This window comes from Sorghum bicolor, chromosome 10, assembly GCF_000003195.3.
Source record: "Sorghum bicolor cultivar BTx623 chromosome 10, Sorghum_bicolor_NCBIv3, whole genome shotgun sequence".
NCBI lineage: Eukaryota > Viridiplantae > Streptophyta > Magnoliopsida > Poales > Poaceae > Sorghum > Sorghum bicolor.
The window spans coordinates 48,991,095-49,053,037 of NC_012879.2; the positions used below are offsets into that span (position 1 = coordinate 48,991,095).

The window sequence follows — 61,943 nt, forward strand, 5'->3', positions numbered from 1 at the left end:
ATTGCATAATATAAATATTAATCATCCATTCAAAAATCTAGTAATGGTTTATCTAAGTCTACAACATACGTGTAATATAGGTCAAATCAATGTGTCAAAAACTAATATGTGAAAGAGTATACCTGGCTCTTCAAGATATATGGATCAAATCAAACTTTTGATGGTCGAAATATTGAATCCAAATTCGTGCTCGGTTTTTGGAGAGGAAGAGCCGAGAGGGGAGAAGAAAATATGAACTACGTCCACGGGTAGCGAAGGGCGTCGGCTCGTTTGTAGTAGAGAGCTCGACGCCGTGATCTACGGCGTCGAGCTCCCTGCCACGTCAGAGCCACGTCAGAAGCCCCGCTGGCACAGCTACGGACCTCGACGCCGTGATCCATGGCGTCGAGACGTGATACCCCTGGGTCCAAAACCGAGATTAAGTTTTCCAGGGGTCAAAAAAAGCATTTTTTTCAAAAAAGGGCTAAATTGTAAAAAATTGGGTAGCAAGAACCATATCATTGGCTATAATTAGTCGCCCTTTTTTATCGCGTGGTTCGCGGCCGGTGGGATTCGAACCTAAGACCTTGCCCTTGCGCGTAGCCTCCTCTACCACTCCACCAATCACTCACTTGTGTCTATATTAGAGTTTAGTTCCCCACATATTATCACAAACCGAGCATATATTGATTATTTGAGGCCCTAAACGTATTCCAATGGAAAAGATGACAACTACAAAGTTTCATAACTTTTTAAGATCTACAACTTTTATATTGGAAGTTTTTTCATCCGAGGTCATTTACAAAATTTGAATTTCAAATTTAAGAAATTCAAACGTAGTTTTCGACGACAAGATGATGTCAAATGAAAAATTATCAACTACAAAGTTTTATAACTTTTCGAGATCTACAACTTTTATTTTGACAGTTTTTTCAAACAAGATCATTTGAAAAACTAAAAAAATTCAATTTCAAATTATTTCTACAGGCGGCTTTCTTAAGAAATCGCCTGTAGAAATATGATTTTTACAGGCAGTTTCTTAGGACAACCGCCTGTAGAAATGCATGATTTCTACAGGCGGTTTAGTTAGGAAAACCGCCTGTGAAAATGCATCTTCACAGACGGTTTGTAGTTCTGACACCGCCCTTTTTACACCACAGGCGCGTGATAACTACAACCACATGTAGTATAAAAAAGAGGCGTCGACGTTGTACTCTTTTCTACTAGTGTTTGTAGAAAGGACCAAAGGTTTTTGCTTTGAATTTAGAATCCAAAAAACTTGTAATTGTATTAATGGATTATTCGTAGAAATAGTTGCTCAGCTACCCATAAGCGAAGCTTACTTGGTCATATTATAAGGGCATGCCATGCACAAACCATGCCAAAATTTGGTCACCAAATTGGTTGCGATAGTTTTAGCTAACTTTGGCCATCAAAATAAAAGATGGTCAAATGGCAGGGCTACTAAACTAAAATTTTGCCACTCAAGCAAATAAAGGCCATTAGTTAAAATTTGTCTTAGTATTGATTGGCACTCATATGGGTAATAAGCAACTAAACACAAGTCAGACAGTTTTGTAAAAAAAAAAAAAGTCAGGCAGGCAGTGCATGTGCATGGGATGGAAATGGAGGATCCACCGGGATATGTACATGCATCGCGGGTTGCAGTAGACGCTAGCTGAGCAGTTGCCAGTTGACTAGTGAGCACACACACATCACTCTCTAGCTGTTAGTAAGGCCTGTTTGGTTCGCATTTTTTTTTTGACAAGAAACTTCAATAATTGATTAACCTCAAGAAGCTGTTAGAATCATTACAGACTTAATGTTTACAGATTGGAGTGCCATAAGTAATGGGCACTCTTGAACATGTTCTGGATTAGAACAAACACCTGAGAAACTATGGAAATTGGAATGAAAACAGTAAGTGCCTGTCGAGCCAGCGAATCTGCCATTTGATTTTGAGATCTGCTGATCTTACGGATGGAAGAGCTTGTGCCTGCCAAGAGGGGACTGATCATTTGCGTATATGGTTTAATTCTCCAATCAGGGGGGTTAGAGAGATCTGCTCCATTTAAGAAATGGACCAGCTGTTGGTTCTGATAAAAAGATTGCATCCTGTAGCTCCAATTTTCCAGCAGGACAGTTGCTAAAGCAAGAGCTGCTGATTCCGCCATCAGAACTGAAGTGGAATCTTGCATTGCCGCCTTGATGAAAATGCTTAATGGAGGGGACATTTGAGTATTGATAATGAAAACACCTATCCCAACATCTCTGGGAAGAGAGACAGCTAGGTCTGGCTGTGTTGAGGCATCCGTGTAACATCGCGTCCCATGAATCAAAGTTGGAAAAGGAACTAAGAACCTTTCCAGCAAGTTTCTGGAACAGCTGTTGTCCTGATGTGAGGCTTCATTGTTTCGTGGCTGAACTGGTGATGATGTGTGTGCTTCTGTCCCACTTGGAGCATCCTGCTGCTGTTGACGGAGTCGACTAGGACCTGCAGAAAGTAGAATTGTACCTGGCTAATTCTGATCTTGCTCATTGAGAGCAGCAAGATGAGTGTTCATGTGGGCATTTGCGGCTTGATGAATCTGGGAAGAAGTCCATGTTCTCCTTTGGAACCTATTATCATTGCGAGCCTTCCAAATATACCAGAGAAGGAATAGAGATTTATATAAAGTTTCATCAGTTGGGTTAGGGGTAATTAGTAGAGGTAGGGACAATTGGACTCCGTCTTCTTCTGCAGGAATGTTATTAGTTATGAGGGGAGGGTTGGCTGTGGACCAGATCTCAGTAGGTAAAGTGCACTTAAAAAACAAATGTTGGTCAGTTTTAATAGCCCCACAATAAGAGCAATGCTTGTCTATATGGACAGAATACCTCCCAGCTCTCTCACCAGTAGCAACTGCTCGTCTAAGGAGCCTCCAAGCGAAGGTTTTGAGAAGAGGAGGAACAGACTTACTTTTCTAGCATTTGTGTAGAATAATTCTTGCATCATCAGTTATACTTCTGGATCCATGACTAGCAAGATAAGAGTAAACAGATTTAGAAGTGCATATTTCATTTTTTGCAGGAGTCCATCTGAGAATATCATTACAATTACAATTGACAACAGAAGTGGCTTCAATAGAATGAACAGCTTGAGCACTGAAGGTGGTGGAGAGAAGTTGGTGGTTCCAAGTCTGAGTGCCAGGAACCCAAAGATCAGAGACTTTGGCAGGCAAAGGGGAATTAACCACTGGCATGAGGAGGTGATCATAGACTTGATTCGACACAGAAGACCAAGGGTCAGACCAAATGGAGGAATTGCCAGAATGTATTTGGTAGATAGAATTGGAGTTCAGGTGATGTTTAATTTGCATAATAGAAGACCAATAGATGGATCTGGGGCCCTTGGCAGGAGCATTCCAGAAGGAATCAGAAGGGTGGTATTTAGCTTTAAGAATATCAGATAGGAGGGATTCTTATTAGTGGCTATGTTCCAAGCAGAATGAATGATGAGACTTTTGTTGATCAATTCCATATCTCTAATGCCAAGACCACCTTGCTCAGTAGGCTGACTAGAGCATGGTTCGTATGTGAGGGGGTGTTCAGCACTGCTCTGCTCCACGTTTTTCAGCTCCGCTCTATGTTTTTAGCCAAACAGTTTCAGCTCCACGCACTCAGTTCTCGAGAAAAAATGGTGGAGTTGTGAGAGCACCTAAAGAGGTACTCCACGAACTCCAGTTTTTTGTAGAGCTGCTCCATAGTGGAGTTTGTGGAGCAGAGTTCGTGGAGCAGTGCCAAACACCCCCTTAGGCTCACATGAGACAGGCTGAGTATATTCAAGCAATCGTGTTTGGTTGACTGCATCTACTTAGCTTGGCTGAGAAGAGATGTTGTTTGGTTGCCTACATGAAGATGTTACATGAGATAAAAATATTATAAAATCATGATTATGATTTTTATTTCTTTACAGGTTTAAAGTTCTTATTTTATCTAATTATATCTTAAATATCTTTAAAATATATTAATATCACTTACTATTTACTAATTATATATTAATACATCATTAGTTCCAAATGGTTGCACCCGGCCAGCCTGGCCCAGCAGAAACGCCTGATTCCAGTGTTTTCCCTAAGCCTGGTTGTGGGATGCTTGTTGCATAAGGAGAGCCTGGCTCCAAGCCACGAGCAGGCAACCAAACAAGACCACCCTACATCCGGCCACTCTGGTTCAGCCAGATGCAGGGAACCAAACAACCCCTAAAAAGATCTCTAGCCATTTAAGCCTATGTTTAGTTTATCTCAAAAACCAAAAACTTTTCAAGATTCCTCGTTATATCGAATCTTGCGGCACATGCATGAGCAGTAAATATAGATAAAAATAAAAACTAATTGTACAGTTTGCTTGTAAATCATGAGATGAATCTTTTAAGCCTAGTTACTCCATGATTGGACAATGTTTGTCAAACAAAATGAAAGTGCTACAGTATTAAAATCCAAAAACTTTTTGGATCTAAACAAAGTCTTGTTTTGCATAGCTAAACTTCACTAGTAAAGTTGTTTTTTTAGAAAAAAGTTTCATGAACAACTTTCTAGATAAAGTTAAGCTGTTTTGAAAAACGTATTTGGTAAAATAGCTTCACCAACTACTTCTTGCATAGATGAGAGAGAAATGAGAGAGAGATGCAATAAGCTATTTCTTTTCAGCTTCATCCAAACTCATATCTTTGTGAGAGAAGAAGAAAAACAGCTTCACACATAAAGCTGTTTAGAAATAAGTGTTTGTCAAAAAAATATAGCTCACAACAGCTCATAAAGTTGTTATAAGTTGTACCAAACAGGTCCGGGAGGGGCATATGAGATACATATATATGATTGGGATGTTTTCTCTCGTGTTCAGGCGTTCCTATTCTTGACCAGGCAAACAACCTGACCGTGAATGCTATCGATGCAACCTAGTAGATCTCAACCACCAAAGCAGCAGTTGCTGCTTAATTCATGTAGCCAACGCAGATCCAACCCGAAGTCCAAAGAGTACAGCTACAAAACGCAATGCCACAAAATAACCAAGCTACAATACATGGGGTGAGATCCAAATGACGCAAATAAGCATCTAAATGATGCAAATAAGCACAAACCTGTAGGCGGACCAGTTGGCATCAACTTAAAAAGTAGTTGGCATTAGCATATCTGACTCCATTCCCATCGCCGAACACAGTATCTCACGGTGCTGCCACCAGTCGCTGTCTCACCGACCTCTTAGCTCGCTGAATGCAGATGCAGATCTCACGGTGCGCCTCAGCCAGGCTAGCAGCACTCACGGCCACGGGGTTGTGCCCCTGGCGGACACGTCCCTAGCCGCAACGTTGGTGGCGGAGACAGAGTCGAGGTTAGGGTTAGGGTTGCGGGTGAAGTCCATGGCCTGGTCGAGGGGCTTGAAGCCAACATGGAAGGAGAGGTAGCTGAAGACCACAGCAGGGCGATGGGGAGAAGAGAGGCTCGCAATGGGGAGAAGAGAGGCTCACAACGAGAAGAAGAAGAGGAAGAACTTTTTTTGAAGCGGTGCGCCCTTAGCCAGGCTAGCAATACTCACGGCCAGGGGTTGTGCCCCCAGTCAGGCGGTTGAGCATGGTGAGCACGTCCCTCGCCGCGACATTGGCAGCGGAGACGTGGTCGGGGTTAGGGTTAGGGTCGCGGGTGAAGTCCATGGCCTCCTAGGCCCGAGGGGCTTGAAGCCGACGTTGAAGGAGAGGTAGCCGAAGGCAATGACAAGGCAATAAGGAGAAGAGAGGCTCGCAACAGGGAGAAGAGAGAGGAAGCGCTTTTTCAAAGAAATTCAATCGGGGTCAGGGTTGGATCCTTTGTTGTCGAGCGCGTGCTAGGCGCGTTTGAAGCCTGCGTGTGTGAGGGGCTGAGTTTGAAGCCTTGCATCAAACTTTCATCTGCAGCTATCAGATCTGATCTAGGTGTTTTATTAGCCATTGATTTTAATAGAGACAAATTTTTATGTGTATTTTATTATGTGCACAATGGTTAAAGACTCTCAATAGGAAATATTTTATTGTGTGGACCAAGTAGTTTAACTGTTCTACTATATACTAATTTCCAGCAAAATTTCCACCTTCCTTAGCTCCTTGCAGGTACCTAGAAGGCTAGAACCCAGTTTCCTAATTTATGTCTAGCGATCATTTACTTACTTGCTGACTGACACCATAGCAACTAAAATAGCCTGACAAGAGCAAAATAGACTTTCAAACTTATAGTTGTTGAGAAGAGAATCAAAAACATTTTTCAGTTTGATGTGTTCCTTCGGTTAAATTTGTTGAAGAAGTCATGGACTTCAAAATGATCTCCAGGTCCTTTTAGCATTGGCATCTTTTGCTTGAGCTACCTTACTTATAGGTAGGTTCTTAAGTTGTCCTACGTGAGGACGAGGTTCATGTGCTACACCTCTTAGCAGTTGTCATCAAGCGTTGGTCGACACAACAGAGATTAACATGCCGGCAAGCACGTGAACCTCGCGAGAAAAACCTTGTGTCTCCATTGTGATTGTTCATTGAATTTCTCTCGATGATTGGATTTTATATAATTGTGATTGATTCATCTCCTTTACACAACGTTATAAAGATTATTCTCACTCTTTTACATTTCTACAAACTAGTATAGCTTACTATCTTATATAGAAATTTTAGGTAGCTCTCTAATGTAAGTAGTGACTTAGTTATTGATTGAACATAGAGATTATAGCAACTAGACTTGCTTAGATAGGTGGCTTGCATCTCTTGTAGAGCTAGAGCAAAATTATTTATGCTATTTGTTATACTAACCCTTTATTCTAGTGAGTTTTTAGAAATTTTTAAATAGGTTATTCACCCCCTTGTACCTATATTAGAACCTTTCAAATATTGATGGCCAAAATGAGTGTTAGTGAACATTAATAATAGACAACCAAACAACTAGTCCTTAGCTTGGTGGGAGTAGGGTAAAACTGGCTAGGCTAGGATTATAGCTAGAGTAGAAATAGACCACGAAACCAAATACACTTCAGGCCTTGTTTAGATGTAGTCGGATTCACATCAATCCACATGTATTGGAGTGGGTTGTAGTGGAACTTGAACTAAATTTCACTCCAATCCACGCCAACACATGTGGATTGAGGTGAATCCGACAGCATCTTGGATGTTGTCATATTCACTTCAATCCATGTGTGTTGGTGTGGATTGGAGTGGAATTTAGTTCAAGTTCCACTCCAATCCACCTCAACACATGTGGATTGATATAAATCCGACAACATCCCAATAAGACCTCATGTGATCGACTTCGGTTTCGATTCTCATGTCACACCGAACCAAGGTAAATCGAGTATTTGCTTGTATGGTATATAGCGTCGTAGCTAGAGCCAGGCAGCTAGTTCAGGCTTAAGTGACAACAGGGTCCTGATTCCCGATCTCTAATGGAAATTTCATCCAATAGGGGACGAGAACAGGTAGTTTTTTTTTCCTAGAAGAAGTTAAACAGAGATAAAAGAGATCGCCATCGATTAAAGCGGGGATGAGAACTAGCCCCATCCCCGATCCTCGTCGGGAACCTGTTAGGAGTGGTGCAACGCAAATATCCCATATGCTTCTCAACACACGTTTACTTGCTCAATTTCGGAAGCCAACTATATGAAGTATAAAAGAAAAAAAAAAGAAAAAAACACTTGAAACTCTAGAGTTCAGACTCCACTTGCTAACCGCCGCACACTTTGGTTGCTCTCGCAGTCTCTCTCTTCTGCTCATCTACCCTAATAATGCACCGAGTTTTTCTTTTCTACCTCCACACCAAAAAAACGTCCCCCGCTGAGGAGCCCTCTCTTTATCCACCCAGGAAAGTATACCCAGAAATACAACATCTTCAAAATAGACTGTCTAGATTTAATCTGAGCATTCTCTCTCCTTACTCACTCAAATCCAAGGGCCAAGATTGCTTGTATCAACCTGCTCAGCCTCTCCCACCCGCCTCCAAAAAACTCAAAGACACCTGCCACCGCCGCTAATCACGTGCTCGACCGCTCCATCCATCGCGCCTGACGCTGCTAATCTCGACGCTCGCCGTTGCCGCGGCAGCGAGCAAGCTTGGTGACGGTGGCCACCGTGCTCCCGCACAGCAGTCTCCTCCTCGTCACTGCCGCGGCGGCCAGCGTGCGATCTGCCGTCGTGCTGTCTTCGTCGTGATCTTGGAGGACGAAGGGCTCCTGCTGCTCACGGTACGCAAAAATCTGCTAATCACACCATCGCCGAGCGAGACCATTGCAGGTCAGGGATCCACAAGTTCGGTGGCCGGTGGAGTCTCAGGCATCCACACGTTCGGCGGCCGGTGCGGCAGTGCAGATCAGGTGCATGCAGACCTCCACCTTTTTACCATTGTCGCACATTGTCGGTGCTGCTTGCTGCCCCTGGTCATCTATTGCAGTGCTTAGGCGTCTCTTCTTCAGAGTCATTGCGTTTTGATTCTACAAATTTCAAACCAAAACGTTGGAGCCATGTCTTGTCAATTGGTGTTAAAAGGGGCAATTCAATTTGTTTTCTCTCTTCCTTTGCAAGGACTTACATACTAAATAAATGAAAAAAATGAAAGACTAAACGACTGAATTGGGTGTACAACTGAAATAAAAATATGCATAGGATCTAAGCCTTAAATTATAGGTTGTAGCTTGTGAGCTAGAAGAGGATGGTACAGCCCAGTTGGGGAGAAACACATCATATCATTTAACTGTTAGTTAGTTCATCTTCTCATAAAACTAACAATAAGATGTGAATATGTGACATAATTTTTCTCTTTTTTTTGTGTAGATCCTTATAGTAGGTAATAAAAAGGGTAACATTATAGCCTTTCCTTTTCCTAAAATATTGGTACTGCATGCCAGTGGTCTGATGCAAGAGAAGATGCTTCCATGTGATTGTTTCAAAGGGCTCATGGCATTTCTAGTGTCACAAGTGTTCATATAAAAGATTTGATTTCTGATCATACTGAAATTCGCACTTAATTTCCAGAACAATATTATTATTCATATTATCAAATTCATGCGTAGTCTGATATATGCTCCTCATCCTTACATGTTTTAGACTGGGGGATGGTTGCATTTGCTTTTTTTCAAGTATGAAAGACATGTGCAAAATATCGTTTTTTTTAATGAGGCAAGTAAAAGAAATGGGCACCTTTCAATCAATCTACACTAATCTTGCATCTGAGAGCCAATTGAGTAGTTCCTATACGGCTATGCATTAGGTTTTACCTCCACAGATTTTATCATTAGGGACCCTGGAGAATGAAACGAAGGTAATAGAACACATGTAGCATATGAATTGGCCTTTCAGAATCAACAGTTCAGCTAATCAGTAGTTTCAAACTTTTATATCTTCATTACAGATGGCTCAAGTGTCCTGTGGAGGCTGGCAGAGACTTTTTTATATTTTCTTATTATCTTGGGAAAATCCACGAATATCAGAACTGTTTTGCATTTCTAAAGGTTTGACTTCTAAATTTCTTTACTTATGTTTCGTGGATTTGTTTTCCCAGCTAATGTTCTAGTGAAAGTCGCAGCTGCCCTCGGCTGCTCAATGCTGGACGAGTGGCCAGTCAACTCCGACCCCTCCTGTTCCCATTGTGCCAACCTAGCACCAGGTAAATTCAATCCCCTCAAATTTGCTGGATTTGTCAAATTGCTTTATTTGTTTTAAGAAAAATCTGTGAATTAAGATAACTTTTATCATTCAGTTGAATTAGGTAGGCTAAACGTGATTACCATTGGATTATATATTATCCCTCCATATAGTTAAATGACATGATATTGTATCTCTCCACAAAATCTAGAATCCATTTATTGAAGTTTAGTCTTAGAATATCCTGAACATGGAGCTTGAAGTTTTGACAAAAAATGCTCTGCGAGGATTTCTTCATTTTAGTCTTCTTTGAGCTCCTATAGCACCTAGTGTTCCCTCACCACTCTATCTTTTGATTCATCATACTGTTACTCCATTAGTGATGTAGGTGGCAACATTTTTCTGAAAATTAGATGAAAGTTGAGCTGTGTGTGGTTTATATTTCCCATGGAATGGGATTTAGGTTTTGTTTGTCACATCTTTTCACATTGTCATATTGAGTTACCTATGCTTCACACTTTTTAATCCGTCATGTCTATCGTATGATTTACGCGACCATGGAAATAGTTATCAAGTTAATTACATGATTGGAGGAATTTTGTGTCAACACTCAACAGTTACAAGAGTCATCCTTTACACCTTTACCATGTTCTGTTTCATTGATCATATGTTACTAGATCTATTTGTAAGCTGTTTTTTTATTTTGCTGCTGGTCATTGAATCTTTATAGTTCATGTTTATCCGGTCTAATTGTATTTTGAAGGTTTATGCTCTCCAAAATATCTAAATGTTAGTTCGATAATCTTTGTCCTTATAATATCTGATCTAAAAATGGAATCATTGTTTTGTTAGACTTCTAAAAATAGCAAAATTTCCATCTTCTACAATGATCAGTGGTTGGGTCTTGGTTTACTTATTGAGTTTTATAAAGCTTGGTAGTCTTCAGACTGCTTTACCAATGATCCAGGGGAAAAAGTAGTTACCATGCATTCATGGTTGTCAAGTAGGAAAACAAAAGCTAACTAATTATGCTAGTGAACTATAGCAAAACAAACTATAAAGGTTTTTTTATTAAAATTAACACAAGGAAAAGCCACTAGCACTAGCAGGCATTAGAAACATATGTGCGCCCAGCGTTCTTGCTGTATGGAAGATTTTTACTGTTTTCCTTATTTGTGTTTCTTCAATTTGTAGTACCCTAATGCTACTCATGACATATTTGAACTTACCCTCTATTTTTGTTTTTTATGCTCTGTTTTTGGACATGCAGGACCTAGTGACTGCCACTTTTTGGCTGCATACACATTGAATGCCGAACTTGCCTTACTTGGATGGAGTCGTTCGATCCATTAGGTACCCTTTGAGCCAATATTTAGCCAAGACATTTGAGATTCCATTTCCTGAATGTGGAAAGTATGCAAGTTATTTATTTCTCAGTATAATGTTGTTTTCAATCATTTAATATGCTGTTTTCAGAGTTATGTTTTTGCAGAATCTATACAGGTGTCTTCAACCTTAATGTCTTACACGTGCTGTACGGATTAGGACAAATTCCACCTATAGGTGTTCATTGCATCTAAAGTTTACTTTGTGGAATTCATTCTTAAAAATTGTAACTGAACAGATCAAGGATACATCCTATAAAATAGAGTCATATTTTATTATATAATAATTGGACGAATGAATACATTTACAATACTACCTGTTTATCTTATAGATTCATCATTAGTAAAGAGTAATCCCTATCCAATTTGCAGCAGTTTACCTTTCTGTGGTTTTAATCATGTGATTTTGTTTGCTTAGATCCTTACACATCTATTTGCTTCGGTATCCTACATTGATAGTCCTTCACATGTAATGTGAAAACATTTTCCATATTTAAATAGCTATGCTTGATTTAGTATAGAAAGGTACTTTTTAATTCCAGCTTTTTTCCAACGAGCATATATGACATGTGTTCCCTCTTGTAGGTCAGTCATACAAGTTTGGTGAGAAAAATAGGCGGCTTAGTGGCTGAGAGGATGGAGGAGATTGGTCGTGGAAGAATGAGGCAGGTAAGTGTAGTGGAGGACGCACGGCAGCCCTCCCTCAACCAGAAATCAGCCACACGAGCAGGCGACATGATATAGTGGACAAGCAGAGAACGCTTGGATGTTTGTGACATCACAACTTCCTTGTGAGAATTATTCATGTGTCCGGCTCCCTCATCCAGAGAGGTGTCCTCATTGTGACCAAGCTGTGGAATTCATAAACCATCTTGTGCTTTCTTGCCTCTTTGCTAGAGATGTTCGGTTCAGGTTATTCCAAAGAGTACCTATAGATTCTTTGTGACAATGATAATGAACCAAATGGTACTCTCTGTGTCGTAAATATTGCAAGAACATTGTCTCCCTGGACCGATTCACAATTCTAGTAAGACTGTTGTCAAATAATATTTTCTTAAAAATAAATATTTGATATCATGTCATATAATAAAGATATTAGGATTGCCATGCATCCTTGGAGGTAGCAGAAAAAAAGATCCTTAACGAAATTATGTCCATGTAGGGAAAAGAAGATTGTGCAAAAAAAAACCCAAAAACACAAATAGGTCGGAAATATTGTGAGCAGGCAAAAAAAGATCAGCTAGAAATATTGGGACCAGACAATATGTACGGAAGAAAAAAAAAATCAGCCCACACACATAGGCGCGAGTACGCAACAGGCAAGGATTTTTTTTTTTTTGACAAGCATCGCTGCCCTGCTAGGCGGGGGCCTGCGAGCGCCTGTGGTCTCCCGTGGGCATGGGGATGTACTCGGGTACTGAATAATATTTAGTACCTATATATATATATATATATATATATACACTACTAATAATAATATTGTTGTGGTTGAATGACTGAATTGGGTGTACAATTAAAATAAAAAAAGATCTCACATATACATTGCACCGCCTCTCAAAGCATGTTTCTTTTTTTTAGTGATGTTTTGTTGTCATTCCTCAGACCTCACTCTATTCTCAAAACGACTAACATATATATGAATTTTTACATTATTACTTACCAATCCTCCACGGAAAATGGGAACGCTAAGAGAGAGACGCATTACGCTCAACGATGTAACAAACATATATACTCTAGGTACGTACATATATATTGCAATGAGATATATACAATGCCATAAATAAGAAACATGTATGTCCACAGCTTGCAACGAAGAACAACTCAAGAGAGAGGAAAGGAATAGTAAACAACGTGAGTACCGTGCTAGAAAAAGGGCGCAAGAAACGGACGAGGAACACAAGGAGATGAATACGAGGCAACATGAATATTGTGCTCGCTGAAAGGCTGAAACAAGTGTACTTTCATATGCACCGGATCAATCAGGTGCATGATCTTCACTATTCTTGCGAGGTATAAGAATATGATATTTATTTTTGTTCATGGGTCCTTGCACTATTTACTTCAACCGCGCTGAAATATCAACAGACTATGACTGTTGGAGGAACGTATTCAACTTATAGGACACCTACCTCAGCCATATATAACTATACTAAATATTATTTTGAATCATTTCAATCCCGCTATGAAATTGGCAAATCCTATATGGAACGACAAAATCTTTGTCTGGCGTCGTGAATTCAAAAAAAAAATCATCCAAGAAGCTTATTTTGATTTTTTTATCTTTCTTATCAAATAGTCATTTGATTTTATCTATAACAAGCACACACTTACTTCTATAGGAAATTAGGAGGCTTTCTTGTATATAATTTCATAAAGTCATGGAACGACATTGTAAGCTTATATAATTTCTATGTATATCTTGTAGCCTATATAGAAAATTAATAAGTTAATTTATTGTATATCATTCACAGAGGTCACATTCACTGAGAACGGAATTTACAGTGAATATTTTAAAGAGCAGCATAAATAAATATACAGATAATATTCTGGAGAACTCCAAATTCCACTTCAATAGATAAATTAGTTGAAATATAAGAGATATGATTTTATTGTCCTTGTTATACATTAGCATTCTCTAAAATTGAATGTGACTTAAACTATCGAAAAAATGGTTTTTGGTTCTTTTTTAAGTACACCCTAGAATAAAACCGTGGCGTGCCACGGGTACTATACTAGTGGAACTAAATAGACCGCGAGTTCATATGTCTCTCCGTATTTGCATCCAATTAGTAAGTCTTTCAATATTTAATCTTAGGCATAATTATTTCAACCTGAGGGATTCTTTCCCTTTTCTCTTCTTTCTTAGGGGGTGTTTAGTTCTCCATAGAATCCAAAATGCAAAATGACAACTACTTTGGAGTTTACGAAATACAAAATGCCAAAATTTACAAAGTCATGTTTAATTCCATCTAAAATGCAGAATTTATTGTTCTCGTGAAGCCTCTTAAGACTCATTTTGGGTTTTTTTGGCCTCTTGATGCAAAAATCCAAAAATAGAGAATAACTACCTTTTTGCCAAAAATTTTACATGGTATTTAGTTCCATTTTGCAAAATGATGGATCAAAACCTAATTTTTTTTGGAAAAAAATGGGAACTAAGCATCCCCTTTTAGAGCATCTCCAAGGGTTATGCATTTAGACTTTGCATTTACTAATTTGCAAAAAAAACTTAAAATGTGCTATCCAATGGTTTTGCATTTATACTTTGCAATTAGCATAACTTGGCATTTAGAGATCTAGACTTGGCATATATGCCAAGCCCCATAGGCTTTGCAAATCGTGATCGTCCCCACGCCCGCCCGACTCGGGCTGCGTCTCGTCCACCGCGCGACTCCTCCACGCGTGAGCGCCGCCAAGTTTTGCCGTGAAGCTTTGCCGCACATGATCAGGATGGGGCGAGGTTCAGGACGGGCGAGGTTTAGGACGGGGCGAGGTTCATGACGGGTGAGGACCAAACGACGCGACGCGAGGACCTAGACGGGGCGAAGACGGCTGAGCGAGGAATGCCGAGATACGAAGGGGTGCGACGCGCGAAGAATTACCGGCGACGAAGAAAATCGCACGCCAAGAGAAAAATCTTCCGAAAATAAAGTGTCGGCCCAAAATTTCCTCAATGCCAAGTGAAACTGCAAAACCATTGGAGATCACGCCTTTTGATCCTTGCCATTTTTATTTGAAATTTTACAAACTCCATCAAATGCAAAACTAAAAATACATAATCCTTTGAGATGCTTTTAGGCTTTGTTTAGTTTTCCCAAAAACCCAAAACTTTTCAAGATTTTCTGTCACAACGAATCTTGCGGCATATACATGGAGTATTAAATATAGACGAAAACAAAAACTAATTGAACAGTTTGCCTATAAATCACGAGATGAATCTTTTGAGCCTAATTAGTTTATGATCGGACACTGTTTGTCAAATAAAATAAAAATACTATAGTACCAAAATCCAAAAAATTTTAAGAACTAAACAAGGCCTTATAGCATCTCCAAGAGAAAACTAATAATACCCCAAAACTGAAATTTGCGTGCTTATGAGAAAAAACCACGGTCCAACAGCTCCCCAAACCTTCCCCAAAATTTGCTCACTCTGAAATATTCACCCCACACCCCTCAGAAGCAACGGTGCGGCCCCAATGCTCTCCCACGCTTCCCTTCCCGCGCTCGTGCCCCGTTCTGGTAGTTTCCGCCCTCTCTTCTCGTCTGTATTCTGCTGCAGTTTTGACGCCCTCCATCCTAGCATTGGCATACAGAGCTGCTGTGTGTCCTGTCCTGCAATTTGGCCGCAAGCACCTCCAGATGCGGCCGCCACGACCTACTGTTGCCGCCCCGGGGCATGGTGCGCGTGGCAGCAACCCCCAGGCCGGTGGCGGTCGATTTCTGCCGGGATTTGGTTGCAACGTTGATCCGACCGATGGCACCTACGACTGGAGTGAACAGCAACGTCGAGGTCCAGCCCATGATGGCTATTGCGGCACATCCCGTTAGGGCAGCTGCGGTCTTCCTCGGCCTGCGACATATGCCGGCGATGCTTCAGATCCCCAGGCTCCAATGGTGTATTCCTTCCCTGACGACACCTCTGAGGCTATGGAAGATGTGGACGGTGTTGACATATTTTGCAGTGGTAAGAATCTAATCCATTCTGATTGAAATAATAGATGGCACGAGATGCTTGTTCAACTACATGCATTTTCTATGTGGTTTCTGAAATCATCTCAAATGTGGTTTACTTGATGCTAACATAATCTGCACACGTGGCTTCAGAAAGATCCTCTAATTACTCTAGGTGTCACCCACTGCAAACACACATTCAGTTTAGAAATTTTATCTTTGCCAGTCTTAGCGCCCGTGCTTCTATTCATTTTGGAGGAAAGTAGTTCACTGTTTCCTCATGGTCTGTCCCTGTCCCTATTCGTCTCCCTCTCTAACTGCTTGCTTGATGCCTACCCTATGTACGTGTGTGTGGTATTCTGTGAACCATTTGGCCTAAGTTGGCTTAAGTGTAGATTTAAAAGTAATATCTCTAATTCTCTATAAAAGGCTGGTGTTTTAAAATTTTTACTAGGATCTATAGCACTAAAGTTTCAGTTTCGTGTAATTGCTAGAGTGATAGCACAATTTGGCATACAATTTGCTCTCTTTCTTTGCTAGGATCTATGGCTGCAAATGGATATTATAGCAATTTGATGAGAGAAGGGACCAATCCATTTGAGTTAGAAGATTTCAGCGGCCCATATGCTGAGCAACAATCACAGATAGTGGAAGTCGCTACTTGTAATGAGCAACAATCACAGGAAGTGCTAGTGACTCCATCAGCCTCCTCTGCAAGACCAAATCACAAGAGATCAAAGAATTTCAATGAGAAGGAAGATGAGATTTTGGTTTCTGCATGGCTAAATGTGAGCTTAGATCCAGTCACTGGAGCAAATCAAACACATAAATCGTATTGGACTAGAATTTATGATTACTTCTATGAAAACTTGCCCTTCCCCTCTGACCGTACGCAAAATTCTCTTATGCACCGTTGGTCTACTATACAAGATAGTGTGAATAAGTTTACAGGATGTCTCTCCAGGATTGCAGGTAGACGACAAAGTGGTGCTACAATGCATTGTATAGCATACATTTGTAGGAGTCAGAATTATATGTTGTTTCTATTAGCATACATGTGCAAATGTCAGAACTATGTGATTTCTATCATCATTCATGTGTAAGTGTCAGTACTATGTGGTTTTTATCAGTATACATGTGTAAGTGTCAGAACTATGTGCAAAAAAAATAGGATTAAGTCCACTTTTAGCCCCTCAACTATTGGCCGAGTTTAATTTTAGCCCTCAACTACAAAACCGTCTGTTTTTCACCCGCAACTATCAAAACCGGTCACTGTCACACCCTGGCTTTTAAAACAAGACTAGAGTCGTCATATGTGTGCCCAGGAAGTCCACACATACAACAAAAGAATAGAAATATCAGAAACAATGTTATATATAGCGGAAAACATATTTATATTAACACTTACAAACATCATAGTACGCGGAAACAGAAGCTAAACTTCTTAGGCTCTATTCTTCTCAGGGACGGTTGACTGGGGGCTCCGTACACCAAGCACTTCTGATATACTTCTAGAAAACTTCATAGCATTTTTATCCTTCTTCTGAGCAGCACTTTACTACACACTGGGGGTGTGGGGGAAATAGCAAGAGTGAGTTCATGTCGAACTCAACAAGCTATGTTACACGGATACGTCACTAGGAACGCGTATCGCGTATCCGATACGTACCGGATACGGATACGTGTCCGATACTCCTCGGATACGTATCCTCAGAGTATCCGATTTTTCCTTTTTTCGCGAATATTGGATACGGCAGTCGATACGTATCTGGTTTGCGGATACGGCTCAACCCGATAGCAATAGAGTCCATTATCCCTCTGTCCCTGACGCCCTAGCCTTGCACGCCTCCGCCTCGCGGCGCATCCCCGTGCAGTGACGTCGCATCCCTGCTCGCCAGCCGCGGGCCACCTGTGACAAGCCTCCACTCACTGGCGACGAGGCCTGCTGGCGCGGAGGTAGTGGCGTGGTCGGAGCGGTGGGGCTCCGCCTCCTCTGCTCGTGCCCTGACGTTGGGACTTGGGAGAGATATTCGAAGGGGAGGAGGGCGGAGAAGGGGAGGCAGTGGTGTGGTGGGAGCGATGGAGATGTTGAAGGGTCGAGATGGCGGACTAGAGGGGGGTGAATAGTCCTTTCTAAAACTTATCGCGCCGGCTCACCGAAACAAATGCGGAATTAAAACTATCGGTCTAGCCAAGACTACACCCCTCTATCTAAGTTCTCTAGCACCTTGAAAAGATCCTAAACAAGCAAGCAAAGTGCTACCTTAGCAAGAGCTCACCTAACCAATTCTAGGAGCAAGGTCACACAAACCTATGCCACTAGTACTTTGCAAACCGGGGGAGCTCCTACACAAACTAGTGAGGCAAAGCGCACAAAGCCTAAGCTCACTAGCAAGCTCAATAACAAGGCAACTAATGCCAAATTAGAGAGCGCAACTTACTTAGCTACACAAACTAAGCAATGTGACTAACAAGGTTACACAAACCGAATTAGCCACGCAAGGGAACTACTTCTAGCTACACAAGCAAGAAGGTAACTAGCAAGCTATACAAGCTTAACTAATTACAAAAGCAACTACACAAGCACAAGTATATAAAGAATGTAAATACAAGCTCGTGTATAGCGAATGCAAACCACCGAGAAGAGTAGACAATGTTGACACGGTGATTTTTACCGAGGTTCACTTGGTTGCCACCAAGCTACGTCCTCGTTGTGGCGATACACCCACTTGATGGATCACGAGCTAATTGGCATTCCAAAGCCAAACTCTCAGCGGGTGCCGCACATCCACTCTCAAGATGGGGATCCTCCAAGCCACAAGCAATCCACTAGAGTTGCTCTTCGCGATCCCCGCGGGGTGAGCACCGTACCCCTCACAATCTCTTCTCCGGAGCACCGCACAATCTCCTTGCGTGCTTCAACGGAGTCACAAGCCACCAAGCCATCTAGGAGGTGGCAACCTCCAAGAGTAACAAGCACCACCGGCTTGCAACACGAACACCTAGTGCCACTCGATGCAATCTCTCAATGCAACGCACTAGAATCGCTCACTCACACAATCGGATGATCACTATCAAGCATATGTGAGTTAGAGGCTTCGCTAGCACTCCCCAAGCATGGAAACTAAGTCCCAAGGGTGCTCAGCGCCAGCCAAGGCCGGCCACCACTTCTATTTATAGCCCCAAGGGCTAAACTAGTCGTTACCCTTCACTGCGCAAAAGTCGACCACACCGGACGCGTCCTAGTTCACACCGGACGCGTCCGGTATTGACCAGACCAGCGTCCGGTGCTCTTGACCGTTAGAAAACTAGCCGTTGTCTCTGACACTGACAGGGCACCGGACTCTCACTTTTGAAATACCAGACGCGTCCTAGTTCACACCGGACGCGTCCGGTATGCACCGGACGCAAACTCAGAGAGCGTCGCAAAACTTGAACCAACACCAGTCGCAACACCGGACGCACACACCGGACGGTCCGGTGTGCACCGGACTCACACCCAGAGAGCTCTGCAAGAGGAGTTTGCACCGGACGCCAACTCGGACGCGTCCTAGTTCACACCGGACGCGTCCGGTGTGCACCGGACGCAAACTCAGAGAGTTTCACCGAGAAACGAACTCACCGGACGAGGCACACCGGACTCTACACGAAAACTGTTTCCGCGTCCGGTGCCTCAACTCGGACGCGTCCGACCTCATACCGGACGCGTCCGGCTTGACAGCACTGCGCGAAACGAACTCCAACTTCTTCCCTTGCTTCCATGTGCCAACACCAAAGTGTCTCCACACTTGTGCACGTGTGTTAGCATTTTCACAAACATTTTTCAAGGGAGTTAGCCTCTCAACTTGCCACGCCACTTGATCCTAACACGTATGCAAAGTTAGATCGCTCAAGTGGCACTAGATGACCGATATGCAAACAAGTTTGCCCCTCTTGATAGTACGGCCATCTATCCTAAATCCGGTCATAAACTTCTCTACACACCTATGACCGGTAAAATGGAAATGCCCTAGGTTATACCTTTGCCTTGCGCTTTCCATTTCATCTTCTCCAATGTTGATGCAACACATGCACCAACCAATCACAAAATGATATGATCCACTTCATATCATCACATGACCATATTGGTTCATCGATCTTGATCTCACTTGCTCTTCACCGTTGCCTCGGTCCATCGGCGCCAAGTCTTGCTCAAGCTTCACCGTCACACGCGGTCCCTCGCTTCAAAGCCTCCGACTTGCCCTTCACTCTTGCAACCGGTCCATCACGCCAAGCCTCATCTTGATCTTCTCCACCTTGGTCACATGACTCCATGTCATGTCTCATGTGCAATGAGCTCCTCCATCATCATATAATCACCTGTGGACTAATCTCCTATGTATCTCACATAAACACTATTAGTCCACCTAAGTTGTCACTCAATTACCAAAACCAAACAAGGACCTTTCAATCTCCCCCTTTTTGGTAATTGATGACAACTCTACAAAGATATGGAAATTAAGCTTTTTCAAGCTAGCACTTCACACAAGTGTAAATTGCTAACTTGATTTGGATTTTATGCTACTTATCCAACATTTAAGCTCTATGTCAAGATTTGGATAAGCACCATAAAACCCTGCTAAGTGCTAAGGTGTATAGGATAAACCTTTGTAGCTCGATACCAAGTTCGATAGCATTTGAAGCATTCAATGTACACCATCCTTAGCACCATGAGTAGCTAGACAACAAAAACACTAGAAACCCCGTGAGATCAACATTAAAAGCAAGGGTCTAGTCTTTACTTGAAGAACACAAGTCTAGCTACCAACCTATGCATGCTAGTTATCATATCATCAATCAAGTTCTATAACTAGCATACACCACACAAGCATGCATATTGAATTTAAAACTTATGCAATGCAAGCAAGCACATGAGTATGCACATATCAAATGCAAACAAACAAGGTTCATGAGCTTGCTCCCCCTACTTGTGTGCTTCTCTTTTGTCCAAGAATTTTGATCGTTCATCTTTTCTTTTAATGTTGCTCCCTTGTCCATGTCCATCTTTGATCTCTCCCCCTTGAAATATATCTTTTGTTGTCCAACTTATCCCATGATTATATCTTTGTTCCAACTTCTCCCCCTTTGTCATCAATTTCCATAAAAGGTATGTGATACCAATTAAATCTTGATACCAATTGAGAAAGAGTGAATCACATTGTGACAAAGGATTGCATTGGGATAGATGGTTGAGGCTTGAATTTTGCATTTCTGATGGACATCACCATATGTGTTGGAATGACATTTACTTGAATTGCTCTTGAGATACCACATAGGATCTTTGACCTTGAGACCATTTGGTGGGGCACTCCCCCTATGTCATAGCATGGGTCATTCACTTGTCAATCTTATTGGTGAGGGAACTTGCTTCGCATGATGATCACTTAAAGTTGAGGATCACTTGTGGAACCACCTTCTTGTAGGATAGATACCATATGTATAAATGTGATACTTGAAAGATCTTGTCCGATACCATATGGAAATCTTCTTCCAATTGAAGATCTTCTAGTATGGAACCACTTGTTTGCTATCTTGAACATTTGCTATCATCATGAGTACCATTTGTTGGATACCAATTGAAGAAACATTTAAGTCTAGATATCCACTTGCATTGTTGTCTTGTTCTTGTACTCTTATCTTCATGAGCTTCTAGTTGTTGACTTGAACTAAGTTGATTTGCCTAAGCTTCCAAGTTCGGTTTGAACCAATGACAAGCTTTTTCACACCTCACATTAAGGGTTATCTTGCCAATGTTGTACTTGTCACTTGTTAGCAATCCAAAATAGATCAAGTATTTGGGTTCACTAGCTCATGAATAAACTCATATACATACCACTAGATCAACTAATCATTCAAGCAATAGTGGTAGGTTATGAATTTAAAACTTTTCATTTGTCATGCATGATCCTATGAAGCATGTACTATATGCACTAACCGCATACTAGTAAGGGATGAAATGATCATGCACATTACAATGATACCTTTGCTATCTTGGAGTTGAGGATAGTCAATAAGATTCCAATTTAGCTCCAAATAGCAATGTGAAGTCCAATTTATAAGTTTGGTGAAGACCAATTATAAATACCAATTGATAGATCAAATCTTCACCCATATGAATTGAGAACAATTTTATGATCAAGTGCACTACCTTGTTGTGGTTGACTTGCTTCTTCTTTTGACCATTGCTTGCATGAAAGAACTACTAAGAATATCACTTGAAATAGCATGACTAGCTCTCTTTTGGGTTGTTGCTTGCTTTCTTGATCAATCCTTTTGATTGCTTCAACTAAGCATCTCAAATGTCCTTTAGATCACCACTTCCATGTTAGCCTTCCAAGCACCACACTTGGTTTACCCACTCCTCGGGCAGCACGCCCCTCACATAGGGAGAAGTGACCTCTCTCCAAAGAACAATTCTTGATACTCACTTGAATTGCTTTGATTGATTGATTCAAGTGATGGACTTAATATGATGAGTAACCATGAATCCCCCCTTTTTTAAGTCCTTTTCTTTCTACTTGTTTAAGTCCTTTTCTTTCTACCAAATGATTTCCAATAGTCACTAGAACTTAAACTTTATCTTCATCTTGAGTTTGATCTTGATCTTCAATTTGAGTACTAAATGTGTACACCAAGTACATTCCACAATCAAATGACCTTGTACTCATTACTTATCATGCTTCTAGATCAATTCAAAACCAAACTTAGGTGCCTCAAATACTTGTAATCATGTTTCCAACTTGAGGACCTTTCAATTTAACTGACTCTAGATCAATCCAATATTTGTCACTTTTCTGGCAGATTCTGTACCTTTCAAAGAATAACTCATATCTCACACTGTACAGATCCAAATATCATGAAATTTGGTGGAGATGTGCTTTACTAAGACATCTAGCAGCTGTAAAAATTTGAGCTTCTTTTGACTTCTAGATCGCTACCAGATTTAAATTCTTCCACCACTGCTACATGCTGAAAACTGCTGCACTATAGCTGACAAGATCCACTCCAAAACCGAAGTATCCCTTATCCAATTCTCATGAAATTTCTACAGCATATTCTATCATAAATGTACAGCATTCACACCAAATTTCAAGCCATTCCAAATAGATTTGATCACTCAAACTCAGACTTGATCACTGCTAGCTCAGTTTTTCAAAATTAGACAGATTTCAAGCAATTGAGCTATGCTAGTTCAAATTGAATCAAACTTGAAATCAACTTGATTGAATACTTTCACAAGACATATATCCATTCAATCCACTTACTAAAAATCATCTCATGAACTTATCCAACTCAAATCAATCCAAACTTGATTGCTAAGCATTTAATCCATTCAATCATCTTGTAGCAAGCAACATTGCATATATATCCAATTCAATCAACTCATACGCACCAAAATGAATGTGACCAACAAAGATATACCTTGGTTAGCTCATGATCATCTAATTTGCAAGCTTCAACTCATGTATTTGCAAGCCATCGAATAATCCAATAAACCACCACAACTTGAATATTTGCACTTGTATGTTATAGCACTTGGACTTCACTTATTTGTCTTGGCAATGGGATAGGATGTGCACTAGGCTTCAATGCTTGACTCAATCATATGATGAATATAAGATCAATTGAATCAAGCCTCCAATGCCGATGGTACCTACACATATTCATCCACTTTTTGATGGTACCCAAACTAATTTGGGTCCTCTCAAGTTAGGAGCAACATACTTAGGTGATGCCTTAGTATGAATAGCGGGATGTTTTGCAATAGCAACCATAGAGGTTCCATTACCATCCTTTCTAAGCATATTATGGTTATCAATTGAAATAGGCTTAGAACTATTACCTAGGGGACATGAATGAGCCATGTGTCCCCTTTCCCGGCATAAGTAGCAACTTCTTTTGGATTGAGCCTTTTCTTCCTTGCTCATATGTTGCTTCTCATTGCCTTGCCTCTTGAGAGTTGCTTAAGCCTTCTTCTCAAGCTTGGTAGGACACCTCGAGGCAAAGTGTCCATCATCCTTGCACTCAAAGCACTTGATGTGAGCATAACCTTTCTTCTTGTCTTCATTCTTGCTCATCATCTTGGCATCTTGGATTTGCATTGGATGCCTTGCTCTTCCACCCCTTCTTGTTTTCTTCATCATCATCATCAAATCACCGTGATGGTTGAACTTGACTTGAGCTTGGGGCTTCTTTGCTTGCTCAACTTGTGGCTTAGGTTGAGGCTCTTCTTGTTGCTTCACCAATTTCTTGGTTGGGCACATTGAGGTGAGATGACCCCAAGTGCAGCACTTGAAGCACTTGACATGCTTGAGCCTCTCTTCTTCTTTTATCTTCTTGAGCTTCTCTTTGTTTGGGCAACTATTAGCAAGATGTCCCACTTCATGGCACTGATAGCACATGAAATGAGAAAGCTTCCTCTTTTCTTGCTTTCTTTCGCCCTTTGTCATCTTCTTCTTGAAGCCAAGGCCACATTTGTCACCATAGTTTCTTTGGGTCTTCAATATATTCTCAAAGGTGACTTTTGAGTAGTAGCACCTCTCCAACTTGTTGCTCAAATTCTTCACTTGTTCATTAAGCTCATTGTTCTCCTTCAAAAGGTTAGTCTCACAAGACATGGAAGTAGAACAAGCATCTATATTTGAAGAACATGGCATAGATAATAAATCATCACAAGAGGTGGATACATGCTTCTTTCCTACATCACAAGGGTTAGTAACAATATATGATTGATCATTTGACCCAAGTGATGAGCTCTCACTAGTTTTAATTTCTTTATTAGAAATCTTCTTAGTGAGAAAAGCATGATCTTTTACCAAGTTGTCATGAGCAACACAAAGTTCCTCATGAACCAATTTTAGCTCCTCATGTGAACAAGTAGTAACATAAAGTAGATGCTTTTGTTGTTCACATGTGGTTTTTAGAAATGAGTTTTCATTTTTCAATTTACTTGTTTTAGCCATCTCATTTCTTAAAGCTTTGGTGAGTCTACATACAAGCTCAAAATTTGGATCATCACAATCAACAATCACACCTCCAATAGATACCTTGCCGTCGCCGTGAGACATGGAGGAATGTGATGAAGTGGATGAGCTTGTAGAAGCATCACTCTCATAGCCATCATCTTCATCTTCACTTGACCATGAGGTGGAGCAATCCTCCACAACCACCTTGTTGTGGTCATGCTCAACATCCTCATGTATCTCCACCTTTGGTTCCTCCTTTTTGAACTTGCCATCATCCCATGTGGAGGAATCACCGAAGGTGTGTTTGATAGACTCCCACATTTCATATGCGGTTCCTTTGGAGTTTATCCTATCAAACAACTCAAAGCTCGAAGATTTCATTAGATAACAATAAGCTTCGCAATCAAGTTCAAAGAGAACCTTTTGAGCTTTGGTGAGATTCTTATGGTCCAAGTTGTGTGTGAGACCATTAGTGAGAATCCACCAAAATTTAGGTCCCTTTGCACGAAAATGATCAAGCATGTGATTTTTCCAAAGTGCAAAGTTTGTACCATCAAAAATGTGTGTCTCACAATCATCTATCCCACTAGACGCCATCCTCTCGGGTCGGTGAAGACCACAAATGAGAGACCTAGCTCCGATACCACTTGAAGGGTCGAGATGGCGGACTAGAGGGGGGGTGAATAGTCCTTTCTAAAACTTATCGCGCCGGCTCACCGAAACAAATGCGGAATTAAAACTATCGGTCTAGCCAAGACTACACCCCTCTATCTAAGTTCTCTAGCACCTTGAAAAGATCCTAAACAAGCAAGCAAAGTGCTACCTTAGCAAGAGCTCACCTAACCAATTCTAGGAGCAAGGTCACACAAACCTATGCCACTAGTACTTTGCAAACCGGGGGAGCTCCTACACAAACTAGTGAGGCAAAGCGCACAAAGCCTAAGCTCACTAGCAAGCTCAATAACAAGGCAACTAATGCCAAATTAGAGAGCGCAACTTACTTAGCTACACAAACTAAGCAATGTGACTAACAAGGTTACACAAACCGAATTAGCCACGCAAGGGAACTACTTCTAGCTACACAAGCAAGAAGGTAACTAGCAAGCTATACAAGCTTAACTAATTACAAAAGCAACTACACAAGCACAAGTATATAAAGAATGTAAATACAAGCTCGTGTATAGCGAATGCAAACCACCGAGAAGAGTAGACAATGTGGACACGGTGATTTTTACCGAGGTTCACTTGGTTGCCACCAAGCTACGTCCTCGTTGTGGCGATACACCCACTTGATGGATCACGAGCTAATTGGCATTCCAAAGCCAAACCCTCAGCGGGTGCCGCACATCCACTCTCAAGATGGGGATCCTCCAAGCCACAAGCAATCCACTAGAGTTGCTCTTCGCGATCCCCGCGGGGTGAGCACCGTACCCCTCACAATCTCTTCTCCGGAGCACCGCACAATCTCCTTGCGTGCTTCAACGGAGTCACAAGCCACCAAGCCGTCTAGGAGGTGGCAACCTCCAAGAGTAACAAGCACCACCGGCTTGCAACACGAACACCTAGTGCCACTCGATGCAATCTCTCAATGCAACGCACTAGAATCGCTCACTCACACAATCGGATGATCACTATCAAGCATATGTGAGTTAGAGGCTTCGCTAGCACTCCCCAAGCATGGACACTAAGTCCCAAGGGTGCTCAGCGCCAGCCAAGGCCGGCCACCACTTCTATTTATAGCCCCAAGGGCTAAACTAGCCGTTACCCTTCACTGCGCAAAAGTCGACCACACCGGACGCGTCCTAGTTCACACCGGACGCGTCCGGTATTGACCAGACCAGCGTCCGGTGCTCTTGACCGTTAGAAAACTAGCCGTTGTCTCTGACACTGATAGGGCACCGGACTCTCACTTTTGAAATACCGGACGCGTCCTAGTTCACACCGGACGCGTCCGGTATGCACCGGACGCAAACTCAGAGAGCGTCGCAAAACTTGAACCAACACCAGTCGCAACACCGGACGCACACACCGGACGGTCCGGTGTGCACCGGACTCACACCCAGAGAGCTCTGCAAGAGGAGTTTGCACCGGACGCCAACTCGGACGCGTCCGGTGTGCACCGGACGCAAACTCAGAGAGTTTCACCGAGAAACGAACTCACCGGACGAGGCACACCGGACTCTACACGAAAACTATTTCCGCGTCCGGTGCCTCAACTCGGACGCGTCCGACCTCATACCGGACGCGTCCGGCTTGACAGCACTGCGCGAAACGAACTCCAACTTCTTCCCTTGCTTCCATGTGCCAACACCAAAGTGTCTCCACACTTGTGCACGTGTGTTAGCATTTTCACAAACATTTTTTCAAGGGAGTTAGCCTCTCAACTTGCCACGCCACTTGATCCTAACACGTATGCAAAGTTAGATCGCTCAAGTGGCACTAGATGACCGATATGCAAACAAGTTTGCCCTTCTTGATAGTACGGCCATCTATCCTAAATCCGGTCATAAACTTCTCTACACACCTATGACCGGTAAAATGGAAATGCCCTAGGTTATACCTTTGCCTTGCGCTTTCCATTTCATCTTCTCCAATGTTGATGCAACACATGCACCAACCAATCACAAAATGATATGATCCACTTCATATCATCACATGACCATATTGGTTCATCGATCTTGATCTCACTTGCTCTTCACCGTTGCCTCGGTCCATCGGCGCCAAGTCTTGCTCAAGCTTCACCGTCACACGGGGTCCCTCGCTTCAAAGCCTCCGACTTGCCCTTCACTCTTGCAACCGGTCCATCACGCCAAGCCTCATCTTGATCTTCTCCACCTTGGTCACATGACTCCATGTCATGTCTCATGTGCAATGAGCTCCTCCATCATCATATAATCACCTGTGGACTAATCTCCTGTGTATCTCACATAAACACTATTAGTCCACCTAAGTTGTCACTCAATTACCAAAACCAAACAAGGACCTTTCAGATGTCTAGGGACCTATCCACGGGAGAAGTATCTGGATTGGGAGGGAGGACAGGGGAGATGTGTGCTGTCGTTGGGAGGCTGGAAAGAGGATAAGGTCGACGGGAGAGTGGGACTACCAGGACACTTTTGCAAATATAATGCCCTATTCGGTTCTTCCTATGGGCTGTGGGCCTGTGGCTTACCTGTGCTCCTTTGTCCTCTTCCTCTCCTTTCTACTTCAGAGTTCAGTGATATAGATTATTACTGAACTACTTGTACTGATTAGATTATTACTGAACTACTTTCACAATTTTAATATGTGTGCTATTATTTACTTTTTTTAAAATAACAAAACGTTTCTGCGTATCGGGTTATTTAGGAAATTGTCGTATCCACGTATCTGTATCCTTCCGATACCGATACACGTATCCGTATCCGTGCTACATAGTCAACAAGTACAGGCGGAAAGTATAATGACATGCAAGGCTTAATCAAAGGAAAAGCTGACACTCTTTAACTGCAGTTGAGCTTTTAAGTTGGTCCACTTTTATTATACCTCTTTTATTAAAACAACCTATTACTAAATAAGAGTAAAGCATCCCAACCCTTAATTAGATGAAGGTAAATTAACAATATTATTAGTCATCATTATAATTACTATTATTATTAAGATCACCGAGGTAGCAACCTCGGATAGTAACTGGGGGTAGCAACCCCATTAAGGTCATGGGATAGCAATTCCAATTAAGAACACACGATAGCAATCCTGCTAACACGGAATAGCCATTCCACCAAAGCACGAGGTAGCAACCTCAACCAAAATCCGCCTCCAAGTTCCATGTGATTCCAATTTGCTCATCATGTGAGAGTCTGGGCCACTCGTGACCGTGAGCACGACTGATATATCAGTTTTATACTCTGTAGAGGTGTGCACTTTCACTCCAAGTCATGATTCCCATTCACCCGAGGTCGCGACTCCCCAAAACACTACCAAGGTGATCAGGCAGGGTTTCACTACGAGACCTTTCATAGGGTCCAACTAATAGGATGCCACTCGTAAGTTTTTGTCGGGGCGCGCGGCAGCCGTGTCCATAGCAATGGGACCCCGAACTGACCGACCTCTTAATATGAATACCCAAGCTACTTCCTTACGCCTACCCGGAAAGTAACACCCTACCCGTGGAGGTCCTGATAATTAGTCAAGCCAGAGCCATATGGCTTGGAGCTGCACTGTATGTCCCAGGGGGCCGCTCCATGACTAAGTCCTTACGGAGAGCAGAGACGGGTACGCTCGGCAACCGGGCCAACCAACAGTACCTGCTCCCCCTTTCCTCAACAAACCACGATGCTCGCAAGCACCACAACATCTCCATCACCGAAGTGACCATTGTTCATCATTTAATCATTAATCATCATTGAAGAATTTATTAAGCAAGATTATCACTTTCATTTATTATACAAAATAGATGAGCAGAGCAACTAAGCATATCTACTGTTCACTATACTACCCATGTATAAACCTAGGTATTCAAGGAATAGTAGTAAAGGGCTAGTCGAGTCCTTAGGGTTTGCAGTATTAAAACTCATGCAATGAGAGTAAATATATTTAAAGTTCATAGGTACAATATGATCAAAAGGTGCCCGCACTTGCCTTTATTCCCAGTGTACAACTGCTCAGAATTCTTTGACTTCTATCTTCTGATCTTTGCAACTGTCGGTCCTCAGCTCCTCGTCTTCACTGTTGACGAACCACGCTTCTTCTACTCGTAGCAAACAAGCAACACAAACAGACAAACAAACAATCACGACTAAGAACAAACAACAATCAAAAGAAAAGCTTAGAAAGAGCGCACTAAACGACACGGCTTGTTGCTACGATCGAGACAACGTAAGAACAAACAACAATCAAAAGAAAACTTTCATAGTTTCACATTTTTTCTGCATAGAGAACATCATGACAAGGCTACCCAAAAAATTTGATGAATTTACCATGCTCAAACAATTCACTATGAAATTCACAGGTTTAACCATAGAAAAGAAAAAGGAAAAACCGCTAAAGTGGCTCAAAACCGCCATGTCCTCTCTCCAAGTGCTAAAAGTGACTGGTTTTGATAGTTGAGGGTGAAAAACAGACGGTTTTGTAGTTGAAAACTAAAATTAAACTCGGCTAATAGTTGAGGGGCTAAAAGTGGACTTAATCCAAAAAAAATATGATCCAAATATGATTTAGGCTTCTGTGAATCTTAAATATTCTTAATAATATATATGAAGCAAATATGACAAGAATAGATGAAGAAAAAAATGACAAAGCATAATTACAAAATTATGTCCATAATAATTTTGCAATTTAAATTATTCTATAAAACTGTACACTAAAACCATATATAGAAAAACAATTATATTTTCCGGATGATTTTGCCAAAGGTGCTCAACTAGATCATCTTTTAGCTGCATATGAATTTGTTGATCCTTAATATTCTTGTAGTTTTGAATAAACTCCTCAAGTTCAGGTGTAGAGTCATGAGAAACTTTCACATTTTCTCCCACCACATCATAATTGAAATCATCTTCTTCATCTCGCTCATCCTCAATTATCATATTGTGCATAATGACACAAGCCCTCATGATTAGGCTAAGCGTATCATCATCCCAAAAACGAGCTGGCCCTCGAACAATAGCAAAACGAGCTTGTAGAACTCCAAAAGCTCGTTCAACATCCTTCCTACAAGCTTCCTAGGCTAGGGCAAAATATTTCTTCTTATTACCTTGGGGCTCAGGTATGGTCTTTACGAACGTGGCCCATGAAGGGTATATGTCATCTGCAAGATAATAACCCATTGTATAATCATGGCCATTAATGGTATAGTGGACCTCTGGAGCTTGACCTTCTGCTAGCCTTGCAAATAGAGGTGATTGTTGTAAAACATTGATGTCATTGTGCGAACCAGACATCCCAAAGAAAGCATGCCAAATCCATAGATCTTTTGAAGCAACACCTTCTAATATAATTGTAGGCTCATGCACATGCCCTTTGTACATACCTTGCCATTCATAAGGATAGTTTTTCCACCTCCAGTGCATACAATCTATGGACCCAAGCATACCAGGAAAACCTCTTCTTTCTCCAATTGCAAGTAATCTAGCTGTATCATCTTCATGAGGCAATCTCAATTACTCGTCTCCAAAAACTTCGAGAACAGCGGCAACAAACCTTCTGAGACTTTCAACTGTAGTACTCTCACCAATACGGACATAATCGTCCATAGCATCAGCTGCTACTCTATAAGCTAACATCCGAATGCTGTTGTAATCTTCTGCAAGCTAGATAGACCAAGTGTACCGGCAGCATTCCTTTTTTGCACAAAATATTCATCCTGTTGTTCTACAGCTTGCAGTATGCGTAGAAACAACGTACGACCCATTCGAAACCTGTAGTATAAAATAGTTAGACACACACACATATATATATATATATATATATATATATATATATATATATAAACATATTTTTTTAAAAAAAATGTGTTGCATCGCATACTTCGTCTAAAATAATTTGGCGCATAGGTAGGATTATCGGCAAAATAATCCTGGTATAGCCTTTCATGTCCTGCCTGTCTATCACGCTGAAGCACTCGATGCCCATGAACAGAACCACCATGTTTTGGCTCTTCATCAAACTCGTCCTCAATTACCACATTTACGACATCAAAAAAGAAATCATCATCATCACCTGACGACGATGAATCATCTAACACTTGGTTCATGAGAAAACTATGTTGATTCATCGCAGATCTTTTTACCTATCTCGAAATGGAATCAAACAATATTACAAAAGATCTTTGTGGTGTGGTAACAAGTTGACAAGAGGAGGAGCACTAGCATAGAACAACGCCACGGGTGATGGCGATGGAGAAGCCTGATGGCTGCACTAGCACAGCCTGGTCTCGTAGACTTGTACTTGTATTGGACTTGGAGTCACGGACTACGGGGATGGAATGAGCGGCTTGAAATTGTCAAAGTCCTAGAGCCACGGACAGAATGATGGCTGGCCGGATGAACAGGTCACACGGACGGATCCAACTAATTCTGTTTGTACGTTTATCCTCATTCAACTGACTGATGATGTGGCAATTCAAAATATTTTGGGTTCAAAATATTAGGGAGGAGGAAACTAGTTTTTGGAAAACAATTATTTGAGAGAGCCCCCAACACAGAGTTTTTGGGTTATATTTTTTGGGAACTCTTGGAGTTGCTCTTAATTCCAATATATATCCCTAACACTGTTTGGGCCATGGGAAAAGACCTTTCTGCCCCTCTTTTAGAAGGAGGATTTTTTCCCCTTCGTTTTTTTTTCTTTTTTTGACAACATCCCGTTCGCTTTGTTCGCTCGGCTCGGACTCGCGAACAGAGCCGCGCGCCGGGCGTCGCGACTGGCGACGGGGACTGCAGGCGCTCGACCTCCACTGCCCGGATCCCGCCAACTCCGGCGCCGGTGAAGCAACCACCGCCGGCCCCCACCCAACGCTGCACCACCATTCCGCCACCGGCCCCCACCCGTCGCGCATCCAGGCCTAGCTTGCCCAGGCAGAAGAGTCCGCGCGCGCCACGCCACGCCACGGGAGAGCTCCGCACTCCATTCGCGGCTTCGCGCCGCCGGCCTCCCCGTTGTCCGCCCTATCCCCGCCGTCGTTGCTTTATCTCCGGACGCTCCCCCCGCTCCCACCTCCATGGCGTTGAAGCAGGCGGCTGCGGGCGAAGCCCTTGCGGTCCAAATCAATGGCATCTCCCGCTCCGAGATGTACGACATGATGTCCAAGATGAAGGTGCGTCATCCCCAAACCGCCCTGTTCCTCTCTCGTCTCCTCTGTCTCTCTCCATCCACCCGTTTGTTCACCGATTTGCTCACCGTTTTACTGATGTTTTTATGCTATACGGCGCTTACCCCTCGCAGAGCATGATCGACCACGACCAGGAGACGGTGCGCCGCATGCTTGTTGACAACCCGGAAGTCACCCGCGCGCTCTTTCGGGTGAGATTTCCTGTCGTGTGAGCTCAGTTTATTTTGCATTTCTTAAATTAGGTGCCTCGGTTGCACCCGCTCGTGGAATCTAGATATCTGTTGGGCTTTAGGGTTTTGTGGGTTGTGCCGTCGTGTTTGGTTAATTTGGAAATAGTCATGTTCATTTTACTTGTATAAATGTGGTTATACTTGTCAGGCGACATTAGCTTTTGTGTTCTCTGTTATTCCGATTGGGTCTGGTCCATTATAACTCCAAAAAAAAAGGGAATTCATGAACCTCTGTAGTGAAAAAATGTTGGTTGCTCTTTACACCAAAAGAGACTTTTGTAGTGATTGTTACCTTTGTATTTGAGTTTTGAAATTGAGAAATAAATTATTTTATGAATCACTTGGTAGCATGACAACAATGTGTTCACTTCTAGTTCCTCTGTTCCTAATTATATCTCACTTTAGAATTTTCTTATGCCAAACTTTTCTAACTTTGACCAAGTTCATAGAAAAAATGCATCAACATATACAATATCAAATTAGTTTCATTAAATTCTCATGAAATGTGTTTCGATCGTGCATTTATTTGAAATTGCAGATGATATCTAAAAACTTAGGTCAAAGTTGGATATGTTTGACTTTAAGACAGCCAAAGTGAGGCCTTGTTCAGTTCGCAAAAAGTTGTGAAAAACGGCACTGTAGCACTTTCGTTTTTATTTGACAAACATTGTCCAATTATAGAGTAACTAGGCTCAAAAGATTCATCTCGCGGTTTACAGATGAACTGTGCAAATAGTTTTTGTTTTTATGTATATTTAATGCTCCATGCATGTGCCGCAAGATTTGATGTGACGGGGAATCTTGAAAAATTTTGCGAACTAAACAAGGCCTGAACTATAATTTGGAACAAAGGGAGTAGTTGTTTACCTGAGAAAACCTTGGATGAAGATAACTGTGTTTTATGTACTAACGTTAGCCAGCAAACTCTATTAACGCTAAAGTCACTACTTGTTCTACTTTGCTATTGTTCTCCAACTGTTTATTTAGAAATATTCTTGTTCTAAGACCTGCCTATACCATTGTTCTACCGGCATAATATGTCTTGATGTCTAACAGCAAATATGTTTACTTCTTTAACTGGGTTTGAATTTCTATATGCATTTCAAGAATTAGAAAACATATATGACTTTCTTTTTGCAGGCGCAAGTGGTCCTTGGAATGGTGAAAACACCAAAAACTGTATGTAAACAAAGTTCTTGAACTTCTCTTAACATTAATATGCTAATCAGCTATTGAATTTTATTGTTGCATGCCTCTGTCCTACAGGCACAATCTTCAGACTTGGTCCCACCCGCAGCAGTGCCAACAGCACCTTCCTCAGTCAAAACTACTGCACCAGATCATGTCAGCTTGCCTCCACCCCCATTATCTTCTAACCAGCAGAGTGTTGCTCAACTTTCTGCCCCGTTTCCATCTGGCTTGTCTAATGTGGGATTGAAGATGGACATTCCTACTATTTCAGCAAACCCACCACAACCAACACAAGCAAAAGGATACTCTATCCATCAGATGCCTTCATCAGCTCCTCAGCCATCTCAACATCCAAATATGGCCCTGCCTCATGCTCCTCCACAGTATTCCAATCTTCCATCACATATACCTATAGTTCATAGTCAGCCACAGCAACCTTTGCAAAGTCCTGCAATATATAATCAACAGTTGCAACGACCTTTGCCCCAATTGTCTAGGCCACCATCTATGCAATCCTTTGCTCATCAGATGCATCCACAAGTACCAAATTCATTTGGGTTGACTCATGCAAATGCTCCGCAGCACATGTTACAACAACCGATGTTTCATGTAAGATTCTATGCTGAATCCATATTACCATGCTCTGCATTCTGATAGATGATGTTTGGAATTTCACAGCCGGGTGCAAATCCTCAAACTAACTTCCTTCCTGGTCAACCACCATTGCCTAGCCAGCCACCACCACAGCAGCTGTACCAGGTATGATTTGTTGTCTTCTAAAGTATATCATTATGTTGCATTGGAGTTGCTGTATTTGCCTTTCCAAGTTAATACAAGTATCTTCCCAATTGCATTTGTGTTTGATGAAGATTCAAGATTGTTAGGAAAAGTTACATTTAGGAAGTGCAATGAAGTGATCACTTTCTTTATTGTTGTCATCACAAGAGTTCTTGGTTTGGAAGAACCATGGCCAAGCTTCATGTTGCGTCGGATGTTCTAACATATTTGTCTAGTTATATGTGCTGACCATTTTTAAATTCTCAGTATTTAGTGACATATGCTCGAAATGTTCTTTGGATTTTTTTTCCTAATCAAATTGGCATCCATATGGACCTGTAGAATGATTCTTGTTGTGAAAATGAGCTACATATTTGCTTAGCTAGGCTCTACTGTTGTTTCCTTGTTCTAAGTATCATCTGGCTTTTCTTCCCTGATTAGCATATAAAGTTCAAAAGTTTTGCCATTGTTCTTAGGCCCATGGCACTACTCTATTCCTAAGGGCATAAATACAACAAACTTATACTGTACAATCTCAACTTTTATACGATTGGCCCTTTTCATGTTTTGACAATTTCCAATCATGATAATACACCATAGTTCTTGTGCCCCAGAACATGAGAAACGCCACAAGTGCATGAAAAAATCTCTCAAAAAAAAAACACTAGCAAATTTCACAAAACACTAGGCACTTTTTGCTTCTTGTACTCATCTAGATGCAAAACGAAGAAAAGCTCTATTGGCTTCTCATCATTAATGAATGGGACTTGTGATGTAATGATATTGATGGTAGAACCCTTAGTAAAATAAAGATGGACAAGGATTTCCTTTTCCATTTAAAGTTGGTTGACCTGATTCTTGGAGAGCATAGTGTTGATAGAAAGGCATGAGCAGGTTTTACTGGAATGCTAAGTATCAAAACATTAACATTGCAAACTTGTATGTGATGATGAAGAAAGGTGATGAAAGCACCTGTGGTCAATGGCAAAAGGATTATTGGCCTTAATGATGTGGATCATAATGAGCTATCTGTAGGGAAAATGTCTTCAAGCTCAAGGTGCAGGGGGAGGGCCAAATAACAGAAGAACTGTTGTGACCCAGATGGGTGAAGGAGCAAAAAATAGTCTTGTGTCATGTACTCATAAGCTGTTTTGTTGCAATGTCACCAGTACATGTGTCTCTGTGTTGCTCAAAATAAATCTGGTTGTCTCCTTACCATCTTTCTCAAGGAATGTACATACACACTAGACAATTCTTAAATGCTTGTGAAATAAATGTTCTATCAGTCTCCTTCACATTGTTTTAAGAAATGTGTATGGCTTTGCCAGTATATTTGGTTCTTAAAGAAATGCTAGACTGCTAGATGTCTGTTTACTTTCTTTTCTGTTTCGTCACCACTATAATATCATCTAAGATGTTTAAGGATTTTGTGGCTGGTATATAGAACTGAGATCACTGTTCTTGGAAGATGTCAACCATGGTGTTTCATGTTTTCTTTCAAAAAAGGGTAAAGGAGGAAAATTCAACAAGCTTCAACTACATATGGTCCACTGAAGCACATGCAACTGATTGCAAAGATAGTCTTGCTGTTGTACTCTATGAGTAGTTCAGTCTTTTATGTGATTTGGCGACCATGGTTCAGTGCATAACCCTTGTATAATCTATAACCCTTGTAATATATCTGCTCAACAGGCTAGTTCACACTACAATACACAAAGTACGACTCCAATGCAAGTTGATAGGGGTGCTCCCTGGGGACGGGCCCCAGAAGCTCCTACTTCCGGTTCTCATTTCCCTGGGCAATTACCTGGGTTGTCCGGACAAATGGGCCAAGGAATTGGCGGTATCCAGGCAGGCCAAGCACCTGTAAGTGTCTTCTGTTAGCATTTGGGAACAACGATTGTCTGTATTCTTCGTTAAAAAAAGTTGTCTGTATTACCATTAGCTTCCTATGTTTTCTCCTGTTAGTGTACTTAAGTCTGGTTATATTGCTCGAGCAGCTGACACCTGAGATGGAAAAGATGCTAGTCCAACAAGTCCTGGGCATGTCCGCTGAGCAGATTAACATGTTGCCTCCAGAACAACGACAACAGGTTCTTCAACTACGAGACATGCTACGGCAATAATAGATCGTCAGTTGACTGGGTAGAAAAGTTTCAGTTCAGTGCAGCAGAGATCCCGACTGTGGGTGCCTGTTCGTTTTACCCTTTTGTATCACCTGATTGACATCCCGAGTTCCCGACTAGCCTGCAGCCTACCTCGGAGATGCGATTGTAAAATGCTAGATTGCTAACCATTGTCGTCATTTATAGAAATGCTTGTTGCTTGGGCAATGTGTTGTCCTATCTACTCACAGAACGGCATGTTTTGGTCCTATATTCTGCCACTTCATTTTCAAGTCGTGTTAGAAACTTACGATGTGCCCCTCCCCGTGGCTCCGTACCAACTACTACTACGATGCATCGAGACGAACATTGCTAAATTGATTGCTAAATTAACTTCATCTAGAAAGCACACAATTCTCAGTTTGATTTAAACCATCTTAAATTCGACTAAGTCTATGAAGGAAAGAAAATATTTTGTTAATATTTCTGACTCTAAATAAGTGTATTATATGAAATCACTTTTCCTATATTTTAGGAGCTTTACTTTTTGTTATTATTTAGACAAGAATTAATTTTGTCATTGTTTAACTACAGAAAGAAAATGTAAATTAGTATCTCTTATGAGTTGTCCTTCGAATTGTACTAGTTGATTGTTTATGATTTGCGTTAGTTGGTTGTTAAAGTTGGCGTCTGAAAATTTGGGCACTCTGAAATATAGCAAATCTCTTATCAAATAAATTCTAAGTCTAATGATATTTATTTAGTATGAAAATATTAATATACTTTTATATAAACTAGTAGTTTTGCCGTTGGAGCGGGTCACTAATCATAGATAAGTTGGTTGGGTTCCTTGTGGTGGAACCTGCCCACCCGGGTTAAGTCCTTGACTTGACATGGGTACTCGTATTTTTCTGGATTTATTCCAAGATTTAACAGCGCTATGCTTTCAGTCGTAGGCAACGTGCTCGTCGATAGTGAAGCGCCTGTGGTGACTTCTTCAATCTCGAGATTTGCTGGTCCAACTTGGTTTTTCGGAGGTGCTCATAGGGGTAGGGGCTGCATGCGTGCGTTTATAGGGGTGGGTGTGCGCTCTTGTATATGAGCGTCTGTATCTGTAATTGGGTCTCGCAAAAAAAACCATGTATTATACCTAGTACTCCCTCCATCCCAAATTGTAAGTCATTCCAAAAATCTTGGAAAGTCAAAGCATCTCAAGTTTGACCAAATTGATATGGTAGGATAATAACATTTATGATATCAACTAAGTATCATTAGGTTCTTCATTACTTATACTTTTATATTATATCTATTTGATGCCACAAAACTTTGTAATTTTTTCTATAAGTTTGGTCAAACTTGAGATGTTTTGACTCTTTAAGATTCTTGGAATGACTTATAATTTGGGATGGAGGTAGTACAATTCAGCCTGACAAGACATTTCTTTATTTACTATTGGTTTCTTATCTACTCTGTATTCCACTTGATGTTTTAGAATTACTACAGTAAATTAGTGCTCAATATAATTGCCTTGTGCAATTTTACTCATACTTATGGAAGGCGATCCATGTTGATTAAGGATTAAGACACTAAAAGAAATACATAGAGACAACCTCAAGTTGATATGGCCCAACTTATTGTCCAATAGCATATCCATATTATATGTTCACTGTGTATATATACTCATATAGAGTCAAACAGAATTAGATTTTATATTTTATAATTTTTCAAAGATTCAGCCAAATAAATTAAAAAAAGATAAAGATAAAACCTTTATAGCAAAAACTATGTACTAAAGTATATAATATTATATGTTTACTATATATATATGGATTTTCTATTTTATGATATTTATGTGATTTAATATAATTTTTTAAAAGATTCAACTGAAATAATAAAAAAAAGACAAAATCACCGTCACTGTAGAACAATTCACTGTAGCAAAACCGCCTTCGAAACAGCTCCAGAGAGGTAAAATACATGGTTTGAAAAGTTGATGGAGGTGGTTTGCCTATTTTAGAATTAAGGGAGAAAAAACGAACTTTCATTAAAGTTAGGGTTGGAAATGTAGATTTTTTTTCCCTTACTAGCAAATAAGTACGTGTGACACGCACGTGTTTGAATTGTTAGACGTTCCTTGATTTTACTTCCACTCCACATTACAGTTATTGTTCATTCACAATATGGTACTATAAGTAATGAAATACGTTTGCTATTTTTTCTTTCTTGTTTGTCAAAATAACAAATAAAATCATGTGTGTTTAAATTTTATTATTTTCCATAATATGGTACTATAAGTAATATATGGTATTATAAGTAATGCAAGACATAATGCATCCATATTTTTTCTTTTTCCAATTAATCTAATTATTACTATTCTCATACAAGGTGTGTTACGGTGCTAACGAAGCTAACGAATTGGACAAAAAAAAATCGGAAAAGCTATGCATACAGGTTGGGATAGGTTCCAAGGAAGTAAGATTACGCGGGGACATTATTTTCTATTCCCGTTGGTCAGGATGGGAGGAATTACATTAGGATTCCTATTTATCTAAGTTATCTAAAAAACTCTCTACATATGCTATATATTAAACAAAGTTGTAGAGAGACAAATAAAGATAGTTTTCATATTCGTGGAGTTAGTTACATTAAGATTGACAAAAAAATATGGACAATAAAATAAGCTAAAATTTTGTATCTTACTACAACTGTCTTGTTAGAAAACTTAATTTACTACGCGCGACTAATCTATTTGTAGCAGGCCGAGACGGTCCTGTAAGTAGGCCGGCCCATTATTCATAAACTGTTTAGAACCAGAGCCCGTCGTCGGTTCGGCTTGCTTGACGGTGCCTGTGGCAACAGCTGTTCAGCTTGCTTGACGCCACCTATGGCGATGGCTGTCCTCCTAGTGACGGCGCCTGTTGCGACGACTGTCCTCCTAGCTGCTGGCCAGCGGCGGAACGTACCCGGGATATGTCTCTGCTCTCTCCTACCTCCCTCCCATACACCGTGTAGTAGACGATTTGCGCACGTAAAATCATAAATAACTTAGGGTTCATACAGCACGACGTAGAGATCGAATGGCTATTATAGAGGGTGCCCACTTAGAAAGAACTCGTTCTTTTATAGTGACTAGCAAATATACACGTGCGACACACATGTGTTTGTATTGTTGGATGTTCGTTGATTTTATTTTCACTCCACATTAGAGTTGTTGTTCATTCTACATGTTTGCTAGCTTTTTCTTCCTTGTTTGTCATAATAAATAAAATCATGTATGCCCAAATTTTATTATTTTCTTTTTAATTGTAATACATACACTTGCATGTATTCGTATTGATGTGCCTTCGTATTATTCTATTTTTCTAAATTAGTTTATTTATTATAGTTGCATGCATGCATTCATATTTTCCTTTTTCCAATTAATCTATTTATTAGTTGCATGCATGCATCTTGATATGTATTATTTTTTTTCCAAACAATCCGTGGCAAGCGGCGGTGCATCTATATTTTTCTTTTTTAAATTAATCTATTTACTATTCTCGTGCAAAGCATGTTACGCTGCTAATGAATTGGACGTAAAAAATTAGAAAAGCTATAAATGCGGGTTGGGGTCGAACTCTGATACGCAAATGCTGAGGAAGCAAGATTATCTAGGAACCAAAAACTGAGGTATTTGTAACTCTATTATTTTCTATTTTGGAGTTTAGGAGGAAATTTGGTGTAACACCCGGCCCAGGGCTTAATAGGATTAATAGGAGACTCATACCAATAAGTTGCAACTTCTTTTCCGGAAGCCCATCTTGAAAGAACTCTAAAGTTAAGCGTGCTTGGCCTGGAGAAATTTAGGGATGGGTGACCGACCGGAAAGTACTTCCCGGGTGCGCGCGAGTGAGGACAAAGTGTGCAGAAAAGACGAAGTATTGGTCTGTGGGGACTGACTATATCCAAGAAAAGCTACCAGATGTAAGCGGGCCCGGCCTCGTGGAGGCGGGACATTACATAATGGTATCAGAGCCGACCCTCGCGGTTTCACATTACATAATGGTATCAGAGCCGACCCTCGCGGTTTCACGGGCGCATGTGTCGCAGTTGCGCAGGCATGGTGTGCATGGCTGATGTGGATCCGGAGTGGTCACACAGCATGGCATATGTGCTGGCACTGGATGCACGAACGTGGTCAAGAGGGGACGTTCCTGGCTTGGGGTTGATCGACGAAGACGTCGATCTAAGCGTGCTTGGCCTGGAGAAATTTAGGGATGGGTGACCGACCGGGAAGTACTTCCCGAGTGCGCGCGAGTGAGGACAAAGTGTACAGAAAAGACGAAGTGTTGGTCTGTGGGGACTGACTATATCCTAGAAAAGCTACCAGATGTAAGCGGACCCGGCCTCGTGGAGGCGGGACGTTACATTTGGTTTAGAAGTAGTCTTATATCTTACATCATATAAGATCATAAGTGACGGAGAACTCATATAGCACGATATTTAGATCGAACAGTTGTTAGAGAAGGAGAGCTCGCTAAAATAACCCGCTCTTTTATAGTGTGGTGATTGCATATATTTTTTTCCGGTCGTAGGAAGCAAGTGGTAAAATATTAATTTTTTCTTTAAAAAAAATTAAGTTGCCAAAAGAGGCCTTCCTCCCTTCTTTACCATCACGATGTATCCAAAGTGGCCGCCGACAGTAAAAAAAAAGTGGCCGCCGGACTCTTTGTGCCACCACAAGACCTAAAAAAATTAGAAAAGATACACAAATCTATCCCTATATATATATATCTATACCTACTAATAAATTGTGAAAATTTCAGTCTGCCCTAAAATTTTTCTGCCCGTGTATACCGGAATCGGTCTCGGTCTGCTTGTCCGATGAATCCGTGTCCTGCTTGTCCGTTTAACGATTATAGGAGAGAAAAGGAAAACAAATGTTTTCTAGAGTTTTCAATGCAAAATCTCGTTTTATTTTTCTATCGGCTCACGGAAGGAATCGCTGGCGTCGTCCGCTTGTAGAAGACCGAAAAGAAAATAAAACTTTTTTAAGTTCTCAATGCAAAATTTTCTATATTCTATTAATTTTCTTTTCTTTTATTTTTTAATTTGGCTTAAAATTAATAAATACGTAGTAATTTATAGAAAATCTTTAAAAATTACAAAACAAAATTTATTCAGCTCCACATATGTAGATCCATGTAGTAAACAAAAATATCATAAATTTTAGTATATTTTTTTTCTGGAGATGCTTGCCTATGCTTTTTAGTATAAAATTGAAATTGTAGTTATCTTGCTCCAATTATTATAAAAATTTTATGGTAGCCTATTTAATGTGATGCTTGATTTGTGGTAAAAGTTTTAACACCATTCCTACATATCTCACTGATTTACTAATTTACCTAAATTTATGCTTGCTAAATAGTTTAGCATCAATTTAAGTATGTAAAAATATAAAAAAGATGCTTCCACTATCTTTGCACGATGTGTTGTTATATCATATGAACACTTTATAAGCCCATGTGTCTATAATCTACATACATTTAACTGATATATCATATTTTATAGGAATCCTAATCTAAATAACAAAATAAAGCTAGCAACAAACTTCTCCTGTTTTAATATAATACTATTTTTGTTATTAAATAAATATGTCTCCAAGCTACATAATATTGTAAATATTAACTATCTCATACCATAGATGTTATGGTTATCAATAAAATAAATTATAGACTTTAAATTTTATAAAAAAAGATAAATATAAATAAATATGTAACATTATGTCATCACTTTTTATGACCATTTGATAAGGAAAACAAATGTTTTCTAGAGTTTCCAATGCAAAATCTCGTTTTATTTTTCTATCGGCTCACGGAAGGAATCGCTGGCGTCGTCCGCTTGTAGAAGACCGAAAAGAAAATAAAACTTTTTTAAGTTCCCAATGCAAAATCTTCTATATTCTATTAATTTTCTTTTCTTTTATTTTTTAATTTGGCTTAAAATTAATAAATACGTAGTAATTCATAGAAAATCTTTAAAAATTACAAAACAAAATTTATTCAGCTCCACATATGTAGATCCATGTAGTAAACAAAAATATCATAAATTTTAGTATATTTTTTTTGCTGGAGATGCTTGCCTATGCTTTTTAGTATAAAATTGAAATTGTAGTTATCTTGCTCCAATTATTATAAAAATTTTATGGTAGCCTATTTAATGTGATGCTTGATTTGTGGTAAAAGTTTTAACACCATTCCTACATATCTCACTGATTTACTAATTTACCTAAATTTATGCTTGCTAAATAGTTTAGCATCAATTTAAGTATGTAAAAATATAAAAAAGATGCTTCCACTATCTTTGCACGATGTGTTGTTATATCATATGAACACTTTATAAGCCCATGTGTCTATAATCTACATACATTTAACTGATATATCATATTTTATAGGAATCCTAATCTAAATAACAAAATAAAGCTAGCAACAAACTTCTCATGTTTTAATATAATACTTTTTTTGTTGTTAAATAAATATGTCTCCAAGCTACATAATATTGTAAATATTAACTATCTCATACTATAGATGTTATGGTTATCAATAAAATAAATTATAGACTTTAAATTTTATAAAAAAAGATAAATATAAATAAATATGTAACATTATGTCATCACTTTTTATGACCATTTGATAAGGAAAACAAATGTTTTCTAGAGTTTTCAATGCAAAATCTCGTTTTATTTTTCTATCGGCTCACGGAAGGAATCGCTGGCGTCGTCCGCTTGTAGAAGACCGAAAAGAAAATAAAACTTTTTTAAGTTCTCAATGCAAAATTTTCTATATTCTATTAATTTTCTTTTCTTTTATTTTTTAATTTGGCTTAAAATTAATAAATACGTAGTAATTTATAGAAAATCTTTAAAAATTACAAAACAAAATTTATTCAGCTCCACATATGTAGATCCATGTAGTAAACAAAAATATCATAAATTTTAGTATATTTTTTTCTGGAGATGCTTGCCTATGCTTTTTAGTATAAAATTGAAATTGTAGTTATCTTGCTCCAATTATTATAAAAATTTTATGGTAGCCTATTTAATGTGATGCTTGATTTGTGGTAAAAGTTTTAACACCATTCCTACATATCTCACTGATTTACTAATTTACCTAAATTTATGCTTGCTAAATAGTTTAGCATCAATTTAAGTATGTAAAAATATAAAAAAGATGCTTCCACTATCTTTGCACGATGTGTTGTTATATCATATGAACACTTTATAAGCCCATGTGTCTATAATCTACATACATTTAACTGATATATCATATTTTATAGGAATCCTAATCTAAATAACAAAATAAAGCTAGCAACAAACTTCTCCTGTTTTAATATAATACTATTTTTGTTATTAAATAAATATGTCTCCAAGCTACATAATATTGTAAATATTAACTATCTCATACCATAGATGTTATGGTTATCAATAAAATAAATTATAGACTTTAAATTTTATAAAAAAAGATAAATATAAATAAATATGTAACATTATGTCATCACTTTTTATGACCATTTGATAAGGAAAACAAATGTTTTCTAGAGTTTCCAATGCAAAATCTCGTTTTATTTTTCTATCGGCTCACGGAAGGAATCGTTGGCGTCGTCCGCTTGTAGAAGACCGAAAATAAAATAAAACTTTTTTAAGTTCCCAATGCAAAATCTTCTGTATTCTATTAATTTTCTTTTCTTTTATTTTTTAATTTGGCTTAAAATTAATAAATACGTAGTAATTCATAGAAAATCTTTAAAAATTACAAAACAAAATTTATTCAGCTCCACATATGTAGATCCATGTAGTAAACAAAAATATCATAAATTTTAGTATATTTTTTTTGCTGGAGATGCTTGCCTATGCTTTTTAGTATAAAATTGAAATTGTAGTTATCTTGCTCCAATTATTATAAAAATTTTATGGTAGCCTATTTAATGTGATGCTTGATTTGTGGTAAAAGTTTTAACACCATTCCTACATATCTCACTGATTTACTAATTTACCTAAATTTATGCTTGCTAAATAGTTTAGCATCAATTTAAGTATGTAAAAATATAAAAAAGATGCTTCCACTATCTTTGCACGATGTGTTGTTATATCATATGAACACTTTATAAGCCCATGTGTCTATAATCTACATACATTTAACTGATATATCATATTTTATAGGAATCCTAATCTAAATAACAAAATAAAGCTAGCAACAAACTTCTCATGTTTTAATATAATACTTTTTTTGTTGTTAAATAAATATGTCTCCAAGCTACATAATATTGTAAATATTAACTATCTCATACTATAGATGTTATGGTTATCAATAAAATAAATTATAGACTTTAAATTTTATAAAAAAAGATAAATATAAATAAATATGTAACATTATGTCATCACTTTTTATGACCATTTGATAAGGAAAACAAATGTTTTCTAGAGTTTTCAATGCAAAATCTCGTTTTATTTTTCTATCGGCTCACGGAAGGAATCGCTGGCGTCGTCCGCTTGTAGAAGACCGAAAAGAAAATAAAACTTTTTTAAGTTCCCAATGCAAAATCTTCTATATTCTATTAATTTTCTTTTCTTTTATTTTTTAATTTGGCTTAAAATTAATAAATACGTAGTAATTCATAGAAAATCTTTAAAAATTACAAAACAAAATTTATTCAGCTCCACATATGTAGATCCATGTAGTAAACAAAAATATCATAAATTTTAGTATATTTTTTTTGCTGGAGATGCTTGCCTATGCTTTTTAGTATAAAATTGAAATTGTAGTTATCTTGCTCCAATTATTATAAAAATTTTATGGTAGCTTATTTAATGTGATGCTTGATTTGTGGTAAAAGTTTTAACACTATTCCTACATATCTCACTGATTTACTAATTTACCTAAATTTATGCTTGCTAAATAGTTTAGCATCAATTTAAGTATGTAAAAATATAAAAAAGATGCTTCCACTATCTTTGCACGATGTGTTGTTATATCATATGAACACTTTATAAGCCCATGTGTCTATAATCTACATACATTTAACTGATATATCATATTTTATAGGAATCCTAATCTAAATAACAAAATAAAGCTAGCAACAAACTTCTCCTGTTTTAATATAATACTATTTTTGTTATTAAATAAATATGTCTCCAAGCTACATAATATTGTAAATATTAACTATCTCATACCATAGATGTTATGGTTATCAATAAAATAAATTATAGACTTTAAATTTTATAAAAAAAGATAAATATAAATAAATATGTAACGTTATGTCATCACTTTTTATGACCATTTGATGTTTTTCTCCCGTTGCAACGCACGGGCATATTTGCTAGTCTATACCTACTTATAAAAGGAGAAAATTTCAGTTTGCCGATATTTTTCGGCCAACCTCCGTCTCGAATCAGTAGAGGAGGAAAAAAAGAATAGAAATTTTTCTAGGGTTCCCAATGCAAAATCTCCTATACACATTAGAACATATTAAAATTAAAGAAAGTACAGGGGCTTAAGTGCAAATTTATGTAGATAGACTACTAGAAGAGCCGCCCGTAGATAGACTGGAAGAGAAAAAAGAGTAGAAGTTTTTTTAGGGTTCCTAATGCAAAATCTTCTATAAAATTAATAAATATATAGTAATTCATAGAAAAATCTAAAAATTATAAAATAAATTTTGTTCAGCTCCACATATTTAGATCCATATAGTAAATAAAAAATCATAAATTTTAGTATATTTTTCTGTTGGTAGATGCTTGCCTATGCTTTTTAGTGTAAAACTAAAATTGTACTTATCTTGCTCCAATTATTATGAAAATTTTATAATAGCCTATTTAATGTGATGCTTGATTTGTGGTAAAAGTTTTAGCATAATTCCTGTATATCTCACTGATTTACTAATTTAACTAAATTTATGCTTGAGGATGCTTACACTACCTTTGCATGATGTGTTGTTATGTTATGTGAACATTTTATAAGTCTATGTGTTTATAATCTACATACATTTAACTGATATATCATATTTTATAGAAATCCTAATCCAACAAACTTCTTATTTTTAATATAATACTAAGGTATATGAAGAGGTAATATTAAAGTAAGAGAAGGTTTGACTAATTTCTATTTTTACTATTAAATAAATATGTCTCCAAGCTACATATTATTTTAAATATCAACTATTTAATACCATAGATGTCATGGTTATCAATAAAATAAATTATAGATTTTAAATTTTATAAAAAACATAAACATAAATAGAATGTAACATTATGTCATAACTTTCTATGGCCATTTGATGCTTTCCCCCCGTTGCAACGCACAATAAAAATCAATCTCAAGATATATACAGATTTCGGCTTACCAATAAAAAGTGTATTGTTAGCTTCTTGTCTTTTCACGAACAATGCACAAATTGACAGAAACTTATACAATCTATATAAAATCAAAATCAAATCTAAAAATTATAATTCAAAAGTTTATTATGCTCCTTTCAACCAGAGAGTATAAGGTGCCATTGTGCGTGAAATAAAAGCCCTAAAAAGTCTAAGAGCATGTATATAAACTATATATATAGACAGTCCGCTTCAAAGTCAGTTGCAAAAGCTTAAAAATTGTCAATTTTAATACAAAGGATAAAACACAAATAAATATAACAAAGTGCTCATTTTCTACAAATGTCTATTTGCTCTCGTAGCAACGCACGGGCATATTTTGCTAGTATATATATATATATACTACTAAATTGTGAAAATTTCAATCTGCCAAAAAAATTTTTCTGCCCCGTTGGGTGCCGAGTCGGACGGCCAGCGCGTTCGTCCGTTGGATGGAATCGTGGCTTCCGCTGGCAGAGAGGAAAAAGGAATAAAAGTTTTTTAGGATTTCTAATATAAAATCTCCTTTATATATTACAATAAATACAAAATATTTATCCTATTAATTTACTTTTCTTTTATTATTTCAATCGTCTGAAAATTGATAAATACATAGTAATTCATAGAAAAATCTAAAAATTACAAAATAAATTTTGTTCAGCTCTACATATGTAGATCCATGCAGTGAACAAAAAATATCACAAATTTTATTATTTTTTTTGGAGATGTTTGCCTATGCTTTTTAGTGTAAAATTGATCGGCTGAAATTGATAAATACGTAGTAATTCATAGAAAATCTAAAAATTACAAAATAAATTTTGTTCAGCTCCACATATGTAGATCCATGCAGTAAACAAAAAATATCACAAATTTTAGTATATTTTTTTATTGGAGATGCTTTCCTATGTTTTTAGTGTAAAATTGAAATTGTAGTTATCTTGCTCCAATTATTATGAAAATTTTATGGTAGTTTATTTAATGTGATGCTTGATTTGTGGTAAAAGTTTTAGCACCATTTCTGCATATCTCACTATTTTACTAAATTATCTAAATTTATGCTTGAGGATGCTTACACTACCTTTGCACAATGTGTTGTTATGTCATATGAACACTATATTAGCGCATGTATACAAAGTTAGCAACAAACTTCTCATGTTTTAATATAATACTAAGGTATATTAAGAGGTAATATTAGAGTAAGATAAGGTTTGACTAATTTCTATTTTTATTATTAATAAATATATCTCCAAGCTATATATTATTGTAAATATTAACTATCTAATACCATAGATGTCATGGTTATCAATAAAATAGTGGACATTAAATTTTATAAAAAGGATAAATATAAATAGATATGTAACATTATGTCATCAGTTTCTATGGCCATTTAATATTTTTCTCCCGTTGCAACACACGAGCATATTTGCTAGTATGGATAAAGAACTAATATTTACTCGAGAACAAAAACTGAGGTATTTATAACTCTATTATTTTTTGGTTTTGGAGTCTAGGAGAAATCTTAATTTACAAGGAGTCTTATATCCATGTGTTTTTGGACTCTAGGAAGAATCTTAATTTATGAGGAGTCTTACATCTTATATTATATAAGATCATGGATGACGGAGGGCTCATATAGCCCGACATTTAGATCAAACGGTTATTAGAAAGTGAGAGCTTTCTAAAAAAACTCGCTCTTTTATTGACGACGACGACGACGATGACGATTTAAGCCAAAATCATTCATGTGGCATGTTAAAAAAAATCATTCATGTGGGAGAGTTGGGCTGGCGAAGCGGCCCACTAAGGAGCGTCCCGGCGGACGGACGTCAGTTGGCATTGACTTTTCGGCCCAAAATCATAAAACGATAGAATGGGCGTTCTGATTCAGCCCACATGAGCCAAACAAAATAACTCCCTAGGGTTTTCACTACATATAGCCGCTCACGCAAAAACTTCTCATCCAGCGCCGCCAACCCTCCTCCCCCTCCCGCCCTCCTGCTCCGGCCGCCGCCGCCGCGCCCGCACAGCCGCAGCAACCATGGCGGATTCGAAGGCCACTGCGGCGGTCACCCTCCGCACGCGCAAGTTCATGACCAACCGCCTCCTGGCCCGCAAGCAGTTCGTGCTCGAGGTCATCCACCCAGGCCGCGCCAACGTCTCCAAGGTCGGGGATATCGTCCTCTCCTCGTTTCTCGGTGGTGTGTGCTCGGCGGGATATTGACGGGGCATGTCTTGCGCGCAGGCGGAGCTGAAAGAGAGGCTGGCGAAGCTCTACGAGGTCAAGGACTCCAACTGCATCTTCGTCTTCAAGTTCCGGACCCACTTCGGAGGCGGCAAGTCCACCGGCTTCGGACTCATCTACGACAACCTCGAGGCCGCCAAGAAGTTCGAGCCCAAGTACCGCCTCATCAGGGTATGCTATTATTGCCTCGTGATGTCATATCGAGTTCCGCGGTTGATTTCGTTGTTTAATTGTCCCGATGTAGGAATGTGTGGTTGATTTGTCTATAGCATTCCGTGACTTTTAGCTGCTCTCTCAGTGTCAAAATTGTACGAGCTTAGACCAAGGTTAAGCTACGGCTAGGTGTGATCCGATTTACTGAAATGGGCTATAGGGTGTTCGGTTTGAGAAGTCACTCCATTCCTCAAATTTGGTGGAATGACCCTACCAACGTACTATATTAGTCATTAGCTTGTGACAAATAAGATGGCGATGGATCAACATATTCCATTCTGCAAACGAAACCAAAAAGTGAGTAGTAAAAAGATGATGGACTTACTCATTTCTCAAACCAACTAAGGCTCTACTCCCTAGTATCGGCTGATGTTTCCCTACTATGGTAGTTTGGGCTTTTTCCTGAATCTTCTGCCTTAAGGCTCTGCTGGTTTAGTGGATGCATTTAACATCATTAAGTAAGTTTTAATTTTTACCAAACATACCTCTTAACTGTGCTAAAAGCCTAAACTGCTATAGGGATATATACTGATGTGTTAGCATTTACTCCCCCTGTTCCAAATTATAAGACCTTTTGGCCTTTAGATACATTGCTTTTACTATGTATCTAAACATAGTAATAGTGTATATCTCAGTGCATAACAGAAGCTATGTATCTAGAAAACTCAAAACGTCTTATAGTTTGGAATGGAGGGAGTAGCTTACTTGGCTGAGTGCTTGTCCCCTAACATGTAACTGTGCCTCGTTAAAATGGTTTTAATCTTGGGCATTGATGCGAAGTCATGTAATTTTATATGTCACCCAATTTGATGGTATCTCGGATGCATTATTTTTGTATGATAAGCTTGTTGTAACAGCTGTTATTGCTACATTATTTTGGTGCACAAAGTATAGATATTTTCATTCAAGCTTTGAGACTAGATATTTCTTTCATATATTTATCTTCCTGTCTTGAACCAAGCAAAATTCTTGTGAACCAAGGATGTCTTACAGATCCTGCTGTTGTATAAGAGAACATCCCACTGTTGTATAACTGAACACTAAACTACTCCTGAATGGTTTGGGTTAGCCTAAATTGGTGCTCATTTTCCTTGTTTTCATGATCTAGCAAGCTCAAATGACTACCCAACCACCATAAGCAAATCATTTTGACCTTCAGCATTGAAAAACCGGACACCTACTATTATGCTAACAACAGAGCAAAAAACCATGAATATTATTGTTGAAACTGAGAATGATGACAGATTCTCTATGATCATTTTTCATGTGGCAGTATTACTGCACATGTTGTATTAAGCTTGCTGGTGTTTGACTGTCTTGAACCTTCAAATGGCGTCATTTATTGTTGCTGTTAGCCTGTGTTTGATACACCTGTTTGTTGGTGCTAATGTTCTGTTTTTCCTTGACAGAACGGCCTTGCTACTAAGGTAGAGAAGTCACGAAAGCAGATGAAGGAACGTAAGAACAGGGCAAAGAAAATCCGTGGTGTGAAGAAGGTGAGTACCAGTCAACAATTGCTACTTTGTAGGTTGCTAGTTGCTACATGTATTCCCGTTGTTCTGGTAGCCAACCACATAATCAATTATGTTTGCTGTGCAATTTTTGCAGACAAAGGCTGGAGATGCCAAGAAGAAGTAAGGGGGAAGTTGCTTGCTTGCCATCTTCATCTTGTTTGGCTTTGGTTTGTTAGGGTGGGTTCCTTGTGGCAATGCTGAATGTTTAACTAGAAGTAGAGAGGGTTTTGCCAGTTACCCAGTACGTTGAGTTTCTCGCTGTGCCTTGTGTTCAGTTTTGGGGTACCTTGTCAGACACTAGAATATATACTTGGTTATTATTTTGATTTATATTTTGTGTCTACTGATGAGAAGTTGGATGCAAGACACTGTCTGCTGCTCCCTCTAAGACTGTTCATCTTTAAGGCTTTTTTTTTACAAAATTTATATAATGTACTGTGTAAGAATTTTTCTCACTAACGACGTGTTTTTTATTTACAAAATTTAAAGTGATCTCGCAAAGTGTCGTTGGTATGGTCAATCGACCAAAGGCCAGCGAGACAACAAGATGCAACCCTTGTTACACTTGCACACGAAAACCCGTTTAGGGCTGTGGCATTGGTGCTGCAGTAACCAAAAATAGAGCTACGGTACATCAGGCCAACTAAGTATCTCCACATCCTACTTCTCTGTTTAGGTAATTATCAAATATCATAGTAATATTTTGTTAATAACTCTAGCAACACTACCTAAAATAGATCCTTCCAAATCCATCCTTGTAGAGGATGACATGTGGGACTCATCTGTCATCCTCTTCTTCATCTCATGGCCCATGGACGAACTTGGCCGTCCTCGTCGGTCGCATCACGCACGGAAGGGGAGCCGCTGGGAAGGGGAACCGTTGGCGTCGAGGAGGTGAGATGCTACGTCAGGCTTGGCCGTTGCTGTCGAGCTCTTGCAATGCCAGGATGGCTGGGAATGAGATCCTCTGCAGTCACCCAAATCGACTGCACCCTACAGTCAGGGACATCGGACCCTTCATAAAGATCGAACGGCGAACAGCTCCCAACAAGCTTCCATACGTTGGGCCTTGGCCCATCTCAGCCCAAGCCACCACGCTAGCTAGCTCATCATGGCAACTTCCTTCGCCTCTGTCCTTGTCTTGCTGGTTGCCGAGCCGCCGTGCCATAGAACATCTCGATCTTGGCCGCCAGTGCTGCTAAGCTCGGCGAAAAGCGAGATGAAGGAAGTGTTGCGCTTGGGGCAGACCACAACGATGTCGCCGTGGCCCAGGAGACGCGCCATGGCGGCGTCGTCCCTGGCCATGCGCACAATCGCGCCAATCAGGGAGATGAGGTCGGACACGCGGCTTAGGTTGTAAGGACACGGCGTGCGCAGGGCGGTCTAGCGCGATGGACATGTATGGCGGTTGCTCGCGTACAGCTACCTGCACCCGGTGGAGGAGCCGCTGTTTTCGTCGCCACCTGTGTGCAGGAGCGAGACGCGGAGGCGCCACGACTGGCCCAATGCAGCCAGGAGCCCTGTGAAGGAGGAGGGAGTCAGGGAGACAGGGTGGGAACGCTGCACGCCAGCAGCAACCAGGACACAGCAACGGCGTGCGACCCTCGACGACGAGGACGGCGTCGGCGCGGGGCTCTTGATGAGGGGATGGAGATGGTGACGCGGTAGTCGCTCACAATGCTGGCCAGTAAGGCAGCAAGGCGGAAGACAGCAACTGCGATTTCACCATGGGGACCTCTCGATAGGACCTGGGCTATGGTGGGCCTTGAATTTGTGCGGCCTATGTGTCACTTTGGCAGAGCAATCGTTGGATCAGCACGGAACGGTGCAGATGACTTGACTGTAGGATGCAATCGGTTTGGGTGACTGCAGAGGATCTCATTCCGGATGGCTGGGCCGGTCAGGCAGCCGTGTCAGGGAGGCGACACTAGGGAGGGATGGCCGTGTCGGGGAGGGATGGTGCGGCAGCTGTGTCAGGGAGGCGACGCTAGGGAGGGATGGCCGTGTCGGGGAGGGATGGTGCTCGTGCATGCACAAGCATATGAATCCGTTCGCTTATCTTGTAAAAGTCGTATTTTTTCTGTTACCTAGCAGTGTTTTTCTCTTATAATAAATTAACGAATAATACTTTTCGTCATAATTTTTTAGATAAACGAACAGAGAAGGAGGAAATTTTGCACGATAGAGTAGGAAGCCAACACAAATAGGGGGTTAAAGGGGGAAAAGTAGGAGTCAACAAAAGAAGAGGGTGTAGTAGAGGATCTGTTGGAGCTTTTTTTTATCCTACTACCTAAAACTCTCTTTACTCACATGAAACTCTTATCATCTCTCTCTTTGTGTCACATTAGCATACTTAATGTCCATAAAACTTTAATGAAACTCTATCGAAACTGACCTAGGGTACAGCCGCCAAAAGAAAGAAAATAAACAAACCCATGAGAGTACCATTGGATCCATTTGTAATGTTTCCACTGATCAGGAGCAATATATTTGTCAGTTCAAAAAGACCTGGAGCTACTAGCAAGATGCTGCAATCCACACATAGCAGTAGACTACTAGTACTAAGCTAGTACTGCTCCTTCAATCTTCATGCTGCTGGTATCGCATTCAGCGCGGATTGAGTGACTTTCCTTCGTAAGTCACGACGTAACTTTCGTTTCATCATGTGCGTCCAACACCGATCCAAGGGCTCTTATCCATACAAAGCAAAAACAACATCACGTGCGGGAGTTAAGCAGGAGCAGAGAAGGGAGCAGAAGCATTCGCCGCCGCACGGCAAGGCACAGGAGCACTGGGACGGCGCAGGACGACAGGGCAGGACGCCTCAACTCCTCTGTGCAGCGGGCTGCCGCTGCTGCTCGGCACAACACGCGAGAAACAACAGCCATGAGAGGACGCAGGCAAGAGCATAGGGCCGTCGGCGAGCTCGCATCCAGCACGACCCATGTAGAAGGCGGCATGACAAACAAGCGGCCGACGCAGAGAGCTTGGGGTCAGCGTGGCCGAGTGTGCGCTGAGAGCTGCTGGCACAGAGGGTGGCGCGATGTGCTCTCGGCCAGCGCCACGAGTGTGTGCAAAACCAGGGCGGTGCGACGATCGATGAGTGCTGCGAGCGAGCGCAGACTGTGCGGAGACCAGCGCGGAGAGTGACGAGGCGAGCTCGCTGCCCTCGCTCCCAGCGCGGGGAGCGTGCGAGGCCGAGGTGGAGGGCGGCGCGACAAGAGAGCGGTCGACAAGGATACTGACGCGGCGAGCTTGCGACCGGCATGCGCAGAGCGCGGTCGGGACAGAGGGCGGCGCAGCGAGCTCACGGCCAGCACCGCGAGTGTGCGCGGCCGGGGCGTAGGGCGGCGTGACGAGAGGCGGCCAACACGATCTCGATGAGCCGTGAGCGCGTAGGATACAGACTCAACCGCGCACGCCGCCACCGCCCATCAGTGTGCGATATTGAATGACATGGCGAGAGCCAGCACGGTCCAAACAGAGATGTCCTGACTCGATGGAGAGATTTCGATGCAGAGACAGCAAGCGCTGCTCCGGCTCCCGCGGTTGGGAGGAGCAGCAGCCTTGCTCCACCGGCAGCTCGCCCGCATGCGACCAGAAAGTTGAGCGCGAAGATGGCCAGGTTGAAGCAGCTTGCCCACGTGCGACCAGAAAGTTGAGCGAGAAGAAAGTTTAGCGAGAAGATGGCCAGCTTGAAGAACACCGTGACTGAGAAGACGATGGAGACGGCGACAACGACCGGACAGAGATGTTGAGCGGCGACGGCAACAAGCTGCTCCGCGTGCAGCAGCATGGCGGAGCCGATGCAGAGTGCAAGGAAGAGGATGGGGAGCGGAGATCTTGTCCCGGAGCCGACTGGCGCTTCTCCAGCAGCAACAGTTGGGGCGGTTAGGAGAACTCCTCGGACTGGTGTGCCTCCATGGACGACTCTTCCCTTCGCTGCCCTTCACAAAAGAAATAGAGATTATATGCCTGGATTGCTTGCAAGCATTGTGAGCCATTGGATCTCTCTTGAATGGTGGATTTACAAGCGAAAGTTACGTCGTGACTTCGTTGAGCAACGTTACTGAATCCGCGTCCGGCTAAGGAAGCAAACATGAAAATTTTGAAGAGCACAGAGCACTCTAGTAGTACTAGGGCCTTGTTTTAGTTCTGAAAAGTGAAAAGTTTTCGGTACTGTAGTACTTTCGTTTGTTTGTGACAAATATTATCCAGTCATGGACTAACTAGGATCAAAAGATTCGTCTCGTGATTTACAGTTAAACTGTGTAATTAGTTTTGTTTTCGTCTATATTTAATGTTGGATGCATGTGCCACAAGATTCGATGTGACGAGGAATCTTGAAATTTTTTTGATTTTAAGGGTGAACTAAACAAGACCTACCTACTATACTTGTCATCATATTCCGTACGCCATATACTAGCATAGTACTAGCTACTAGTTTGAGGCGACGCAGTTCAGGCCCAACCCATCCACAAGGATTTTTTTATTTTTAATCCTTTTTTAAACAAATTCTAAATTTGACACTGAAAATATTTTTTCTAAAACTAACCCTTTTGGCTGCGTCATCATACATGACGCGACATTATAACACTGTAGCACCATGCATAGTGGCGCGGCAGGGGTGGCCATGTGGCTCAGGTGGCGGCCCTGCCACGCCACCATACGTGACGGTGCCGCACCCCAGATCTTTGCGCGGCAAGGCCAAATAAGAGTCTGCGCGGGCGCCCGGGCGGCCCAGTTTCTTTCGGCCGCCCGAGCCACCCTCTCCCTCCCCTCCTCTCCCTCCCCAACCCCCCAGCACCTTTCCCCTAGCCTCCTTCCCTCCTCTCTCTCCCCACCCCTCCCTCCCCACCCTCTTCCCGCCTTTCGGCTTCCTCGTTTTGTTGCATTGTTATGGAGGTATTCATCTTGTCTTTAATTTTGAAAAATTACTTTCTTGGTACATAGTATTAATTGTACTTTGTGTTTGTTGAAACAATTATTTAGATGAACGACATGTATCGTGAAAGCTATTGGAACAAGCAGGGTCGTCCTCGAGAATTATACCCAGACGTGTCTAGCAAAGATGCACCAGTGCCTCCTGGCCTCCCTGTCCCCAGTTGTGATTGTGGTCGTCCCGCCGATGTTATGCAATCTAGACATCCGTAGACGGTGGCGCATTGCTTCTACACATGTAGTAGTCATAGTGTAAGTAATTGTCACTTTAGATTATGTTGTTAATTTATATTACTTGGTTAGTAACACAATCTTCGAGTATTATTTTGTAGGGACATGAGAGGTGTTTTTTCTTTCAATGGATAGATGGTTCAAACAAGTTTGACCCAAGGTACCTCATCTTCCCTGGTTGAGGCACTCATCACCAGCGTGAGCACTTCAAACGGTGGGTTCCACCTCCGCCTAACCCTCCACAAGCTCCTGAGAAGTTGTCATCATATATACTTGTCATCATATATACTTGGTTATTATTTTGATTTATATTTTTTGTCTGCTGATGAGAAGTTGGATGCAAGACACTGTCGCTGCTCCCTCTAAGACTGTTCATCTTTAAGGCGTTTTTTTTTAAAAAAAAACTATATATGTACTGTGTAGAGAATTTTTCTCACCAACGACGTGTTTTATTTACAAAATTTAAAGTGATCTCGCAAAGTGTCGTTGGTATGGTCAATCGTCCAAAGGCCAGCGAGACAACAAGATGCAACCCTTGTTACACTTGCACACGAAAACCCGTTTAGGGCTGTGGCAGTGCTGCTGCAGTAACCAAACAAATAGAGCTACGGGTACATCAGGCCAACCTAGTATCCCCACAACCTACTTCTCTGGTTAGGTAATTACTCCATATCAATTATTATACTAATATTTTGTTAATAACTCTAGCAACACTACCTAAAATAGACCCCCCCAAATCCATCCTTGTAGAGGATGACATGTGGGACTCATCTATCATCCTCTTGCCCCAGGCCATACTTGTCGGTCGCATTGTGCACGGAAGGGGAGCCACTGGGAAGGGGAACCGTTGGGAAGGGAGCTGTTGGTGTCGAGAAGGGGAGACGCTGTGTCAAGCTTGGCCCGTTGCTGTCGAGCTCTTGCAATGCCAGGATGGCTGGGGCGGACGCCGAGGATGGCCGGGCCGGTTGGGCAGCCGTGTCAGGGAGGCGACACTAGGGAGGGATGCCCGCGTCGCGGAGGGTGTGGCGGGGAGGGCCGCACGATGGTGCTCGTGCATGCACAAGCATATGAATCCATTCGCTTGTCTTATAAGCCGTATTTTTTGCCAGCTAGTAGTGTTTTTATCTTATAATAAATTAGCGAACATTACTTTTCGTCATAGATTTTCAGACAAGCGAGAAGGGGAAAAATTTGCACGATGGAGTAGGAAGCCAAAACAAATAGGGGTTGAAGGGGGGAAAGTAGGAGTCAACAAAAGAAGAGGGTGTAGTAGAGGATTTGTTGGAGCTTTTTTTTTATCCTACTACCTAAATCCAGAGTAGAGATCAAGTAAGAGCACTGCTAGACATGCTTTAAGGGCATTCTCAATGGAGGTTTCATGATCTAGTTTTTAAGATATCCATATTTTGAAAACAGTGCACAAGAGTTTCATCCCAATGAAACTCTCTTTACTACAATGAAATTTTTATCATCTCTCTCTTTACTTTTACGGTTCATAAAATTTTGATAAAACTTTATTGAGACTAGAGATGGCAACAGGTACGTACTCGATGGGTAGTGGCCACCTGTACCCGCACCCGCGAAGTCTAAATTTTACCCATCGGGTTACCCGTACCCGCACACGGGTAGGAAAATAATTCCATACCCGCACCCGCGGGTAATTTCTACCCGACGGGTAACCCGCACCCACTAGTATACCCGAGAATTACATATAAATATCATATATTTACACAAAGAAAATCATAGTAAGTCTCCAACAAGTTACAAACTAATATTCATATGACAACATCAAATTCATATACATATATATTATGAGAGTTTAGTTGGATTTAGACCAAATTCATGTGCTATATAGGCTAAAATGACAAGGGTGGCTAGTTATTTTGACATGTATTTTTTATCCGCGGGTAGGCGGGTATGGGTAGTAAACACCCACACCCGTACCCACCATACCCGATGGGTATAGGATTTTGTCCAATAACGTACCTATGGGTAGAAAATTCATTTCATACCCACCTCTTTATCGGGTAAAATCCGTCGGGTACCCGGGCCTGTTGTCATCTTGAATTGAGACTAGCCTAAGTACAGCCACGGGTGTTTCCACTGCCAAAAAAAAAGAAAATAAACAAACCCATGGGAGTACCATTGGATCCATTTGTACTGTGGCTGTGCCTGCGACAAGCCACACAGGGAGCTCTGCCGAAATGGACTGGTGTACCTAGATCAATGGAGCCGGCCAGTTCGCAGTGAAGGAACACAGCTCCGGGGCCATCTCTGTTGAATCGGAATTTGCTCTCACCCGTCGCCTTTTAGGAACGTTTGCTGTCTGAACATGGATCGTTCATAAATCGTGGGATGCCCAAACCCCAAAGCATGTCATGCATGAACAGTAAACACCGTTCCTAAAATGTGCGGTTAGTTCAAAGCGCGTCACTTCGCATGCATTCAAGTGAGAGGCAAGGCTCGTAGTCACTGGAGTGATGCGTCTGACACAGACATCCGGGCAGTGCGGATTACAGTAACAGCAGCATTTGCAACAAATTTAAACAAATTGATCAGGAGCAATATATTTGTCAGTTCAAAAAGACCAGGAGCTACTAGCAAGATGCTGCAATCCACACATAGCAGTAGGCTACTACTACTAAGCTAGTACTGCTCCTCTAATCTTCATGCTGCCAGTATGGCATACAATACAGTGAGAGTGAGCTAACAACGAACACGTACGAGAGGAAGCAAAACATGAAAATTTTGAAGAGCACAGAGCACTCTAGTAGTACTAGCTACTATACTTGTCATCATATTCCGTACGGCGCCATATACTAGCATAGTACTCCTAGGGTTTAGAGCATGTACATGCTGCATTGCATTAATGGTACTCCTAGCTACTAGCTTGAGGCGACGCAGTTGAGGCCCAAGCAACCCATCCACAAGCTCCTCGTCGCCGCCCTCTTCTTCTGCGAATCAAAGAAAAGCAAGAACGAACTGAAGGATATGATAGCAAGAAGAAGAATACGCGAGCTTTGCTATTTTGCAGTCGCTCTACTATATACTCCGTATGTGTCACGTACGACGTACCGGCCGCCTTGGAAGGTGGGAGACAGCAGTGGTATGGCCGTCGTCCGGTGGCGGCGGCACCCGGTACAGGTCCTCGTCGACGGGCCTCACCTCCACCCTGCGGTGGACGCCCTTGGCCGGGGCCGGGGCCAGCGCCACCGCCCTCTTGTGTTCCGCAGCAGCAGCTACAGCGACAGCGACGACGACGGTTCCGCCGCCCGCGGTGGTCTCCGGCGGCCTCCGCCGCGCCTTCTTAGGCGCCGGCGGCGGCCTACGGGCGGGCGGGGAGTACCTGAACCAGACGTCGCTGCAGGCGGCCCCGGGCTCCGGCGCGTACCACCAGGAGGACTCGGCTGCCGCTGCCGCGGCGTCTGGGGAGGACGTCGAGGAGGAGTAGTTGTTGTTGTTGTAGTTCGACTCCCCGAACGCCGGCACGTGCCGCCGCCTCGCCTTATTCTCCATGATCTCAGCAGTCAGAAGCCCTGTTGTCTCGCTTTAGATGAGAAGAAGCCGATCGAGCGAGCGAGGTCGAAGGTGGTGAGTAGAAGGGCAGTAGGCGCCGCGCTGGATGCCTTGGCACGTAGTACTAGACCTTATAAATGCGCGCTCGATCGGCTTCGACCCCATGGCTGCTTTGCATGCATCGTCTGGAAGGAAGAACTGCACGCGAGGCAGAGTGTGCATGCCATTGCCATGCCATAAATTTCACTGTTGCGCATGCAGAGTGAGAGAGGTCCAGACTTGACGCACGGCGCGCGTACGTACGATGGTACAGTGCATGCGACATGTGTACCGGCGGCATGGTTGCGCGCCCTAGCTCTGGCGGTAGCAGCGTTGTTGCTTTGGGATAGGTCATTGCCGTCTCGATGAGTGATGAGTACCTAGTGATGAGTGTGCTAGAGCGACTACTGTAGTGTAGATCAGTGGAGCCGAACCCGAACCGGGGACACACGGGCTAGGGGGCAGCGTGGATGTACTACGTACAGTAAATGGCGCGCGCCTGTCTCGTCACGTGCCGTCGCCGGGCCTTCTCGTCATGTGTCTGGGACGCACGTACTGTAGTACTCAACTGGAGGTGAGAGAAAGGGAATGAGGTGTAGCTGCTTGTGCATGTGATACATTATTATTGATTGACGACGCAAGGATGGGCTCGGGCTCGGCTTCCCTGCGGGTAAAATTCATGGAAGCCTGCGGCAGAATGGGGCGCTGTGTGTCTTTTGTGGCACGCGTCTGCTCTCTTGTGTACAACTGCATGCTACTGCCGCGTCTGCAGGCTTTCCGGCGGTGGCGCTGCCCTTCAGTTCTTGCACATTGGCGCTGGAGCCTGCCGAGCGTTCAAGAGAGAGAGATGCATGACTTTTGCTGGTTTGAATACCTCCTCATTTACGGTTGCCTATTCACACAGCTATATCAACAGTGGCTTGTTTAACTCCCAAAAATTTTCAAGATTTTCATCACATTGATAAAGTATTAAATATAGATCAAAAAACCAATTGCATAGTTTGGCTTTAATTTGTGAGACGAATCTTTTGAACTTAGTTAATCCATAATTGAATAATAATTGTCAAATATAAACAAAAGTGATATAGGCAGAGCAAAAAAAATTCCGCGCCCCAAAATCCAAAAAATTTTCAAGATTCCCCGTCACAACGAATCTTGCAGTATATGTATGGGGCACTAAATATAAATTAAAAAATAACTAATTGCACAGTTTGTCTGTAATTTACTAGACGAATCTTTTGAGTCTAGTTAGTCCACGGTTGGATAATAATTGCCAAATACAATACAATAAGAGTTAGTCTATGGTTGGATAATAATTGCCAAATACAATACAAAAGGGCTACAATGTCCAAATCCAAAAGACATTGGATCTAATTAAACAAGTCCTTATTATTAGGTTTGTATCGAAATATTTATGATTAAGATTTGTTCTACCGTACATAAGCAGTAAACAAAGTACTAATTGGTTATCAAAGCTTTATCCCAACGATAAGTGAGAATAACGCTAGCTTAATAAGCTGCGCTTGTAGTAGATATAATGATTGTTAGCGCATAAAACTTAACAGTTTTGCCATTTTTTTAGAATGCTATTGGACGAATTTGAACTCGATGCCTGCTGTTATGGCTTTAATTTGGACCAGAGTGTTCTGAGAAGAAGTTATCTGCAACTTGCCAAGCAATACCGACGTGAAAACTTTGTATTTTGAGAAGTGCCATACAATCACAACTCACAAATGTATCCTATTCTAGCAGGGCTTCTACTTAAACCTTAATGGTTTAATAGCTAATATGTAGCCTTAGTAAAAAAACCAACTCCAGCAGAACACATAATACGGATCCCAATTTTGTTGGGGCACCAAAATCCTTTCATCAGACCTCATTCTTGCTGGATCGTCCCCGGCCCCTTCTCACCGTTACGTCCGTTTCTCCTCGTGCGCTCGCATGGAAGGATGCTCGTCTAGCCCTTGCTCGCATCGCCCTGGTGCGGCAGCGAACTCTAGCGCCAGCGGCGCGACTCCCTTTCTTCTCGGTGCAGCAGCGAGCTTAGGCAGACGGCAGTGCGTCTCTCTCTCTCTCTCTCTCTCT

The 61,943-nt window shown here is 41.0% G+C and overlaps 3 protein-coding genes and 1 long non-coding RNA gene across 6 annotated transcripts; 3 read left to right on the forward strand and 1 right to left on the reverse strand.

The window, feature by feature from the left end:
- On the forward strand, positions 8,762 to 11,994 carry LOC110431414. 2 transcript variants are annotated; one of them, XR_002448909.1, is made up of 5 exons: positions 8,762 to 9,471; positions 9,546 to 9,626; positions 10,875 to 10,957; positions 11,081 to 11,167; positions 11,575 to 11,994. It is a non-coding gene; the product is annotated as an uncharacterized LOC110431414 (long non-coding RNA). The 2 variants fall into 2 exon arrangements; XR_002448908.1 differs by lacking the exon at positions 11,081 to 11,167 and having other exon boundaries at positions 8,763 to 9,471.
- On the forward strand, positions 31,996 to 37,061 carry LOC8076706 (extensin). 2 transcript variants are annotated; one of them, XM_021450494.1, is made up of 7 exons: positions 31,996 to 32,457; positions 32,586 to 32,663; positions 33,843 to 33,881; positions 33,969 to 34,502; positions 34,572 to 34,652; positions 36,363 to 36,536; positions 36,671 to 37,061. In XM_021450494.1, the coding sequence occupies exons 1-7, from the start codon at positions 32,362 to 32,364 to the stop codon at positions 36,794 to 36,796; spliced, it is 1,128 nt and encodes a 375-aa protein (XP_021306169.1). In that variant the 5' UTR covers positions 31,996 to 32,361; the 3' UTR covers positions 36,797 to 37,061. The 2 variants fall into 2 exon arrangements, with proteins under 2 accessions (XP_021306169.1, XP_002437144.1); XM_002437099.2 differs by lacking the exons at positions 36,363 to 36,536; positions 36,671 to 37,061 and adding an exon at positions 35,706 to 35,976 and having other exon boundaries at positions 32,013 to 32,457.
- LOC8076707 (40S ribosomal protein S24-1) lies at positions 49,049 to 51,516 on the forward strand. The gene is made up of 4 exons (XM_002437100.2): positions 49,049 to 49,326; positions 49,405 to 49,575; positions 51,027 to 51,113; positions 51,226 to 51,516. The coding sequence occupies exons 1-4, from the start codon at positions 49,201 to 49,203 to the stop codon at positions 51,253 to 51,255; spliced, it is 414 nt and encodes a 137-aa protein (XP_002437145.1). The 5' UTR covers positions 49,049 to 49,200; the 3' UTR covers positions 51,256 to 51,516.
- On the reverse strand, positions 58,857 to 59,819 carry LOC8076708. The gene is made up of 2 exons (XM_021448666.1): positions 59,379 to 59,819; positions 58,857 to 59,254 (listed from the first exon to the last, which is right to left on the reverse strand). Exons 1-2 carry the CDS (start codon positions 59,817 to 59,819, stop codon positions 59,189 to 59,191), a joined length of 507 nt encoding a protein of 168 aa, XP_021304341.1. The 3' UTR covers positions 58,857 to 59,188.

Bases quoted from the DNA above. Each gene is read 5' to 3' on its own strand.
- LOC8076706 (XM_021450494.1), top strand. From the start codon at position 32,362: ATGGCGTTGAAGCAGGCGGCTGCGGGCGAAGCCCTTGCGGTCCAAATC. The intron at 34,503-34,571 runs GTAAGATTCTAT...GGAATTTCACAG, and splicing joins TACAACAACCGATGTTTCAT to CCGGGTGCAAATCCTCAAAC. The intron at 36,537-36,670 runs GTAAGTGTCTTC...TTGCTCGAGCAG, and splicing joins TCCAGGCAGGCCAAGCACCT to CTGACACCTGAGATGGAAAA.
- LOC8076707 (XM_002437100.2), top strand. From the start codon at position 49,201: ATGGCGGATTCGAAGGCCACTGCGGCGGTCACCCTCCGCACGCGCAAG. The intron at 49,576-51,026 runs GTATGCTATTAT...TTTCCTTGACAG, and splicing joins CCAAGTACCGCCTCATCAGG to AACGGCCTTGCTACTAAGGT. The intron at 51,114-51,225 runs GTGAGTACCAGT...CAATTTTTGCAG, and splicing joins AAATCCGTGGTGTGAAGAAG to ACAAAGGCTGGAGATGCCAA.
- LOC8076708 (XM_021448666.1), bottom strand. From the start codon at position 59,819: ATGGAGAATAAGGCGAGGCGGCGGCACGTGCCGGCGTTCGGGGAGTCG. The intron at 59,255-59,378 runs GTACGTCGTACG...GATTCGCAGAAG, and splicing joins CCCACCTTCCAAGGCGGCCG to AAGAGGGCGGCGACGAGGAG.